Raw genomic sequence first — 72,089 nt, 5'->3', positions numbered from 1 at the left:
TAACCAGATGTAGACATGGCACACTACATTTCGCCTCAGAGATATTGTTTGTTTTTGTTTTGTTTTGTTTCTTTTGGGACACACTCAGTGATGCTCAGGGTTACTCCAGCTATGGTGCTCGAAAATTGTTCCTGACTTGGGGGTCATTTGGGGCATGAGGTATCTAACACAGTTCATCTTAGGCTAGTGCGGGCAAGGCAGATGCCTTAATACTTCTGCCACCACTCCGGCCCCATTTTCTCTGAAATTTTTAAGTGTGCTTTCAAATTGATGGACTATGGACTTTTCATTTTTAGGATCATTTAATATTCTAAAATTTGAAAAGTTCATTGTGGGGAGAAAGGTTGGGAAATAAGGGGATTTCTGCAAGCTGGCTTTAAATATAAAAGAAACTCTCTGTTTAGAGACTTGTGTTCCCTGCTGTTATGAGTGCAGGATGAGATAAGGAGAAAGTCATCAGGACCAACTATATGGGCTGATAGTGCATAAGCATGGTAACCACTCTCTTGCATACTTTCTGATTTAAGGATGCCATGAGCATTGAAACTGCTATCTTTGCATACTATCCAAATCAATGATGCCATGTACCTTGTGACTGTTGTCTTCACATACCATCTTATTGCTGTAATGTCTAAGCTGTATTACCCACATTGTTTCCAACATAAGTTTACCCACAAAAGCCTTGTCCCTACCTTCAATAAATGAAGTTTATTGCTCTGCCATTCCTATGATTGGTCTGTGGCTCACAGTCTTTCCTCCTTCTTTCAGTCCGGTCTCAGAGTCTATGGGCTGGAAAAGACTCTTACCCACTCTTGTATGGATCAGCCTCATGGGGGGGGGGGGGTTGCTGGTGCCAGAACACTACAGTTCATGTTTCCCTCCCTCTTCAAGTGCTTTCAGTGTTATTAAAAATATTCATTCAGTTATATTTAGTATTTTATACTTCTTATTCTTACCATAAACACATTCATCATTGATTGCAATAGGTGTATATTGGTATTTACACAAAAATGTCCTCTGTTTTAACTTATTACCCAAAGAATATAAAGCATGAGTTTGGTTTATACATTTGTGATCTATGTATTATCTTTAGTAAGATATTCATTCATTCTATTAGTCAATTTTGTTGGTTTTAGAGTTTATCTTAGGTTTTAAGATTTGTTTTTATTTTAGTTATTTATTTACTACATATGACTTAGGATATATATATATATTGTGTGTAAGTTAAAATGTTAATAGACTTATGTTAGTTATATTTTGGTTCATGAATCACATTCAATGGCTCTCAAAAATTATTCCTGGCTCTGCATCCAGACAGAGGCCACCCCTTGTCAGAAACTATCTAGGGTTATGGGAATTAAACCTGGGTTAGCCAGGTATAAGGCCAGTGACCTTCCTACTGTTTTATTTCTCCATCTCCCAAAGTCATTTTTAATATGCTTATATGCTCTGTGAATTCTTTTATATATTATTACTGATATATCCTTTATCTTTTACTATATTAAACATTTCCTAAAGAGTGATCTATTTTATAATGTCATAACTGAGTGAATCTACTGCTATGAAGAGCAAACGTGAATTATGCATGCATCTTTCTCTATTGATCTATCTTTCCAGACCATGGAGAAAAAAATTTTTATTGAAAGAAACTAATGAAGTGTGAATTTTCCTTTCAAACAGATGCTTTTTGGCTTGATCTACAAGTCCTTGTTCTCCTTTAACCATGATCATCACTAACTTGTTCCTTGTTCTTAGTTTGCTTATTTCCATGCTGGAGATGTCTGTGATTTATTTTCTCTCATACTTCTAAATAAATTTTATTAAATTTACAATATTCCATACAGATACAAAAGTTTTTAATGTATATTTTAATACAGATTTTAGTTTAAATAAGAATTCTGAAAAATGTTCTAATGATTAATATTTGGATTTTGACTTTGTTCACTTTATTTTATTCCCTTCTTTGGTTACCCAGAACTTTTTCTGTACATCTACTAGCTGTACCTCTATTAAAAGTAGTGTTCCAACAGGTCAGCAGGCATGAAAGGGACAGATTAATAATATCAGTGCCAGAAATTCTTTTATCTTAAACTCTTCAACATCTATATTTATCTTAAAGGCTGGCATATTTATGAAGCAAATTGTTATTATCTCTGCTGCTTTCTTGATGCCCTAAATATCTCCAACTTTATCTAAAAGTCTGTTTTTTCTCCCTGGACTAGGTGGTCTTCTAGATTTACAATTTACAGCTCATGCCTACATTTACAATGTGGAAGAGAGACATGAGAAAATAATTGAAGGAAATGATATGGGAACTGCTTTGCCATGAATTATCATGCTCTGGGAGCTGAACCTAGACTTTGTGCTTGGTTATGATAAATTATTTCTGACTGGCATTTCACCTTATTTATTTATTCATTTTCACTCGCAATTAAAAATCACTATATGTCAAGCATGTAATTAAGTAGATAATAGTTAAAGAGCTATACCATTGTGGACACACATGCAAGTCTAGGACCCAAGGCCATTGTAATGAAGCCAGGCATTTCTTGAAAAGAAATAACCTCCAGAGGGGGGAAAAATCTCAATAAAAATAGAGATACTTGCACTCAATGAAGAGGTAAGGAAAATGACCTTTATATCGGCTTCCAGAAGTGTGTGGTCAATAACCCCTTATCTTGCTACTGCAGAGGGTATTTTTAGGAAGCCTTAATAGGATAATTAGTACTTCCAGAGTGTTGCTCTGCATTAGTTAAGGGAACTGCTCCAACAAATCCAGACTAAATGCAAATTGGCTGTCACCCCAGAGAAGTTTCCTAATTACCTAAGCTACAGAGGTCAACAGATCAACCAAGAGGGCTCTGCCTCAGAATCCATGGGAGAGCACTGGCTGATGGGGCATCCTTCAGTTTGAGCAGATCTGGAAAGAAGCTAAGATGAACTACAAATAATAGGAGGCAATAATAGTGCAGCAATAAAATACAGCAGGTAGGATGTTTTACATCGCACACAGCTGAAGTGAACATGTTCCCTGCTACCTCACATGATCCCCAAGCCCACTAAGAGTGATCCCTGAGCTCAGGATCAGAGAGAACGTCTGTGTTTAATCCGGGGTGTGAGTCCTCCACACACACACATACACACACACACACACTCACACACATACACACAAAGAAATAGTCAGATTTTCAACTTTGATGTTTTCATTGAAATTGTGTGTTTGAGTTGAGAGACTTAAGGTTTCATTTGCTACTTCTGACTCTTATTAAATTGTGCCCCATCAATAAAGTCTGTACTTAAAAAATTTTTTTTACTGGTTCTTCTTTGGTGTATATCTTTTTTTTAACATAATTTTTATTTTGATCATAGTGGCTTACATATTGTTGACAATAATATTTTAGGTACATATTTACATAAAATCAGGGGGGATTCCTATCACCAGTTTGTCTTCCCTACTCCTCCGTTTTTATCTACCTTCCATATCCTCTTCCCTCACCCCAAGGGCTGCTAGAATATGTGGTCCCCTCTGTACCTATCCTATTTCTTCGTAGTCTTACACCTGTTTGGTCCTGATGCCTCCTTTATTTCCCCCTCTAATTGGGGGGGCAGGACTAGCTAGTTCAAGTTATGTGATTTTGTTTGAAGGGGAGAAAAATGATAAACTGGGGTAAAAGTCTAATACGCCGAGAATAAGCTCTCTTTTAAATGTTAAACTCTATAAATGTTCAGTGTTCAATTTTTCTTTTACAAACAGACATTGCTATGAGGAGATTATAACATTGCATGATGACAGTCTGTTTTATCAACTGATGTTGTTCTAATAGTGAGAGTGGAACAATTAGTGAAATATTGAAACTACTACTTTGCATGAAACATCTAGCTTCTAGAGAAAAAATTATTAGCATAAGCACTGGGAAATGGGATTCAATGAATTTCACATGGTCCAGAAAACTAACGGTATCAGAAGTTACTAAATCCAAGTTTATAAAATTAATGTGCCTGGGTATTGGACCTTCAATTTTGGACAAAGGGCAACAACCAGGTGAAGGAGAAAAAATGGTAAAGAAAATAACCTTCAAGTCTCATTATCAAGCAATCAATATATGACTAGGTTATTGTTTTATTTTTTCAACAGAGTCAATTCGAGTCATAGAAGGAGTAGGTATATATTTTAAATATTTATCCACTTTCCACTTGAGAATTAGGCCAAGTGAAGAATTGGGATGTATGTTCATTTCTATTAAGTCAAATAAAAATATTTTTAAATCTAGAGAATATATATTTGGCAATGTAAATGCCAATTTATGCAAAATATATTAGAAATATTTTATTAGTAATATATCTTTATATGCTGTGTTTGTAAAGCCACAAACCAGCAGTGCTTAGGCCATACTCTTGTTCTGTGTTCACGGATCCTAATTGGCAAAGCTGAGGGGAAACATATGGAGTGTTAGGGATGAACTTAGATGCGACCTATATGCAAGGCAAATATCTTTCCCAACTGGTACTATCACTGACTTAATTTTTTTCCACAATCTTTTGATTATACAATAAAGTTTGCATGTTTTATGTACAGCTACATATTCTTTATGGACAGCTAAAGGTTCAAGAGAACAAATTGCACATATGGTATTATAAAATATAAGTACTTGTTGAGGTATAGCAATTGTAACAACATTCATAAATTCAAAACAGTATGGATATACACAATGGTTTCTTACATATTTTGTAATTTGAATGTAATAACATCTACACAGTTTGCATTGTGGCAAAATATTTATTATTGCTTACAGGATTGTGTTGTGCTGACTATATATATAGCATAAAAGGAAATGCACAAAATTTAGTTAAAGGATGTTTTAAGATAAAGATATACATGTTTATTATTCAACTCCATTCACTCTCAGAAGTTCTTCCTTTAGGGTTCAGAGGCTATTTCGGCTGAAAATCCCTTGAATTAAGATTAGGATAAACTTGATTCTGTCATGGACTGAATGGATTCACGCTTCATATTCATGTCAAGGAAGAGTTGTCAAGAATCAAATTCTAGCTAAGGGGAAATCATTAACATACCCCACAGATGTGAAAAACATCCCACTTATATCTACCAATAAACCATTAACTCTTGGCTGTCTTCGAGTCAAACTTTGGAAGGCTGCATGCATTAGACCATAAAAGAGATTTCCCATATTTGATTAGAGATGAAGGCAATTCAAGAAAATTTGTAGACATAGTAGGCAGACCTGGTGCTCTTTTTGCATAATTAAATGGCCTCTATCTTCTAGTTCTCCAAATAGCATTTCCTCTTTGTTCAATCTTCTGTATACGTTTAGCTATGCCGATTACATAGAAAAGGGCAAGTTACTTATACATTCAGCTCAGTTTCCTCTTGTGTAAAAGAAATGAATTGGGCTAAATGATCCTTTAGGTGGACTGTAGTGGAAAGACAATTAACTTTCAAGTTAAATATTAGTTAAAATGCCCACTGCAATGCTGCTAAATAAATTATGATTTTTTTAAAAGTTGAGGCAGTTTATTATAAAATGATGAGGATCAAATAAGATAACAGTATGTTTCTATAAGGCATACAATTAGCTATTAAATAATGTGATGGCATATCCAGATTTGAATGTACTTGGGCTAAAAATACGTGCTCTGTGTTCCTAATATCCAAATTGCTACTTGAAATAAAATGCTTAATATTGGAAGTAGCATGAACATTCTTCTGCAAAAAGCTAGAATATTTCTTTCTGGATTGAGAGTCCAAGTGAGTAGGGTATTTGTTTTGCATGCGTCCAAACTGGGTTCAATCCTTGTTACCACATATGATTTTCTGTGTCATGCCAGGACTGATTCCTAAGTGCAGAATCAGTGAGTCAGCATAACCACTGATCACCAGTAGGTCTGGCTGAAACAAAGAATATTTTCTAAAAAAAAAGGGAATAAAAAAAGAAAAAAAAACACTTGAGTATTTTTAGAAGTTACCTACATTTTCTAAATTGTTTGCATCACACAAATGCAGAGGAAGAAAAATTAAAGTTGGTGAGAGAGATAAAGAGAGACAAAGAGTTAAAGACAGAGAGAGACAGAAATAATAAGATTTGGAAGGGGACCTGATTATAAGAGAATTTCTATGCTAGAAAAATAAAGCACATGGGTAATCAAAACTAGAAAACAAATAGTAAAGAATAAAAATATAAAGCACAGTTACTTGATAAAAATTGTAGTCTGATAGCAATCATATATTTTTGGAAACATGTAAAGCATAGAAAAAATAAGGTGTATTCTGGTGTAGGTGTAAAGAGACCAGACTTGCTAGACTGGGGTGTGGTCAAAAACCAATGCCTTTTCTCTTTCTTCTGAGGATATGTCCAATGCCATTCCATTGGGGACCTCAATTCTGCACATTTTAGCTATATGTGCCACCTTTTAGCTTTCAAGTGATAGACATGTTGTCCATCTATCAGTAAGTCATCTGATAAATGATTATGATAGAACTTGTTATGTTCTGATTCCAATACCAAAGGCAAGAGCATAAAAATAATAATCAAAATAGAACTAAGGCAAACTAAAGCATTTCTACATGACAGAAGATACATGGTTTAAAACTTAGAGACACCCAAGTGAATGGAGGAACATCTCCACTCCAACCCATCAGATAAGGGGTTGAAACCAAGATACATGAAGTATTTACAGAATTTAACAACAATCAGAAGCAACACAAAAAAGATGAACAAAAATGGGGAAAGAAAAAGAACATACTTTCTGAAGAGGACTTTCTGCTGTTCAAAATTAGATTTGCAACAGAGAAGACTAGGATTTAAAAACATCCTATGATCCTAAATGAGAGAATTCCTCCAGATTCTCACTTGCTTGTAAGGAGCTGGGGAGAAAAGGTGGAGAGACACAAAGGAAACATTCTAGGCTACCAACAAAAATGTGGTGAGCTCAGAGATGAAAGGATGTATTCGCTGGGGATTTAGGGTCTAGACTAATTTGCACTTGCTATTATCTTTCTCAGAAGATAGGCAGAATAATGACCCCTTGAAGATATCCAAGTGCTAATCCCTGGAACCTGCCAATATGTTACCACATAAGGCAAAGGAGACTTTGCAGATGTGATTAAATTAGAGATGGATCATGAAATGATATGGGAGGATTATCCTGGATTATCCATGTGGGTCCAATATGAGGATAAGGATTCTGATAAGAGGAAAACTTGAAGCCAGAGACAGGCAGGATCATGTGACTGCTGGAAACAGATGAGAGAAAGGGAGCGAAAGGAAGTTGCTAAAATAATGGTTTTGAATATGGAAGAGGATCAAAATATAAGAACGCAAAGATTTTTTTGAAATGGGAACTAGCAAGGGAACACATTCTGCCATGGAGTTTGTAGAAGAAATGCAATTGCTAATAATGAAATTTATATTAATTTTTACCTTTAGGTTTTAAGAAAATAATTTAAGTGTGTCCTTAATTTATTACATTAACCATCATGTTATAAAATAGCAATCACACTTGGTGTCTATGTTCTTAGGATTTTTGCATTTTCCCCTTCTTTTCCATATAAAAGCCACAATTTTGAACCAAAGAGAACAACTACTGACTTGTCATATTGTTGAAGTAAAGTCTTCACGGGGTAAACTTTTACCATAGAATAAAATTGGCTTGCATTTCTTCTAATACCACAGTAATCATTTCATTAAAGTAGAATGAAAGAAATGAATATCTAATAGTTATTAACAGCTTATGTTTAAGACACTTCCCACACAAAGATGATTTTTTAAACCAAGTTTTCCATTTATCATTTCAGTATCTGGATAGTAGTCATTTCTCTTTTGAAATATTAGTTATAGTTCCTGGGCTTTACCAATTTGTAACTCTAGAACCTTGATTACATATTTTCTCCCCTATTCCTGAGTTTCCTATTTTGAACTTGCACGTAATAACTCATATTATTAGTAGAAATAATCAATAAAAACTTGCATTAAAATACAAGAACAATATTTAAAAATAGTAATAAGTCTAAAATTAGTTATAAGTGTCACAGTAATAATCTCACTGAACTAAAACTTTAACTGAGCAATGGAAAAATGTGGACATTACCACAGCGACTATTGAAATACTACTATGGTTTGCTTGATTTCTGCAATTGGTCATATAATACTGTCAATATTACCACAGCATGCTGTCCACATTTTTAATAATTTCTTTTCTGTCAATAGTGCAATGTCAACAATGTGTGATTACAAAATAAAAAAAAAAAGCTATTTGCACTCACTACAGTAGCTAAGACTTGGAAAAAGCTACATGTTCAACATTCTATATTATTTGCAATGAACTATTACACAAATATAAGAGGCAAATATGCAATTTGCTGCAAATGGATCAAACTGGAATATAGCATGATAAATGGAATTCAGAAGAAGAAAGAATACAGATGATACCACTGATATGATGTATACAGAGCAACTACATTAGGAGATGGAATGTCTTAAAGGGGGCAGGAAACATTCTTGTTCCCAGAGTAAACTGAGAGGAAAAAAAGAAAGAAAAAACATAGGAAAACAAAAAAAAAGAAAAAGAAAAATAATTTCTTTTTTCCAGAAAAGAAAGAAAGCATGAAGAAAGAAAGAAAGAAAGAAAGAAAGAAAGAAAGAAAGAAAGAAAGAAAGAAAGAAAGAAAGAAAGAAAGAAAGAAAGAAAGAAAGAAAGAAAGAAAGAAAGAAAGAAAGAAGAAGAGAAGAGAAAGAAAGAAAGAAGAAAGAAAGAAAGAAAGAAAGAAAGAAAGAAAGAAAGAAAGAAAGAAAGAAAGAGAAAGAAAGAAAGAAAGAAAGAAAAGAAAGAAAGAGAAGAAAGAAGAAGAAGAAAGAAAGAAAGAAAGAAAGAAGAAAGAAAGAAAGAAGAAGAAAGAAAGAAGAAGAAAGAAGAAGAAAGAAAGAAAGAAAGAAAGAAAGAAAGAAAGAAAGAAAGAAAGAAAGAAAGAAAGAAAGAAAGAAAGAAAGAAAGAAAGAAAGAAAGAAAGAAGAAAGAAAGAAAGAAAGAAAGAAAAGAAAGAGAGAAGAAAGAAAGAAAGAAGAATGAAAGAAAGAGAAAGAAAGAAGAGAAAGATGTGAAATAGAACAGGATCAAGAAGATTCAGACACATTGGTGTTAAGGAAGTAGAGGTGGGGTCGGAGCTATATCCTAGGGGTATAGGACATTTGCCTTGCGTGCTAACCTAGGACAGACCGATTAGATCCCCTAGCATCCCATTTGGTCCCCAAGCCAGGAGGATTGCTGAGCGAATAGCCAGGAGTAACCCCTGAGCATCACGGGTGTGGCCCACAAACAAAAACAAAAACTAAAACAAAAAAGAACAGAACTAACTATCCAAACCACACAGGCAACAATACTGAAATCATGATAGGCAGATTTTAACAACCTTGATATAGTGGCAGTGTGAGGAGAGAGGGTTGGAGGTATAGGAGAAAACCTGGGAACATTGGTGGCGGGAAGTTGACTCTCGTAATGGAATTGTTGTTGAAAGATTTTTTTCTTCTTTTTTTTTTTTGGTTTTTAGGCCACACCAGGTGGTGCTCAGGGGTTACTCCTGGCTATCTGCTCAGAAATAGCCCCTGGCAGGCACAGGGGACCATATGGGACGCCTGGATTCAAACCAACCACCTTGGGTCCTGGATCGGCTGCTTGCAAGGTAAACAACGCTGTGCTATCTCTCTGGCCCCTGAAAGATTTAATATCTAAAACTTAACTATGAATAACTTTTTATATCAGGACGTTTTAATTAAAATTTTTTCAAAGTTAACTGTTTGAATATTTTGCCATTTAAATTTTTATTGTTGATATTACAATCATGTTCTTAGCTTCATACTCTTGAATCTTAAACCAATAAATGGATCAGGACTTGAAAATTCAGTTATCTCTACAAAGCATTACTCATTACATAACTCTTGCATAGTCTCCTTAAAAATAATTATATTTAGGGAAGTAAATCTGAATCTCATTAATCCTTAATTCTTAAAAGTCTCAATATGATTATTTTGTGAAACTGTTCTCAATTGCATTGCTACTAACCATACAGTGGTCAGAGTAATGAGTAAGAATAGTTGGAATAGGGGCCGGAGAGATAGCATGGAGGTAAGGCATTTGCCTTTCATGCAGAAGGTCATCGGTTCGAATCCCGGCGTCCCATATGGTCCCCCGTGCCTGCCAGGAGCAATTTCTGAGCGTGGAGCCAGGAGTAACCCCTGAGCACTGCCGGGTGTGACCCAAAAACCACAAAAAAAAAAAAAGAATAGTTGGAATAGGAATCTGTACATCTGGAATGCTCAGAAGCCACTTCTAACTTCTATGAGAAAAAGCAACTGGAGATTTCCAGAACTTGGCATATCTTCAAGTATTGGCATAGATTTAATATTCAATAATCAATAATAGGCCATGGATTCAACGTAAGCATCATGGCTTTATAACTAATTCAACAAATTAGTGATATGTCTACAAGTGAAGAACATGCTCCAATATATCTTTGAATAGACTTTGCATACAACTATATTCTCTCACCTTTCAGATTCTAGTCATATATTTCAGATATGCCTTCAATTGGATATTATTTTGCAATATGGAGATGCCTTTTAATTTACTTTTTTACTTCAAATTTTTATTTCTTGACTATTAAGTTGTACAACTTAATGCACAATAAAGGCTCACACATTGAAATAAAACATTCCTTGTAGATGACATATTAGCTCCCGGATCATTTTAAAAATCAAATTTATATTAGCGTGCTACTGTGTCTAGGTTAGCAGGCTTCATTTGAATATGTTCTAGTTAATATCACCCATTGTGCACACCAGAAAACAATTTATTCATTTCATCAGAAGCAGCAGCAGAGGCAAGATATGTCATAGTAAATCAAATATGTATTCCTCAATAATTACTGCCTGAAGCTTTACTTTTATTGACAACCTAATATAAGTATCATGTTCCCCTGAGTGCAAAATATTTGGTTGGCTTAATATCTTTACCAATTCAATAAGCATTTACAGTATTGCAAAAGTCTCATGTTATTATTCATTTATGGGTAATAGAAGTTACTATTCTTTTTGTCTTACTGTATAAAGAAAATTGAAGTGATTTCAGCATAGACCTAATTGTCCTCACTGCCTCATTATTGCATTTGCGTAGAATTGACACAAAGGACACCATCAAGAATTAATCCAATCTGTTCATTATTCCAGGCATGCTTATGAAGTTTTATCTGAAGCCTTCGCTTTTGTATTGAAAAGGAGCCAAAGCAAAATACTTTATTCTATAGTAGTGAGTATTGGAAAGTTCTATGTTCTTCTGGGGAAGAACAGCATGAGGTAGAGAAAATTGTCATGAGAGTCAAATTGTTGGCTATGAAACATGTCATTACCAACTGAGTATGATACTTGGTACTGTCTGTTATTATTGGTTATTGCAGTGGTAACTAAGCCTGTTATTACTAGCTACTCTTTGGGCTGTCCAAAACACTCCCTATAACTCTGGACAACCTATAGATTGCAATTGTGTTCTCTGACCAGGAAGCATGCTATCAACCTACTTTACTGACAGTTTATTGTGACATGAAATTAAGCATGTCTTCAATTGGTTGTTTTGGTTTTTTTTCCCTTTTCTGGGGTCACACCCAACAGAGACATGATTAAGTCTGCAGGGCTTGAAATCATAAACTGGTTGTTCAGATAAGTCCCCATGCAATAAATGCAGTCGGCCTTTTGAGCTATCTTTCCTGCTATACCAAGAGAATTTTGTAGTTATTTGCATTTAGGGTATAAAGAATTCTAGTGTCAGGTTGGTACTTGCTGGTCAAGACTCCTGTGTCATATTTAACTCTATGAGACTTTTTGATTCCAGCATCAATTTACACTCTTGTTATTGCCTGCAGTAACATGGGTATTAAAATTTAATGCAAAGCACTTACCATTTTATCTTATGATAATGTAGTGAGTGTATGTTTTTTTTGATTCATTAAGTATGTTTTTCAAGAAGATAAGTTATGGGCTATTATTTATATGCAAATATGTCTGATCCTCTTTTTCATAAAAAAGTACTCTTTGATTAAAAAAGACAACTAAAAAGATTTACTCATAAAATGTATTATTTAATAACCTCCTTAAACTAAGTAGATTATTTAGATAAGTGAATAAAATATTTACAATAATAATTTGGCAATACAAGAACAAGACAGAGTCTGTGGAGTCTCTGTCAGTCCAAAGGTCCTTTTCTTCTCATTGATGTATAAGTAATGATTGAACTGCAGACTCACCTAAGGCCAATTGACAGCAATTCTATTACAGCAATGATTCCATTTTTGCTAAGCACCAGCCTAGTGTTGTGCCAATCATTCATTACCAGAGACAGGCCTGCTCTATTATAAGAAGAGAGATTTCTTCATAATCCAAATACATATTACTTTGGAGATAATATGTAATCAATGGAGACTAGTTAATCCAGTTTTTGATATTCTAATCCTTATTGCTGAAAGTATACATTTCAGCTCAGTAACATTTTTTTTTTTTTGGTTTTTGGGCCACACCCTGTGACGTTCAGGGGTTACTCCTGGCTATGCGCTCAGAAGTTGCTCCTGGCTTCTTGGGGGACCATATGGGACGCCGGGGGATCGAACCGTGGTCCGTCCTAGGTTAGCGCAGGCAAGGCAGGCACCTTACCTCCAACGCCACCGCCCGGCCCCACAGTAACATTTTTTAAAAAGAAAAACATATGGGATGCATACATATGGGAACAGGGGTGGAGGGATGGCAACATTGATGGTGGGAATGCCCCTGATTCAATGTCACTATGTACTAAAATACTACTGTGAATGATTTGTAATCCACTTTGGTCAAAATAAACATTATAAATAAAAAGTCCCATACTTTATGGTTAAAATAATAGACATTATTTACCTTATTTTTGTTTTTGTAAATTTCATTTCAATTTAGTGCAATCTACTTGGTCCCCTAAATATTGTTATTTTATACTTTATTAAAGTTCTCACATTGTTGGGCCGGGAGGGATAGCACAGCGGCTTTTGCCTTGTAAGCAGCCAATCCAGGACCAAAGGTGGTTGGTTTGAATTCCGGTGTCCCATATGGTCTCTCATGCCTGCCTCCTAGGAGCTATTTCTGAGCCAGGAGTAACCCCTGAGCAATACCGGTGTGGCCCAAAAACAAAAAAAATAGTTCTCACATTGTAGGTAAACTGTGTATTTAATAAAGATATTCAATAGTATGCTGCTATTGATTTGTTTTAGTCTAGACTCTAGATGCTCCCAAGAGGAAGTGAGGAGGACTTTGGTTCTCTCTTGTCAATTATATATTAACAAGATTGGATTCATAATATGGATGGATATGTGATATTGCTCAATATTATTTATTTATTTATTTATTTATTTATTTATTTATTTATTGAGTTTTGGGGGCCACAACCAATGGTACTTCTAGCTCTGTGCTCCTGGCAGGTTCAGGGGTACATATTGGATGCTAAGAATTAAACCCAGGACTGTCCTTGGTAGGCTTCAAGCAAAGAATATGCCTTACAGATGTGCTATCTCTCTGGACTTCAATTTTTTTTAAATTTAGTCATTGAGTTATAAATTTAATTATGCTTACATTTCAAGCATACACTATTTCAACATCAATCTCTTGACCTGTGTTCACTGTATTCAGTGACCTCAAATTCCCTTCTATCCTCCAGACCTTCCTTTATTATAAATGTTAGACATTTTGGTTTACTGTATGGTCACCGATTAAGTTTAATGCACTTTATTACCTTTTCGCACTCCCCTTCCTTCAGAATGATCCCTTCTCCACACGACAGTCATCGTGTTCTCTTGCCTGGCTTATATATACCCATTCCTACCTCTAACATGGCAGCTTTCTAATGTTCTAATGTTCTAATGGTTCTCATGTTCTTTCTACTGACATTGAGCATTTGTTATTACCCAATTGTATTTCTTTATACCCTTAATCTGAAAGATATGATTCCAAGTTGAATTGCTTAGTTCTTTTAATGCCAGCAGTTATTTTTCCTGTTCTATTGAGGGACTCCCTAGTTGTACCAGAGATGATCAAGGGATCATATGGCACTAGGGAACAAGCTATGTGGGCCAGAGAGACAGTATAGGAATTAAGGAGTTCCTCTGAAAAGCAGTTGCTCCGTTGTTCAACACTTCAGGTTGTTTTCCAGGCTCTGCAGGAAGTGATCTCAGAAGCAGAGGCAGAGAAATGTCTAATGATCTTTGCATGTGGTCCCAAGGCCCAAAATAAATTATAGAGAAATAAATGGGGTCAGACATGAACAAGGTATGATATATATTCCCTTTAATATATCCCCAGTCCTAAACTGGTTTGTATGTCTCTACGACATCTCTTTTTTGAACAACTGAAACAAAAGTTCTCACTCTTACAATATTTAATGCCTCTGTAGGACAATAGCGATAAGATGAAGTGCAAGCAGGATGATACTTCAATTAATAAGACAATATAAACATTTGAAGAACAATAAATGTTCCTTTCTCATAACTATTTAGATAATCATCATATGCCATATAATGAGTTCATTTTCATCATCATCTGCAATGCCCTTTGAATTAAAAAGATATAAACTCTATTACACGTAGATCTATTTTATTTGACATATCCTCCCAATGAAACAATTACTTTGGTGGATTTAATGGCCTTCCTCCTGACTGATAGAGCTGTATGATGTTCACCATTCTGCTATTAAAATATTCTAATTAAATCAGTGACCACAGTCCCATCTGTTATATACAGATTTCATACTGAGAAGCTTTTGGAATCTCTCCAGGGCAGTGAGTGTCCTTAGTTCTTTTCATGGCTCATTGGATGTCACATGCAGGAGGACCTTGTTCTTGATTTGAAATTATAGCCAAAAGCCTGGGTATTCTATAAACTAGAGTGAACATTATGACATTAAGCAGCTCTTGTTCATAGTCTAAGAAACTTGCAGAGTAAAAATTATCATCACTTTTTAGTGCTAATATTCAGCCTGGTTGAGGAGAAAGACCAAAATGGAAAACCCAGGCCATTCTCCCCATTTGTCAGCATAAGCAAATAGTTGCATATATATCTGGGTCTATAGGAATATTCATGAAATTATATATTGTTTTTGTAGTATTAGGCACTTATTTTTGGTTCAATACTCAGGGATTATTTCTAGTCATACTCAGGGAACCATGTAGGATTCCAGAGAACCAAGTCCTATGTGTACAAGGCAAACACCATTCTCATTGTAATTTCTCTCCAATCCTCCACTTGCATCTTTCTAAGTTTTGTTTAATAAAAATTATTTTGCTTAAAAAAAGTGATGAGTTTGCATCTTTGCCTGATTGTATCAGATCAGATTTCTAAGTCATAGGTAAGTCTTTTTTAAAAGTAGTTCTGAAGTTCTTTCAGATTGTCATAACTTCTAGTGAAGTTTTACAACACATTGGCTAAAATTTTATAGCATATAGCTTTTAGATTAGTTAGGATAATCTTAAAGTTTTCCTCCTAGAATGAAAAAGTCTTGTACAAGATGATAAGGTGTCAGTTAATGTTTAATACATGGATTTACATAACAAACTAAAGATTTCTATAGGAGGAAGGTGATTAAAATTCATTGTCCTCCATAGTTACAAGAACTCCATTTGTTTCACATGACACGAGATGTCTTATAACTAAGAAAATAATGCAATATTTCTTATATACTATCATACCTTAATAATTGGTTAATTAGTATTTCCCTACGTTGGAAAACTCTGATGAGGGAAAGGAGTTTTTGGAATTTCCTGGGACAGTAGTTGCCTTCAGAGTAACAGGGAGTAGAGGGAGTTTTTCATTTGTTCACTGAAATAAGCATATTTTGAAAATATGAAGAGGTTGTATAGTGGCCTTGCATAAAGCCAGTTGAACTCAATCCCTGGCACTACCTAGGGTCCATGCCACTGTGCCATTAAATGTATTATTGCTGGGTTTAATGTGTTGTACTGGGGAGTACAACATATATTTCATAGTGCTGTACTGTATGGCAGTTGGACTTGGATATGCCCCTTGGATACTTCCAATCTAATGAACTTGGACAAGCCCCTGGACATGTATCCTGTCATACTGAGTACAAAAGGAAAAACTTGGGCTGTTGGGAAAAAACCCCAAATAGTGAACAGAGTAGCACTTGCTTATCAACAGGGGCCAAAGATAAATCATCAGAGAAATGCTGCCTGCTTTGATTCTATTTGCTTTTCTTTCCTTTTTGTACCAGGAACTCTCGTGGTCATTTCTGGCTAGTAAATTTCCATCTAACTCTCTCTCTCTCTCTCTCTCTCTCTCTCTCTCTCTCTCTCTCTCTCTCTCTCTCTCTCTCTCTCTCTCTCTCTCTCTCTCTCTTTTTCTCTCTCTCTCTGAAACCCCCAAGAGGCAGTGACTGCAGATCTGAGACACCAGAAGGAATAAAATGTATATTTAGGTTTTTCTCTTTTCTTTCTCTCAGTCCTACGAGGGCGGTCATTACATGCTGGCATCCCTGGGAGATCTAGTTGCCCCACCTGGCAGGTGGGCCCCATAAACACCTGCAAGCCTTGCAGCCTTGGGTCTCTGCAGCTTGCAATGGAATATATTGTGACAAACTATGGTGACAATGCTTTATTATAAAAGTGCTTTGTGTGGGACAAGAGGGAGTTACAAGAATACATATGAATGGGCACCTTTCCTAGAAAGAGAAACATTCTGATAACACAAGACTAAAGAGAAAAGGATGAAGGAATTAGTTGGAAGAAAAAGATATCACTAAGACTCCATCCACACTTACAGGTAATCAATAAACAAATGCATCACCATGACTAAAAGCCATAGGTATTATGAGGTAAATTAAGGCCTTTGAAATAGTTCCCATTTGTATAATATATTTCTAATTTGTATCTTGATTATTTTCTGTTGGTCTTGTTTTCTCATTGCCTTTCATCTGTTTTTTTTTTTTTTGTTTGTTTGTTTTATAATTGGCTTGAATTGGATTTCAATAAGTGGAAGGCAAGAGAGCTTAGCTGGGGCTGTCATCTAGGCTTGTGGTTCCATGTAATGGAGGAACTGGCTTGTGGGTGAACAGCTTGTAGTGTGAGTTTTCTTGCCTGCTATATCCTCTGTGTGCATTACTTATGACAAGAATTGTTACCTAAACAGTTTTCGTTGACCTCCCCAAATAAGGGGTATTGTATATTTCTTTCCTTTCTGGGAACTATGGGATAGCCAAACGTCAACACAACACCCAAAGAATGTATTGTTACAAGGTACAACGAATCTTTCAAACCTGAGTACCATATACAAAGAGGAAGAATTTTCCTTGGAGATTCATAATTACTAATCAATCAACTTTCCAGTAGTTTTTATGCAACATTCATGTTGCTCTATGTTTGCCCCAAAGTCCTCAAAAATAGCCTTTAATTTTTAAGAACGTCAGCTTTTTCTTATCCTTGGCTATGGTGGTAAAATACAAATGAGGAAGAAGAAAATATAAACGACAAAAAAAACACTCAGTCTCAGAGGAATTTTTACGGGACACATGGAGAAACATTGCAAAATTTTGAAACCAATGGTATGTAGAAAGTGCCAGAAAGAAGGGTACATGCCACATAGACTTGTGTCTGTCAAAAATTTTGAGCCCTAGAATATAAATTGAATATGTCCATTATGCTTTTGTAAAATCAGTGCTGAAAAATTGAGCAAGCTGGAAGAAATAAGCCAACAAGTTTGAAAACCCACACAAAGCATGTTTGATCCTGTAGATTGCTATTGAAATAATGAAAAGTTTTTGAACTAAACAGACATCAAAGAGATTATTTTGGGGTACATCAGTGACGAGTCGTAGTATGATCAGTCATACTATTTTTAGGTTAAGTGGTTTAAAATGAAGTAGGCTTAGATCATGGATTGGAGAGTAAGATCAATGGCTCAATTTAACTAGGTGAATAGTGAAGACTGTGGACCAGAGAAATTCTGGGCTTTTGAGTTATCCTTGATTCCAGAGGCTCAGGAACTTCCATCCTCAAGGCAAATTTCACTATAAGCAAATGCCAATGACTGAAGAAGCAATGGCAACACTTCAAACTAAGTGGCATCCCAAATGAAAATGCATGTGGTCATTTATGCACTACAAAATGAATGGGGGTTAACAAGTCAAGGTATTCTCTGACATTAAGAATATAATTAAAATGTCTCTTATCCTTGATGGCCAAAGCTTCCTCCACTCCTTCCTCTCATTAACTTATTATTCTTTATCCTTGATTTGTTTGCCCTGGTATCTTTAGAAGTAAAAGAACCTGTAAGTTCCGTGCCACTCTATCAGGTTTTATGTTTGACTGTATTTATTTGAAAAAGTCAGAAGGGAGAAGATTATTATTATGAAGCAGCTTAATTTCACTTTGAAGGAAACATTCAAGCATCAGATGCTAATGTGCTCAGTTTTCCAAACAAGTCCCCTTTGAACAGTAAAAGCATTTCATTGTCGAAGTCTTCTTCTATTTTTTCTCTTTCTATCAAAGGAATAGAAAAAAAGTGGGCTCTCTTTTGATTTTATTTAATACTATATCAATTAGTCATAAAAGCTTTTTAGAGACAAATATTTTTTCCAAGATATGTTCGAATATGAAACCATTGTGTAATTAATTTATATTTTAGGAGAGATGAGTCTGCTCTGTGCATTTATAATGGGGCAGAAGACCAAGAATAATAAACAGAGTTGGCCATCATATTTACACCTACGTCAATTTCCTCTAAAGTTCCCCATTCAGTCTTATACTTGGGTAATCTTTTGCTACAATGACTATTGCATAGTTGTTTATATTTGAATAACTGCTTATATCTTTGAAAATCTCACCTCAGGGCATAGCCAACATAACCTTCTTTATGACCCACAATTCTCTTGTGTCTGAGACTATTTTTCATGCAAAACAAGTCAACATTCCCTAATCATTCTAATGAACTTCCTAATTTTTCTGTTCGTTATGTTTTCTAGAAGAGATGATGCATTTTTCTCTCTCTTTTCACTGTGAATTGGTCATATTTATTTCTTGTGAGCTTTGCTGTCTGACTCTTATATACGTTTATTACCCTTTGATCCCTGATCTTCTATTTCTTTTTCTTGATTCTTTCACTCTGTGTGAATTTCTTCCTCAAATGTCCTTTCTATAATTGTAGGATGTATAATCTGTATTGAAGAACTTTCTTAAAAAGGAAAATTGTAGCAGGACAGCCCCTGAAGAGGTTGACTGATGGAGGGATGGAGAATGAGGCCCTTTTCTTCCAGCTCGTAGCACGTGTCTGCCACCCTGTCTAGCCCACGGTTCTGAGGTGAAACGGCGGGTAAACAGCTCGCAGACAATCAGGCTCGTGGAAATATTTGCTTTATTTGGATGGACAAAACTGAAGTCCAAAGACTCCGATTCAGTTCCAGCCAGCAAAAGCCTCTCGCCTTCCACAGACCCTTGCTCTTATAGTCCAGAGTCAGGTCCCACCCAATGGTGGGATCAGATACCAACCAATGGTGGAAGCAGAATCAGGTCCTACCCTAGGGTGGGGGCAAAATGCCAGGTCACACCCTAGGGTAGGGCACAATCACCTAATCAGATTAGGGTGAGCAACATAGTAATCCCCCAAAATATTTACATACACAACAATTCCCCCTTTTGTTTTTAGTAAACAAACAATATTGTCTACAATTATTAAAAGAAAAATTAGTCAATAATAAAAGAGCGGCTGTTTGCATAAGCGCATCACAGGAAAATGTAAAGAAAAACTTCTAACCTAAGCACAGGGTGTCTAAAACCAGAAACATGTATCAAGGAATCAACTACAAGCTCCTGAGAAGATAAATCTAAGACGTACATAGATCTTTCGAAGAGACACCAGAAAGGTTGTGTAGCAGGCAAGAAGAAGCACCTTTTCTTTATTTGTTGTTGTTGTAGGTGGTGGTGGTGGTCGTTTTTGGGTCACACCTGGCAGTGCTCAGGAGTTACTCCTGACTCCACGTTCAGAAATCGCTCCTGGCAGATACCGGCATTTGAACCAATGACCTTCTGCATGAAAGGCCAACGCCTCGCCTCCATGCTATCTCTCCAGCTCCATTTTTATTCAAGTTCAGGTAGACCAGAAAGCCCATCTTTGAGGGCATTGAACTAGGCCTTTATTTCGGAAGAAGTGGCACATACACCCTCTGCACAGTGGGGAGCCACTGCAATGATGATCAATAGGTATCTGAACTTAGTCCAAGTTCTTAATCCGGTCTGAAGTCCATAAGATGTCTGAAATTGATGTCGACTATTTATAGATGGGAGCTTAAGTCACAAACCAAAACAAAATGTTTAAGGCAGAGACCCTCCCTGTGTAAATAAACATCTTGAGGGCCCATCCAAAATGGATGGAACCTTCTATAAACCTAGTATTTTGCCTATGATGCGCCCACGCAAAAAAACCCTGAGAACAGACAAAAATATCATTTGGGAAATTATAGACAATAATATATAACTCACAAACCTAAAGTCAAGAAAGCAAAACCTTAATGTAATACAACATCGATTCCTAATATTAAAAACTAAAATAAAAAAACATTAATTACGATAGTCAAAAGAAGCGAAGTACCAAACATAACTTCAAAGGATTACAGTTATAGGAAAAACAACAGATGTAATTTCTACAGAGTTCAATACCAATGTGTAAATATGAGGGGTCTGGAACTCCAAAAAGACCGGCAGAAGACACTTGATGGGTCTGGAAAAGCCGGTTGAAGCCTTGTACAGGAGATAACATCAAGCTGAATGAAGAAGGAAGGCCAGTACAGTCATCCATGTGTTGGGGCATCCCCAAGCGTTACATCATTACATCATAAGTTGGTTGGGCTTCTGTATTTCCTTTGGGATCGGTGCAATCTTGGGGTAGCCATTGTAGAAACGGTCAACAATAGCATTTTGTATGTGGATGGAAAACCAGAAATTCAGATAGCACAGTTTAACTGGGATCCAGAGACTGTGGGTCTTGTCCATGGATCTTTTCTCTGGTGTTACATTGTGACACAAATCCCAGGTGGCTTCATTTCCAACAAGTTTGCAGCATATATGGTGTAAAACTCCAACAGTCATGGATTTCTTCTTCCCGCCGAGATCAGGAAGCTTGTAGTTGTGGGTGAAGGAGATGGGTTGCACATGTGAAATCCTGAAAATTAAAATGTTAAGGACTAGGAAGAGAGAAGGAAGGATAAGGAAGACTAATTTGGGGAAGATAAAGTTAGGAAAAAGGAAACTATATACAAAATATGCAGAACAGACAGACACTAAACAAGACATACATACACAGACTTCACAAAAAATATGGCCATAACACTCACTCATACTAAAAAATATTTGTTGGAAAGGATCCAAAATAGAGCAAAAGAGAATTCAGCTGAATCAATTAAAAGCTCCTTAAAATGTAATAGCCGGCAATTGTTTAGATAAATCATTTCAAATTCACAAAAAAAAAATTTTTTTTTTATGGTTTTGCCTAGCAGATCTGAAAGAGAATTTCATGCATAATACAAACATGGACAACTCTACTATACGTGTATATCAGTATATATACAAAGTTATTGTATAACAGTAACTTTATGATAATCAATCATAGGCAAGAAGCACTGTGAAGAAAGTCCACCTAAAATTATCATTATGTAAGCGTCTTAAAACCTAAATTGAGGGAAATAAAGCAATGATGTTAAAATAAAAAGAGTGAAAGTCGTTAAATGAGTATACCTAGAAAGAAAAACAACATTAATATGATGAGAAATTTCTCTTTCAGGTGAACCTTGACTAAATTAATTTGTAAAATTTCATGATTAACTGAGACCTAGAGCAATAATGAAATTAAGACATAAATCCATCCTACAAGGAAACACATTGGGGATTCATGATTTTCAATCTATATTCATTGATCATGCCTGTGGAAAGAATCCTAGAGCATTAATAGCAACTGATAAGGAAGTAAAATGATTATCTGGTGTTCATTGTAGATCTCTAAGAAGTATAAAACAGGATGTATGCTGCTGTGGATTTCACCAATGTATTAGGGACTTTTTTGATCTTCTTGTCATCAAAATTGATCCAGTGTTGTTTTGCAGCAATTTTACAGTATGAAGTACAGTGTCCATAGTGAACTTTACCATAATGGTTTGACACCGATGATAAGTTGTATTTCTTAATCTTGCTTTTATTCTCTGAAGTGAATTCCTCTAAATTGAGGTCTTCTAAAGGAAAATCTACATAAGTATGCAATTTTTTTATTTGTTTGCCATCAAAAGCAAAACGTTTCAAGTGTATTATAAGTACTGGTGGCAGTTTCCATAAGTACGTTTTCTTTGAAAAATCCCTTCTATTTTTGCAACTGTTGCACAGAACTTTGTTGTCATTTCTTAATTCTTCTTCTTTAAAAAATTCAGAGAGGCATTCCTGTAATGTACATTTATCTGTAGATGTAACAGCCAAAGACAAATGAACAAATGTCTCATAAACCTCAGACTTTTGGTGGCAAGTGAGACACTGGAGTATAGATTTGAATTGTCCTTGAAAGAGATCATAAATAATAGATTTATGAGCCTTTTGGTGTTCTGGACTAAATTGTTCATAATTTTCATTTCCCATGAGATGTGTAGTTTTGTCTGTCATTAGATTTACAGTAAGCAAGTCCTGATGTAATCCCTCTATTAGGAACATCAGTAGTTCGTGAGGATCCTGCTGATTGTGTCCAGCAAACTGGTCATTAAGTAAACCAATTGTTACTTTGAAGCTTTCAGGGTTAATATATCTATGAAATCCATTTCCCATGGTTTTGATGAGCCGACCAAATTCTTCGGCTAATTTACCTTCATGCCCCATCGGATTTTTCTTGTTAATATCCTTTTTATAATGATCTTTATAAAAATACTGAGTTAAGTCTGAAATATTATACAAGCATTGCAATATTGAGTTCATGTAGCAAGAGTTTCCTATATTTTGGAGCCCAGTTAAGACAGGTTCCTGTCTTTCCTTTTGCATCTCGGAGTGTAAGGGTTTATCACTACCATCAGTCTCACTCATTGTATGGTGTGTGACAGCTAAATCGTTCCCTGCCCCAGAGACCTTAGTAATATTACTGCTGTTAGTGTCTGAAGTATTCTGTTTTTTCTCTGAAGGGGAGTTTGTAGTCTGAACCTGATCATTTGTGCTAGCCCGATTTCTAACAAGACGTAATGGAACCCAAAATTTTTTGGGAGGGTCATCATTTATAGAAACATAGGCATAACCCCTTCCTCTTAGGAGAAGATAGCCAGCTATCCATTTTTCATCCTCCTTGATCCAAATAGGTTTATGGGTTGTTTCTTGTCTCTGAATATCTTCTTTAAAATGTCTTTCCGCTGCAGTGTAGCTTTCCCCTTGGGGTAAGTTAAAGTAATTTAGTGTGATAAGAGTCAAAGACAGCAAATCCGTTGGTGGTAAACCTCTTTTTCTATTTTTTTGCAATTGAGTTTTTAAGGTTCTGTGAGTCCTTTCTACAATGGCCTGTCCCCTACAATTGTAAGGAATTCCTCTGAGATGTCTTATCTGCCATTCCTTACAAAAAAATTCAAAAGTTTTGCTAACATAGGCTGGCCCATTATCAGTTTTTATAGAATATGGAATACCCATCACAGAGAAACATTGTAAAAGAAAACTACAAGCAGCCTTAGATTTTTGAGAAGACATGGGAATTGCCCACATAAACCGAGAATAAGTGTCCACCACAACATGAAGATAAGGTTTCCTTGGAAATAAATCTGTTTGAGTTATATCCATTTGCCAAAGTTCGTTAGACTGTAAGCCTCTTGGGTTTGCTCCTGCTATGTGAGTCTTTTTTGTTAACGGTGCACATACGTTGCAGTTTTCTACGATTTCTCTAGCTTGCCTCCATGGAATTTGGTAATTCACATGTAAACGGCGAGCATTTGTGTGTAGGGCTGAATGTTCCTCTATAGGTGATTTAAATATAGGCATTGCTAGCAAGTCAGCAGTTTTATTTCCTTGAGCCATAGGTCCTGGAAGACCTGAGTGGGCTCTAATATGTGTGATGAAGATGGGCTCAGTTCGTTTTTGAAGAAGCTGCTGTAATTGTTTAAGTAAGTCCTGTATGATCGGGTTATTAGCATTAAGGGATGCAGTGGCTATCACATGACATAAATTTACCACATACAAAGAATCAGAAACTATATTCATGGCTTCAGATACATTTTCTAATAGGTAAATTAACGTTGCTAATTCAACTTTCTGTGCAGATTTATATTTGGTATCTATGGTCATATTAATGTTGTCTCCAGTTATTCCTCCTTTTCCATTTTGGGATCCATCAATGTAAAAAACCTTGGCATTGGGAATAGGGGAATCCCGAACAATTGAAGAAATAACAAACTGAGTTTTCTTTAAAAAGTCCCAAATTTTTCCTGCTGGATAATGGGAGGATATTTCTCCTGTGAAATCTGAGAGGGCCCTTTGTAGAGATTCATTAATTGGCAATATTGACTCAATTTCCTTTTTTGGTACTGGCAAAACTATTATATCTGGATCAAAACCTAGTAAAGATATAGATCTGAGTCTTGCCTTGATAATAATCTCTGAAATCAGTTGTAAGTAGGGGACAACTGAGCGAGGTTGTTTGTTATGTAAATACACCCATTCCAAAGGTCCTGACTGTTGCATCAAGGCCCCTGTGGGGGTTTCTATAGTAGGGAAGATTAACAGTAATACCTTTTCTCCTGGGATGAATCTTGAGAGAAACGATTTTTGTAATCTGCTCAAGAAGATGTCCAATTCATTTTTGGCAGCTGTTGTTAAATTTCTCGGGCTATCTAAAGCAGGATCACCCTCCAACGTTTTAAACAGATTAGATAACTCTGCATTTGGGATTCCTAGTGCAGGGCGGAGCCAATTTACGTCACCTAAAAGTCTCTGAAAATCATTAAGCGTTCTGAGGTTTTCTTTTTTGATAGAAAATTTTTGTGGACGTATAGACGTCCGGTCCAAAATAAAACCCAAATATTGATACGGTGGCATTATCTGTATTTTTTCTAAAGCTATTTTCAGTCCTGATGTTTGTAAACAGTCAGTAACATAAGAGTATAATTCCTGTAAATCTGTTTCGTTGTTCATTGTGAGCAAGATATCATCTGTATAATGAAATATCATGGCTTGAGGAAATTTTTCACGAGCAGGGCTCAAAACCTTATCTACAAAAAACTGACACATGGTTGGGGAATTCAGCATGCCTTGGGGGAGAACAGTCCATTGGAAACGTCTGCAGGGATGGGTATTATTGAGAGAAGGAACTGAGAATGCAAAACGTTTTTTATCATCTGGGTGGATAGGAATATGGTAGAAGCAGTCTTTCAGATCAATTATAATTAGTGGCCATTCCTTTGGAATAACTACAGGTGATGGTAAACCAGTCTGCAATTTGCCCATAGGTATCATGGATAAATTTATAGCTCTAAGATCCATCAAAAGTCTCCATTTACCGGATTTCTTTTTTATAGTGAATATAGGTGAATTCCATTGAGAAAAAGATGGTTCAATATGTCCTAAACTTAGCTGTTCCTCCACTAATTCTGTCAGCACCTTTAATTTATCAGTTTTAAGGGGCCACTGACCTGTCCAAATTGGTTCATCAGATTTCCATTTTATTTTTATTGGTGCTGGTGTTTTTACGGTAGTGGCCCCCACTAAAAATTTTGGGTTTTTAAATCAAAAGAAGGTTCGGACTCTTCTGGAGCTAATGGGATGTGGAATTCTGCTTTCCACTGTTTGTGTAGGTCACGGCCCCACAGGGATGGTGAAAATGGGCCCACGTGAGGTCTGATTATTGCTTTTTGATTTTCTGGGCCGTAAAATAGTATAGTCCTCGTACTCAACAGACAGGAACTCAGGCCTCCTATTCCTTCTAGGGAATACGGGATTTCCTGAAGAGGCCAATTTTCTGGCCATTCTTTATCAGAAATTACGGTAACCTGAGCACCCGTATCTATCATTCCATCAAAGGGTTTGCCTTCCAAGTGAAGTTTGATCATTGGGTGTTCATCTTTACATTTAGTAACCAGAGCCACGATTGGGTTTTGAGCAGCACCCGGATCTGTGCTTCCAAAACCTCCAATTCTAGTCTTATCTGAAGTCCCAAATTTGACATAAGGCACTATTACTATCTGGGCAATCGCTTCTCCTTTTTTAAAGGTCCATGTAACTGGTACAGTAATAACTACAATGATTTCTCCCATGGAATCTGAGTCAATGACACCAGTGATTACTGATATACCCTTTATGTTGAGGGAACTTCTGCCAAGAATCAAACCCATGGTATCTGGGGGTGGCGGGCCTACAATGCCAGTTTCTAACATGTAAGGGCATGCTCCTGGGTAAATTGTAATGTCCTCTGGGCATAATATGTCTAATCCGGCACTCCCTGAAGTAGAGTGGATTAATTCCCTTATCGTGATGAATTTTCTTGGGCTGGGCTTGGAAGGATTATTGTCTGTGAACTTTGCCCCTGATTTGGAAGGGCCTGGGGGGAGGCCCTGTGGGCGTTTCCCTGCATCTTGTATGTGTGTTCTTGGGGAGCTGAATTTATAAGGAGACGACAATTTCTTTTGATATGTCCCTGTTTTCCACAATGGTAGCAGGCGATTTGCCTCCTGGGGACTGTGTTGAAACCTCTACTTAGGTTATTATTAATGAGGTTTCTGGATCTGCAATCTTTCGCCCAGTGGCGACCCCTTTTGCATTTTGGGCAAAGACCTGGTTTCCGGAAAGTGTTCTGTCCCCGAGGGGAGTAAGACATTGTTCCCTTGGTAACTGGGAAGGTTTGTACTGAGTCTGAGTGGGGTGGGGGTTGGGGTTCCACATAGACATTCCGGCAGGCATAAAGGTAATCATTCAGATCTGACTTTTCATTTAATGTATTCAATACTAATCTACAGGCTGAATTTGCATTATGATAGGCCACAGATTTTACTAGGAAGTTTCTAATCTCCTCATCTTCCACCTGTAACTTCAGAGCATCTTTAATCTTACCTACAAACTCTGCAAATGACTCATAAGGGCCTTGGGTAATTTTTAAAAAGTTTCCTCTACCAATGCTGTTAGAATCAATTTTTTCCCATGCTGACAATGCAATCTCCCTGATTAAATTTAAGATTTCCTTAGGTAAAGCTGCTTGTGTCTGAATATTTGCAAATTGATTTTCTGCCATCAATAATTCATACGATAGAGTAACACCTGCCACTTGCTTTTTCATACCATCCGGACTATATAATTTAGCTTTTACGCCTTCTGAATAGTACATTTCCCATTCAGTTCGCTGTTTAGATGACAGGCATATTTCAGCGATTCTTTTAAAATCATACAAAGTCCAAGATGAGTTATGACTCCAAAGTCTTAATAACTCCACACTGTATGGCGATTTTGGCCCATTTTCTTTACATGATCTTTTAAACCGATCTAATTCTTCCATCTGATAGGGTACATAGTTAGAAACATTTACCCCGTCTATAGGGGATAAAGCCTGATTAGCAAAATTACTCTGAATAGAGCTCTGAGACTGAGCATGTGGTTCATTTTTTGAATCTGCTCTGCTCTGCGATTCAATTTTGTGACTAGAAGGAGGCATACTTCGTGGAGTTAGCACTGGAGGTAGATCATTATCTGAGTCACTACTGTCAAGCAATTCACTAGAATCAGGCTTAACATTCTGAGTTGTTTTTCTTCCAGCAAAAATTTCTATATTGTTGATGGTGGGGCTGGATTCGTCAGCCTGCACCTTGGTCTGAGTTTTCGTCAGATAAATTTCATTATTATCTATACTGGTTTTAGCCTCACCATTTCTACACTTTCTATTTCCTAAATAGAAATAACAGCAAATAACTATGCTCATAATAATAACGTTAGTCAACACAGAAATTCCACAAACTATGATGGCTAGAGACACTACACTTTTCATTTGAAATATAGACCACAACCATCCAACTGCAGTGATTGTCCTTAGATCAAAACCAATTAGTTTTAAACAAAATGGAATGATCCACTTGTATACTAGAGCACCAATGCGTAAGACTAAGGGTGGTAAAATCCACATGACTAACCACAGAAACCATTTGATGGTCAGCATAGGAAATTTCCAATGAAATATTTCACTTACAGTTCTGAGGGTCCAGGGTTCAGGTCCCTGTCCGGGCGTCATTATGTAGCAGGACAGCCCCTGAAGAGGTTGACTGATGGAGGGATGGAGAATGAGGCCCTTTTCTTCCAGCTCGTAGCACGTGTCTGCCACCCTGTCTAGCCCACGGTTCTGAGGTGAAACGGCGGGTAAACAGCTCGCAGACAATCAGGCTCGTGGAAATATTTGCTTTATTTGGATGGACAAAACTGAAGTCCAAAGACTCCGATTCAGTTCCAGCCAGCAAAAGCCTCTCGCCTTCCACAGACCCTTGCTCTTATAGTCCAGAGTCAGGTCCCACCCAATGGTGGGATCAGATACCAACCAATGGTGGAAGCAGAATCAGGTCCTACCCTAGGGTGGGGGCAAAATGCCAGGTCACACCCTAGGGTAGGGCACAATCACCTAATCAGATTAGGGTGAGCAACATAGTAATCCCCCAAAATATTTACATACACAACAGAAAATATGTACTAATGATATAAACTTAACATGAACCTAATTTAACTCCACTTGTTATTTTGGTTTTTAAAATTTGCTTTATCTTCTTTATAAGTTACAAGTCTTTTACAGTTACATTTAAGGTACATAGTAACAGTAAATTAGGACAATTCTAACCATCAGTGTTGACCTCACTTCCCCACTTTTCATACCTCCACTCTCAGCCCCCCTGGACTGCTAGTATAACAGGTCCCTTTTGTGCATAGCTTGTTGTGGTTTGTGTCCATTGATTCTATTGTCATTGACTTTGGGTTAGGTTAGGGGTCTCAAACAATTTACCTGGGGGCCGCAGGAGGCAAAGTCGGGGTAGGCAGGGCCACATAAGGGATTTCACAAAAAAAGTCCTCAAATGTCATTATTAACAGTTTTAATTATTTCTTCTGAACATAAATAGAACATTGAGTGAAGATCATGAACAGTTCTTCTGAACATGGCATATTTTGCCTATTCTTTGCTGCCAGAGACTTGACAGCACTTCTTCTCACAAATCTGAACCACATTTGGCTTTAGAGAGGAAGCAGTTGAGACCCTCGGTATGGCTTGAAGATGATCATCATTAAGTCTAGACCTGTACTTTGACTTATGGAAGTTCAAAGTGGAGAATAACTTTTCACACAAATATGTGCCCCAAAAAGGCACATGGTGCGCTTGAACATTTTGGAAATCTCAGGGAAGTTGGGGGGAAATTCTCTCAAAAATTGCCCATGCATGTCTGCTTTTTCACTAATCTCCCTGAACTTGGCTTTGAGATCAGAATTGCATTGCAGGTCAATGAGCTCCATTTGAAGCACAGGAGGGGCATCTTGCACATCAAAGGAAAAGGGATCCACAAAAATTTGGAAAGTGGCTCTGTGCTTTTTTTTGAAGTCTGCAAATCCGTGATCAAATTTCTTCTCTAGCTTAAAAATAGCATCAACATATTTCTCACCACTGAATGGTATGCCTGCGTCCACAAGTTCCTCGCATGCTGGGAAATGGCAAAAGTTTGTCTGAGAGAGCTGGGATTTCCAGAACACAAGTTTTGTGGAGAATGCTCTCACGTTGTCATAGGCAGCACTGATAAGCTGCCCCGGGCCTTGTAACATCTTGTTTAGTACATTCAGCTTATGTGTGATGTCAACAAGAAAAGCTAAGTCCATGAGCCATTTGTGATCACTCAACTTAAAAACAGCATTCCCATCCTTCTCCATGAAGGCTTTCACTTCTCTAAACTCAAAAAATCTTTTCAGGATATTTCCCCTGCTGAGCCAACGTACCTTGTTGAAATAGAGCACATCTCCATATTCTGACTCCATTTTCTCTAAAAAAGCACAGAATCTCCTGTGCTTTAAGCCCCTGGATCTGATTTGGCTGATGCATTTCACAACAACAGACATCACATTGTCACACGGCAGGCATTTACTGCAAAGGGCCTGCTGATGGATAATGCAGTAAAGAGCAATGGCCTTCTCTACACCCTCCTCTTCAAGTTTTTTTTTTTTTTTTTTGAATAAGTGCTACCAGTCCATTTTTTCTCCCTGTCATGGATGGCACTCCATCGGTTATTATTCTAACAAACCTCTGCCATGGCAAACCTGCATTCTCAATGGCATCACACAGATGCCGAAATATCTCATTAGTGGTGGTCTGGCCATGCATTGGAATTATTGTGAGCAGCTCCTCTGTCAATTCAAAATTGCAATGAATACCACGAACATAAATTGTGAGCTGCGCAGTGTCTGTTTTATCTGTGCCCTCCTCAAGAGCAATTGAGTATGCATCAAAACATTTGGCTTTCTCACACAGTTGATGATAAGCTTAAGCGAATGTTTAATGTAATTTTTTTCTTACTAATGCGATTTTTATTGCGATTATTCGGTAAGCGAATAATTGCGAATACTGTGATATTTGAAGGCCGGCCTCAGGCCACAAAATGTTATACGGAGGGCCGCAAAAGACCCCTGGGCTGCGAGTTTGAGACCCCTGGGTAGGTATTGAGGTCTGATCTTTTTTTTTTTTTCTACTAAATGCTCACGAGACTACTGTGTCCCTGGTACTATCCAATCTTTTTTCTCAATTTGTAGGAAGACATAGAAATATAAGGCAGAAAAAGATGGTTCATGTTCTATGGTTCTGTTAAAAATATAAATATAAAAGAGCAGGTGGAAGCCCCTGTCTATAAGATATATTATAAATATCTATATCTATATCTATATCTATATCTATATATATATACATACAGGCAATAAGTATTGGAGATATTAGAAAGGAAATTCCCTTGGCCTAAGAGATACAAGGTGTCTCTACTCTTAAGCATATTGTCTTGAGACCAACTAAGATCTCTGGACTATTTTGTTGTTGAACCCCAAGGTCTTTCTTTATGGTGCCAGGAAATGTCTTGCTCAGTTGTGGTTGTCAAAATCAGTTCTCTGTAATTGGAGGTCTTGGTTTTTACAAAGATTCTAGGACAATGTCTAGAATAGAGTTGTTCTTTATAGTTCCAGACGTTCTGCTCGGTCCCAATTGTTGTAGTCAGTCTTCTTAATTAGTGATTTGGGTTTTTGCACAGATCAAAAGATGGAGTGTCCTCTAATTTCATCTCACCATTAGATGATGAGGTTAGATCAAGTTGTTGTTATTTTTTCCTCGACAGGATGTCATATGAACTTACCCTGGGCAAATTGGCACAAGGGCGGGATTAGTGATTCCCCTGGGGAGAGTTTACTTCCAAGAGCTGCTGCAGGGAAATTATCTAAGCCTGATCTAAAGTTGCTGTTATCTGGGGGTGGGTTGGATGGTCAATGTTCAATCATACTAGGTCTAAGTCAAGTCCTATGACATATGTTCATGATGGATGGCGCCTCTGTATTATAAAATTTGTGGGTTCTTATCCCTAGTAGATAAGAGCTTGTTTCTATACAGTTTTATTGAGCTTTTGAAATAGCAGTTGCATTTTAGCCTCTTAAACTTAAACATACATGATACAAATAAACATTTAATATTTTAGTATAAGGGAATGCAACAAAATTGAGACATTACTCATGCATATACTCTTTATATTCTTAAGAGTTTTACAAATAATGCACACATATACCTCATATTCAACAGCATCCCTAATTTTGTTTGGTTGTTCAGAATTATTTTGATGAAACATTTTGGATTATGATGCTAAATTTAAACCAAGCATATTATAAAGAATATGTTCAGCCTCAAAACCTTTGGTTTCACATTTACTTTTTTCTTTGACTTTACCAAAATATTAATTGAATAAAACTCAGCAGGTTCAAAAAGAATAAGTTTCAGTTTGGCCTTTTCCTAATTGGTGTTGTGAAAATGTCTTCAAGAATGGCCTTTGTGATTTATCTTTGTTTTGATACTTTTATATTATTTTGGCAGTTGAAATCAATATTCTTTGTTTTTTTTATCAAAATTCAAGAGAAACAAGTTTTCATAATATTTAGTTTAACGTATATTTGGTAAAAGGAAATTCATTGTTTTATATGAGATAAAATCTGAATAATCATAAAATTTTTGGAATGAATTTTATCTGAATGATATGAACTTCTACTAGAATATTTGAAATTAACATTCAATTCTATATTATAACAAATAACAAAAAATATTTTTCTAATATTGTTAGAAAACTAATAACAGTTTTGCAATTTTTCCTGTGTTACTTTCATCACTAATGCCAACTTTTTGCTGAATTATAATACAATTACTAATGCACAAATGATAAATAATATTTTAAGAACCTGACCATAATAAAGATATGTTTGTATCACTAGCTTATTATGCAACAGTTCTGTGGTCTGAAACCTTTCTTAAATAATTCAAAAGAAGTTTACTAGAATATTGCAATTTTACCAGAAGATTGCAAAAACCTTAAGACACATGGCTTAATTGTTTCTAATTCCATTTTGATATTAAACACCACATGGTCCCTAGGCATAACTGCATAGTTTTGAGTTGTCTACATACTGCTAAATGTTGCACTAGTGACACCTCAGAAATGCCAAATTTACCACAATTTTCTCTTGTACAGCCAGATCTGAATAATACCCATCTTTGGGCCCAGGTGACCAAGACTAGGTAGGCCCAATATTGTGGAAATGGACTTCGTATTCTCTTAGCACCACTAGGAAAACACATTCCAAAATAATCAAAATCCGTACCAACCTCCAATGTTCCCAGTTTCCTGCCTGCCTTCTTCTTCTTCTTCTTCTTCTTCTTCTTCTTCTTCTTCTTCTTCTTCTTCTTCTTCTTCTTCTTCTTCTTCTTCTTCTTCTTCTTCTTCTTCTTCTTCTTCTTCTTCTTCTTTTCTTCTTCTTCTTCTTCTTCTTCTTCTTCTTCTTTTCTTCTTCTTCTTCTTCTTCTTTTTCTTCTTCTTCTTTTTCTTCTTCTTCTTCTTCTTCTTCTTCTTCTTCTTCTTCTACTTCATCTTCTTCTCCTTCTTCTTTTCTTCTTCTTTTCACCTTCTTTTTTCTTCTTTCTTTTTCTCCTTATTTCTCCCTTCTTTTTTCTTCTTCTTTCTTTTTCTTCTTCCTTCTCTTTCTTCTTTCTTCTCTTTTTCTCTTCTTTCTTTTTCTTTTTTTCTTATTCAAATTCTTTCTTTTTTTCTCATCCTTCATTATTATTCATCTTCTTCTTCATCATCACCTTCTTTCTTATTTTTCCTGTCTTATTTTTCCTTTTGAACCCTTTGGTTTGAAATATTATGATTGGAGGGATATCATGCATGACTTTATCAGAGCTATTATTATTGAAGAGGTATTGTGCATATCACTTTATCTAAATTCAGACGTGTTGTCTTAACTGAGAGCAGTATCAGTATGATTTCATTTAGGGTGTTAAAAGAGGTAATTGTCAGTGAGCTAACAGGCAGACATTAGCATACAAAGCTGAGAATGTTCAAAATTAAAGTCATGACTGCATGCTCTGAAATTAACCAGCTAATTAGCATCCTGTTACACCTACAGTTTTATACTGTTAATGATGGTTCCTATATCTTAAATCTGACTCCAGAGCTTCTGGTGTTCTAGAAAGACTAAAAATTCTCAGTTTCTCTGCAACTTTCTTTACTGTTATTCATAGAGCTATAGACTACACAACCATTAGAAGATGACAATGTACTTGGGTGATCTGTCTAACATTTCACTCAGCTTTGCCAGATGACAATCTTCCAAGGTTCAGACACCCTTTGGGAATGCTTTTGACCCTCTAACCTGAAAAATTTTAAGTATTATTATGACTACCTTAGATCCATTGTTTTTAAAAGTAACTAAATAGATATTTCTGTCCCATAAAGTGGGAAAATGGCAGTCATACCTGTGATCACAATCAGAGTCTTTAGTCACTAGAATAAGACGTTAACAGATTTAATATAACCAACTATTAATTCATATATCTAAGTATTCCAAAATACATTACTTCAAGATATCAGAAATGGTCTCACTCTATCTGTTCTGTAACTGAATTCATGCTGTTTATGGAACCCCTTTTGCTCTAAAAAATGCACAATATTTAAATATTCTCTACTTTTGGGCTAGGGTGGAAGGAGATATTCTTGTGTTTGAACCACACCTAGCTCTGCTCTGGGTTTATTCCTGGCTCTCCATGAATAAATCACTCATGGTAGGACTTGCATGTTGGAGATTAGGCCCAGTCATGTTCTCTGCTGCCCCATCTCTTCAGTCCCCAAGTTTCATATTTTTGAATACTTATAATTTAAGCAACCCCAACCAAATAGCTTGTTTATAATGCAACACTCTGCTAAAAGAAAGAACTTCAATCTAGGAAGATCCAGTGAAAAAAAAATCTTAGTAGTTGGTATCAAATTGTTCCCATTTTATTATTTTAGAGAATATGGGTTTGTGATCATGCACAGATACAATACAAGACGTGAACTTTTCAGTAATATGTTCAAATGAATTCATATTATTTTGGAATTCTTAAGGCATCAAAAGTTATATTTGATAGTCCCTAATACTCAGAAGTATCATTCTTTATGAATGTTTCTCAGGTACCACCAAAAAAGTTGTACAAGAACTAGAGTGATAGCACAGTGTCTAAGGTGTTTTCATTGCATGCGACAAATACTGGTTCAATCCCTGCCATTCCATTGGTCTTCCAAACCTGCAAGGAGTGATTCTGAGAGCAGAGCCAAGAGTATCCCATGAGCACTGCTGCGTTTGGACAAAAAAACAAAAAACAAATAAAATATTGTACAAGCATAATATAACAATTTTATATTGATATGTCTAGAAAAATAATATGAACTAGCTAAATCTTACTAAAATGCAGCCATACTACATGGAATTAAAAAATTAAAAAAAAACAATAAATAGTTTTCTCTTACATTTTTTTCAGAACATAGACTGACCATAAGTTATTGTTCTTACAAATATCAAATTTAGTGTTACAATATTATAACTATACATTTCAAATTTTATGAAAAAATTCTTATTTTATGAAAGTAATTTTATGACTTATCAATAAAATAAAATATGAGAAAAGCCACCATTCCAGATGGAAATAAAGCTATGTTATCAAACAAGGTTATGAAAGTGTGGCTGTTATTGATCTATTTAGTGAAATAAGCTTCTTCAAGCATCACAAAATGCTATTTTCAACATGCTTTGACTTGCAATTCTTATGCAAAGAAATCCATTGTGAAGGAAACGTGTCTCATCAACTGTTAAATTTAAAATAAATGTCTAATTATTATCATGCAATAGAGAATTTGATTGAATAAATTCATGGAGTGAAAAATATCATAAACCATAAGTGTTATTATTATTGGGTAGATAATTATTTTATTATTGTAATTATATTTTATTGTAGGAATGTTGATGATGATGAAGATGATGATGATGATGATGATGATGATGATGATGATGATGATGATGATAATGACACAGCCAACACAACTGGTGGACTATTTCTATGCCTGAGATTACAAATGACCCTTGCATTTGTTCAGAGAACCATTTGCAGTGCTAGGAACTGAACTGAAGTCAACCACATGTAAGGCAAACACACAGACTTCTCTATACTGTCTTTCAAGCCATAGAAATCAGTAGGGATTCTCTCGTAGAAATGTGGGTTCTCTCTTATGTTTCCAGTGGTCAGATGTCTGAGACACTTCATGAAATCTTGAAAGTTCAGGGAAGAATTCACAGGAAAAAAATAACTAAAGAAATTATTATTTTACTCAAAAATCTAATTGTTGTGTAGTTAGAACTTGGCTATCGACCACAATGCTGTGTTTTAGTTCACTTTTCATCACTGGATTTAAAATAATTTTGCAATTTTAAATAGAAATATCAGTGCAACATTGAGACAAGCAGTAAACCAAAAACATTCATTGAAAGTAAATAGGAAAAGTGAACTGACATTTCTAAGCTTCTTTAGTAGTTGTTTATAACCTGAATGATGACTTTCATAGGGTATACAGCCTGGTGGGGATTCTAAATATGTAATACCAGAAGGTATTTTTTTTACCATAATCATTACCAAGAACAATGACAAAATAAATACCTCTGTACATATTAATCTTGAAGGAAATTTTTCTATAAGCGGAAAAATAGCACTCAAATGTCTGTGCATTCAGCTGAAAAAGATATGATAACATCTTTATATTTATTATTGTAGCTTCTTCAAGTTATAGTAGTTTCAGTTTACACTATTTGATATAAAATAAAACCAAATAGAAATGAGTAGCAAGATTCTATAAAGAATCCCATTTAGTATGAATGTTCCGATTATAAATACTGAACACATGAGTGATTAACAGCGTAATGCACACAGAGAGCCTACTTCAATGTGTCAAAAACTGCAAAAATAGCACTTTATTAATAGATGAAATAATGATATTCTAATATTTTTGTCATGAGAAAAGTGCCTGACTGAAAATGATCTTCCACAGAAGCATTTACCTTTTGAGATGTTATTTGTTTTAATATGTGTGAAATTCCCCCATCAAATACTCAGTTAAAAATAATCTCAGAAAAGCAATTTTCCTGATAGTTTTAATAAGGCAAACTACTGGCATTCATTTATCTGAAAATCTATTTTAGTCATTTAAAAGTCATCATAAAAGTCCCAAGAGAATATTTATTCCTAATTTTGTTCATTATTGGGCCACACCTGGTGGTGCTCAGAATTTACTCTTGACTATATGCAAACATTATTTCTGGATAGTGTCAGAGATGTAAAAGACTGAGTTAGTCACACACAGGAAGTAGCCCTATCTTTTGCACTATAGCTCTAGGTCGAAATATTTAGAAGACCCAATCCACAGAGAATAAAAATAAGGTTAGTTTGTAGCTGTACCTGTGGTCCCTTATTCTTGCCTGACTTGTTTATGAAATGTCAGCAGCTGTAAACTCACAACTAATTCAAAAAATAGAACAAGATTGTTTTTAAAAATAAACATGAATAAAATGTGGATTAAAAATACATGAATTAGCTTAATTAAGAGAAGTCTGCAGATGATGACCTTAAAAATAGAGAATTATTTAGGTAAATTCTAAGTACAAATAGGTCACATTCTCTTTTTGAGCTGTATTTTGGATGGTTGTATGGACCCACCATCCTATAGATTACTATTGCTCTGTACACAGGAATCACTCCTTTCTGTGCTCAAAGGCTTGCATTGAGGGGGCCTAAGAGATGGTGTAGTTGTTATCACACTTGCCTTGTAACGAGACATTAAACCCCATGAATTGGGTTCAACATGGTGCCCAAGTTCTATAGTTGTGATTCCTGAACACAGTTGAAACAACCCAAATGCAGAAAAGAAAAAAAAAAAGGGGTGGTGTAAGGAATATTATATATGTGCAAGAAATTGACTCCAGAGTTGGTCTCATGCAAGGCAATATCCCTACTCACTGTATTACCACTCTACCCTGCTATCCTTAATTTTTAATTAATTAATTAATTAATTTTTTTTTTTTTTTGGTTTTGGAGTCACACCTGGCAGCACTCAGGCTCTGCACTCAGAAATCACTCCTGGCAGGCTTAGGGGACCGTATAGAATGCTGGGGTTCAAGCAACCATCCTTTTGCATTGCAAGGCAAATGCCCTATCTCCATGTTATCTCTCTGGCCCCTCTCCTTAATTGTTAATGTAATATTTTACTCTATTTTTAATGTTTAAATTCCTATGCTTCCCCACAAACACAGTGTTTTAGTTTCTATATTTTGAAGGTTTTAATTTCAATGCCAATATGATTTTAAATGTTCTTTACCTTTAAGTATTATGACAAATATGTAGCAAATATAAGACTGTGATCTAGCTTGACTGCAATGGCAGATGCGACACTGTTTTGATATTCTGTTTATGGAGTTAGCCATTAGTCCATTCATCCAATGCTTGTAAAAAGCCTTCTACAGCCAAGCAATGTTCCCTGAGAAATGAAAGCCTTCCTTCAATGTACTTTATGATCTAATAAAGATGGTGATAGCAATAGTACTCAAAATAGTTTGTTAAATAAATATTACTGGAATTAAGAAAACTTTGGGGGCTTTTTTACTGGGACTGATTCTGGGGCCTTTTGGCTTCAGCCTCTTCCATGGAATAAAAGCTGTTTTCTTAAAAAAAAAAATAAAAGGAAACATTGGGGCCAGAGACATAGCACAGTGGGTAAAATGTTTGCTTTGGATGCAGCCAACCTGGGTTTGATCCCTGACATCCTATATGGTCTTTCAAGTCCTCCAGGAGCTTCTGAGTGCAGAGCCAGGAGTAAGCTCTGAACTTCACTGAGTGTGGCCTCAAAACAAAACAAACAAACACAAAGTAAGCTAATATTGATCCTAATGAGAATGGAAATGACTGAGGAAAACATAGCCATGAAAACTCCGTGTAGAAAGTGGGTCTTTAGTAAAAAAAGGATGTGTGCAAGATAGAAAGTGGGAGGAAGACATGCAGACTGGCTCAATAAAGTTCAGACTTGTTGGGTTGAACCAATGAAATGAAAGAAAGAGATGAGAAGACCAGAGGATTCTGAGTTATGGAGCATCTAAGAAAACACTTTGGGATTATGGTTTCTGTTATGAATGTGTGTATAAATATTTATATCTTCAGTAATCTAGAATAAACTTATTTTGTAGAGATTCAATTTTATAAAATATCTTACCAGTAGTTCATGTTGATGTATTGGCTCCATAAATACCATGGTCAACTTTTCTTATTTTTTTGCCTTTTTTTTGGGGGGGGGGGTTGCTGCTCTTTCCTCATGTGGGAGAATATTTTCAAGGATCATGATTCCCATTACATAAGTATTTATATATCTCTCCACAAATAAGTAAAAGAAAAATTTCCCAAATTGATATATTTGCCATCATTTTTGACAACTAACGTATTCAAAATGTAACTAAACATTGTCAGGATATCTCATAAATGTTATAGGAGACAATATATATTATTAAAATTATAGGATAGATGGAGGAAATTAAGGTGTTTTGGAGTTTTTCTATTAATATAGTAATATCCTAACATATATAAAGTATTGTTTCAGTATAAAATGATTTCTGTTTTATTATTTATTATTATTTAAAAATGAGTTTTTTCTTCATGATATCTGCTAATACTATAAAATAAATGTAAGGTAGGAACTATCACTAAAATGTAACAAGGAGGAGACTGAAGAGAACGTACATCTCATCAATGTCTATCAGTACAACTGTAGGCAGCAGAAGAGGATTTCATTTCTGGCATCATATAAGGTGCCTGGAGCATCACCAGGAGTGATCCCTGAGTTCAGAGCCAGGAGTAATCCCTGAGCATCACCATGGATGACCCACACAAACAAACAAAAAAGTCAAGGAGGGGTCAGAATTGAAGCACAACAGGTAGGACACTGACCTTGCACTCATCAACCAGGGATTAATGCCAGGCATTCCGTGTGATCCTCCAAAACTGTCAGGAGTGATCCCCGAATGCAGAGAAAGAGGTAAGCCTGATGTACAGTAGGAGGTAGCCCAACAATAACAAAATGCACCAGGCATACCTAGAAAGTGACTAAATTCCATTTTCTTATGAATAATTTAATGATGGGCTAAATTAAAATAGTTCTTCAGACTATGCCTACTGATTTTAAATCAAGCTGTATTATAATATTTAGGATCACATTAATGCCACCAATATCATTAAGAAATAATCATCCAATAATTTGATACTTTATGAAATGCATAGAGTCTGAGGTTATAAAAATTAAATTGTGTTTTTGATATGGAATGAAAATGATTTAAAAATGCAAGTAATAAGGACATGACTTATTTTTGTTTATTATATTTTGAAAATATCAAAACACTTCTAATGATTCTTCGTTTGCCATGTATCACAGTATACAAAATCTCTCTTTTTAGAGAGTTATTTTTTTAGAAACTTTTTAATTAGGGGCATGAGAGATAACACAGGGTTTAGGACATGTGCTTTACATCCAGTTGACTCTGGTTCAAACCACTCAAACCTTTATCCTCAGTCACCAACAGGATTGACTCCTGATTGCAGACCCAGGAGTAATTCCTGGCTTACTTAGGAATATCTTGACATACCTAAGAATCTAATAACTAAAATATCTTTAAAAGATGATCCTCTATAAATTTAACTTATTATTTGTAGATAACATTGTAGATGGTGTTGTAGAAGATAGTAGGGTTCATTGGTCCACTGCCTTCTTCCGCTAATTTATTTAATAAATTATAATTGTATTATAAAATAATTAATCGTTATGTTTATTATTTAGTCTACGGTTGATTTTTTTATTTATTGAACAGGGGAGTTGAGTCACCATCTGATTGTACTCAGTACATTATCCTAGTTTTGTAGTCTGGAAGGTTTCCAGAGACCACATATGGTGCTAGGGACCAATGGCAGGTAGATTTCTTGCAAGACAATCATTGTACTATTTGTCTTATTTTTTTGGCCATGATATAGTGTTGTTTAAAAGGACAAAACTGAGAAACAGTAATGTGTTTTAGTTAAAAATTGTGAATTCAACCAACCTAACTATTCTATATTTTTATACATAATAGTAATAATATTAGGGATTCTTTTTGACTGATGCTTTGTGTAATGTTGTTCTGCAAATCCTCACAACGGCCATCTGAAGTAAAGTTTTAAAGAAAAATCATGGCACAATCATGATCCCACTGTGAAGTAACCCCACAGCAGCTATCTGCTTTACTAACTCTGGACAAATTCTCTTAACCTTGATGCTGCAAAGTCTTCCAACAGCAGTCAGGGGAAAAGGACAACTGTTTCTTCTCTTAGAGGGGAAGAGTTCAGTTTTTCTACATTGAGTCTAATGTTTGCTGTGGACTTGTGAAAAGAAGATATTTCAAAAAGTGCAGAGCATTTGGGAGCCTTAAACTCGCCACTGCAACTCAAATCCAAATCTTTAGGTTTTCTTTTGGTCTTCTTGTGCATCCGGAAGTGAAGGTACCCAGCCAGGAAGGATGTGGGGACCACATTATCCTCAGGTACACAGCCTACACTTCCTGCTCTGAATGGAATGACTCACTCAGACCCCTCTTCTGTTCTTCATCTCAATACCCGTGGGTATGTGTTCTCTACTCTTCTGCCTTTTCTATACCTGGTAAGGATTTATTCCTTCTATTACATTTCTCCTAGTTGTCATTTGACACGTAAATCTGATTCTCTGAAGAACTGTCTCTCTGTATTTTATAAATCCACCAAAGTATGGGTCTTAGACTTTAATTTCCTCTTATTGCTTTGGTTTCTTCTTTAACACAAGCTTTCTCCAAACTGCGTTCTATTTACTAAGCAAGCACTAATGCAAATGTTTAAAATAATTAGGTAATATATAAACATTCTTTGTTTTTCTCCTGTTTACTATTTCTGATTCAAACTATTGATTTAGATTTATACTATATTCAGCAGTAAAGAAATAGAATGTCAGGGTGTTTGAATGATACAAGATATTCATTGGGAAAAGATAATCTCTGCAGTCACAGCAGAATACAAAAAATGAAATGTATGAAAAAGTTTAGCAAAAGTCCATACTATTACGTGGCAGAGTGATGAACTGATGGCCCTATTCTTTTTAGTACAGACTGCTACTATGAATATTAATTCTGATATTCATTATGTATTATTTTCACTGTTTATATTTTAGATTTAAGCAAAGATTATATCAATTATTTCTATTCATAAAAACAAAGAAAGTGGATGATAAGAATAATACATTAAAATAAATGGTCATAAATATACAATTATTCTCTAATATTCTAATCATACATGTCTATCACAATCTTTCATACTAATTAGATCTTAGATTATTTTATCCTGAATGCATAAAATTCCAGAATAATCCCAACAAAATAAAGCTGTTCTCAGAAAGTTTTATAAATATTAGGATCCAAACCTTTCCTTCTAAACCATGGAAAGTGACTGCACTAATTTTGTCTGACAGTGACCTAATTAGAGTCATTTGCATACTAATGAGACTTTGAAGGAGATAAGCATGCTTGTAATAGATAATTAATTTGTATTTCAAAATAAGCTATGGCTATTTAACAACAACTGAAATGACACATTGAATTAAAAGAGTTGTTCAAGTTACTTCTGAACAATAAATTCTTGTTACAGCTTTTCAATTTTGCTTAAAAACTTCAAACTGATAAACATGTCCCTTGAATCCATTTATATTCATAAAGTAACTTCTCATTAAATGCTTAATTCTCAAATTCATCTTCCATATAATATCTATTTGCCAAGAAATGAAGAATTATTTCTGCCATTCAATTACAATATTTTATTTATATAGAAATATGCATCAGAATAGTACAATAGCACAATTATTTTCACAAAATCCTACATTATACCTCCTGAATCATCATTCCTACATTTGAGTTGTTCTAATTCACTTGGAGTATTCAGAGAGAAAGAGATCCAGGAAAGAGAAACAACTAAAAGTGAGCCAGATTGTGGAGGAAAGATTTTGTGTATTTTATTTTGACACCAACCTGAAATACGGTGTATAGAACCCTAAATTGGCTGGGCAGAACTACTAATCAATCAACATTTGAAGAACACTCAATCTACTGTCATTTATTGATCACTGGAAGGATGAAATATCTAGAATCACTTGCCAATTGCTACGACTGAAAATGAATGATGTTGCTTGTGTGATATATTGGATGTCTTTCTCCTATGACCCATTCATCTCTCTTCCATATATGTTTCAAATTGTAGCTGTGGTTTATTTTCATAAGATAAGTCGCTCTAGAGTATTGCTTGTCTGTTATCAATTATGTCTGGAAATCCAGGGGAAAAAAAGAAAAGAAAAAAAACAGTCTGATGACATAATGGTGGCTGAATTGTGAAAATAACATTGGCCTTGATCCAAGAGAAAGTTCAATTTTCACATTAAAAAAATGTCCTTATCGACCCCAGAGGGCACCTTCAATATAGACACTCACTGGTGTTATTTATGTAGCTTCTGGCAAGAAAGATGAAAAAGGATTGTAGGAGTTTCAGGTAAGTAGGGGAGAACAAAAATGTCACAGGAAATCAGGAAAGATGATGCAGATATTGGAATACATGTTACAATCACCAGCCTTATTACATTTATACAGACAGGCACATGCAGAGGGGTCTTTAATAAGCTTAACCCTTTACTCTTATGAGTCAGAATTGTGTGTTGTTCATCTGTCACTAGCACAGCCTGGAGGGCATTTACCTCCTATGAGGCCATCTTGGGTTCGATCCCCGCATTCCATATGGTCTCAGGAGCCTGCTGGGAGTGATTTCAGAGCACAGAGCCAGAGGTAACCCCTCAACACTGCTGTCTTTGGCCCAAAACAAAACACATAAACAAAAATATATCAATAGAAGTACTAACCATAGAGCTAGAAGAAAATGCAAAAGATTTTATGTGACTTAATGCTATATGTGTTTTCACAGTTGTTTATTTTTTGCAGTAGAATTTCACTGTTTACTTTGTATTAATTCTTACTGTACATCATTGAAAATCAACATGTGAATCTTCTTTTCCTAAAACTGAGGAAGGCCATTTGATTCTTTCTGTTTACATGGGTAATCATAAAAACTAAAATAGGTTAGTTACCATTCTTAAGCAATAAGGAAAGAAAAAGGAATATAATCTGTATTAAAGGATACAACTATATTTTTTAATAATTTTTAATTTTGCTTTTTTAAAATTAAATTCAGGGCAAAGTGATAGCACAGTGGTAAGGTGTTTGCCTTGCACATGGTCAATTTGGATTCCATCTTCAGAATCTTATATAATCCCCCAATACTGCCAGGAGTAATTTCTGAGTGCAGAGCCAGGAGTAACTCCTGAGTCTTGTAGGCTGTGACCCCAAAACCACAAAATATAAAATAATAAAATATATATAAATAAGGGGCTGGAGAGATAGCACAGTGGTAAGTCATTTGCCTTGCATGTGGCCAATCCAGAATGAAGCTGGGTTCGATTCCCATGTGATCCTCTGAACCTGCCAGAAATAATTTCTGAGCACAGAGCCAGGAGTAACTCATACATATATATGTATATATGTATGTATATATGTATATATATTAAATTTACCTTGAGATACCAGTAGTATTCACTTCTATGATTTATATTTATTAAAAAATTTCTATTGGAGTTTTGGGTCACACTCAGTTGTGCTCAGAATATCACTCCTGGCTTTGTGCTCAGCAGTCTCTACTGGGGATAGGGATTTGAGGTGCCATATGAAGTACTAAGAATTGAACACATGTAGGCCAGGTGCAAGGTAAGCCCTATATTTGTATAACTGCATGGTCTTACTGGGAAGCAAATTAAACTTAACATTTTGTCTGAACAGGTATATTAGAATCTGGTCATTGCAAATCCCCATTTTCATGCTAACATTTGCAGGTTATTGACCATACAAGCATCGAAGTTAAGACCAGATTTAAAAGAAAACAAAAGTATGTAGCAATTTGACAAAGGCCTATGCATGGGTACTTCAATACCTACAACTATAATTATTATGCTTCACAACCCAATCCCCTCCACTAGAAGTCCATTTGATTTATTGGCACACATGGAGTTAAACCTCTGTGACTAGCAAGTGATTAAGCATACCTCAGAAATGATATCAGCAATGCCAAGACGCCTGGGTTCATCTTCTAGAACCCAAAGTCATTTCATGCCTTGTTCAGAATTTTGCAGTTTCATTGAGAGAAAGTCAGCTAGCTTTGTGGATCATTGATCACTTCAAACAAATTGTAAATGTGTAAGTGAAAGAAAAAACAATGCTAGAGGTTCATCATCTGAAAAATCGTGTCTTAATCACTAGGTTCTTTGTGCCTGCTGTGAATTTTGAGGATGTGGCATTGAACGCTGCAAAGGATGCCTCTGAATGTCACTCTGGTGTGTGAGATAATGTAGCAACAATCACCAATGACATTTCCTTGATAAAAACACTCGAACTTGGTGTGTGCTGCAAATAAAAATAGCAGAGGCCTCCAGAACTAGCACACAGCATATGGTCTCATGGACAAGCACAGCATTTCCTTAAAAGAGAAGCTTGAACTCTTGAGCTATTATTTGGTTGTACATATCTAAGTTTCTTCACGTCTACCCTTTCCTCTAGATTGCATGTACATAGCCAATGCTGTATTTTACTCTAGTGGGCTTGAAAATACATAGACTTCTGCTATGGTAAATTATGTTGCCCAAAATTGGATTCCTCCATTAGAGAAGAAAAAGAGAAAAAAATAAGGATGGAGATCTTAACTCATGTGTAAACTGTTCATAAGCGATTGTAGATCTTCTCAGTAACAGCCTCATATTTCAACCTGATGAAAGATTCAGATTATGTCCCACTTTCAATTTCAAAATTATTTTTTAAGTTGAGAGTAAGGTAAGAAGGCTTTCTTTCCACTACCTTTCTTTGACATATAAACATTAATATTTTGTTTCCATTACATTGTAATGATGAAATTTCTTTTTTTTTCTATTAGTCCCTAATTATAATTGCTCACTTGTAAAAAATGAAGTTCATTTCTTCACCCAGGGTAAAGATAGAGATGAATTTACTTCCAAGGGTCTCTTTTATTCTATGTCTTGGCTCCAATTAAGACTTTGATATTAAAATATGTGAATTAGTAACCTAAATGTAGATAAAATCTGAAATTAGATCATTTCAGACTGTATTTACTAATGGATAGTATTATGATTTTAGCAAGTTTCCTAATCTCTCTGATGAGATCTTGCTGACGAGAAAAATGGAAATTGTATTTGCAGTGTTCTATAGGATAGTTGTGGTTGATATTTAGAATGTTGACAAGTTTCTTAGCAGAATGACAGAAAAAGAAATGCTTTAAACTAAGATTTGGCTATTCTGAATAGAAGCCAGATATCGACTCATGATATTATTGAAAAATCACTTACTTCCAGACTTGTTTATCTCCTCAAAAGATTTATCCTGTGATCAGAGAGCTAGAACAGTGGGTAGGACATTTGCCTTGTACATGGCCAAACTGGGTTCTAATACTCTGGAACCAAATATAGTTGACCATTCCTTTCAGGTATGGTTATTTTGTAAAGAGCAATGAGAAAGAAGTGAGCATGTCTGGTGTAGCCACAAATAGCAAACAAAATAGAACCCCCCCCACAAAAAAGGAACTAATTACTCATCTTCTACAAATAACTCACTATTTTATGATAGTAAACATGCACATCAATACAAAATAAAGATTATTATTTAGGTAGTGTTTTAATAAGAAATCACCTACTATAGGAACCATTTCCATATTTTGAACTTATTTTTATAAGTATACTCTATAAATATTGCATAGATATGGTAACTGCTTATGAAATATGTAATGCATTACTAATTATAGCTTAGTTTTCATTTATTGTTGCTTTAGCTAAAAATAAATGAGTTTTATCTGCTACATTAACTAGTCTGCCCAAACTTTTGTCTGGTGTTGATTGTGGATAGAAACTCCTATTCTACAATACTGAGAAAGGATAAACATCATGTAAACAATAGAATGATCATTAGCTACTTCCATTAACATCACAGCAAAAATAAAAAATAAAAAAGATAACACAGCACTGACTTTGCACTTGAGTGACCTGAGTTCTCTCTCCAGTACCTCATATGGTCCCCTTATAACCCAACATGAGCAAATCTTGAGCACAGAACTAGGAGCAAGCCCTAAGCATATGCAAACATGACTCACAAACAAACAAACAAACAAATACATTTTTATAATAAAGTAAAGTAAGAGCTGGAGCAATAGTACAGCAGTAGGGCATTAGTCTTGCAAGCGGGTGACCCAGGAAGGACCTCAATTCCATCCCCGGAGTCCCTTATGGTCGCCCAAGCCAGGAGCGATTTCTGAGCGCATAACCAGGAGTAACCCCTGAGAGTCACCGGGTGTGGCCCCAAAACCAAAATAAATAAATAAATAAATAACAAATGCAAAGTAGGAAATAAAAATTATTAACTACATTGTAATTCACATACTATCCAATCTCTTCCCTTTTTATATAGGTTGATCCTCTGACTTATGCTAAGATAGAGGAGTCTGATGACTAATTCACAGCTCATCTTTTTGGTGCATTATTGGTGATCGGCTCCATCCAACACTGTGGGGCATTTGTGTTCATTGAAAATGGAACCATGGGTAGGTTTTGTGCTCATTGATAAGAACTTTTTTGTGTAGGAGTCTTGATATCACGCCTCTGGCCCAGCTGAGAAGCAAGCACAGCAGTTACCTAGGTTCAGTGGGAAGAGAAACTTGAGGTTTTTTTCCCCCTGGATTTTGAAATCTGGTCAGGCAGTTGATCAGGATTTAGAACAGATTATAAAAATTTCAGCTTTATAACCAGGAGAGTGACTTTCTCCTCACACTCTGTCCCATCACTGATCTGACATCAAAGTGACTCCATGATTCAGACAACTCACATCCTCCATGCGTACTGAGCTGACTACATTGATGAAATAGATGTCAACAACAGGCCATGATGTTATCCAATAAATAATGTGAAGAGAAAACTATTGGAAAATTAATCATGCCCTTGAAAATGACTCAGAGTAAGGTATAGATCAATTTGATGATATTCACAAAACATTTTTTTCAACATTCTAAGGCCATTCATTGTTTCTGAAAAAGTGCTTGGAATTACTTCTGTATTATTAATCCATACCAGTAACAAAGCCTAGGAAAAGCTATGCATTTTTTTAGTTTTAATTTATGACCTAAATAAAGCAAAAATGTCCTTAGAAATGCTGGGAACAGGGTTGGAGGGAGAAGAACATTGGTGGTGGGAATGCCCACCAATGTCACTATTTATCTAAAAAAAAATAATGAATTCACACACAAGTATCTGGGGTCAACACATCTTCTGGCAGGCCTGCGACCATTGTAATTTTTAAGCAGAGAGTTTTTATAAGGGGTAAAGCCCATCACAGGTATTGAGAAGAATGTTTACAATTTACAAAGCAGAGTTTAACAGTAAACAATACATTAAGCTATGGGTATGAGCTGTAAGAATTCTGAGTTACAAAGGGAAAGGTCACAACTTAGGAAGCTCTTAGCAAACTTATTTCAGATGAAAAACAAGGTATTATTAAGAAGTGGAAAAATCTAAGAACACAATCTTCACTGGATGAGTTCTATTATTTAGAGGTCAAGTGAAAGAAAGAGCTAAATTCACTAAGGTATAGTTCCTATTTCTGGAAAGAGTCAATAGCCCAGGATCTGCATTCTGGCTACGCCCTTGATTACCAGAAACTGAGGCTGCAAGGACATATTTGAAAAAGGGAAAAAAAAAAAAAAAAAACAATGTTTTTTTATTTTGGTGTTAAATATTATCCAGAAAATGGGTTTTCTTAATCATCTTTGTTGCTGGAATTTCTGAGCTAAATTATCTGATTAAGGCCATTATTTGGCCTGAGATTTTACAAGGCAGAGAAAGCTAAATATAACAGAAAATGTAATGTTGATACCATGGCATGAATTTATCTCTTTGGGAATTCCTCAACTATCCATGCAGGGGAAGAAGCATCCACAATGGGCCTTTTGAGGAGTCCTGTGGGGGTTATTTCAATTCTTAACATCAGGGAAATCCAAGGATACATCTAGTGGGCTTCCTGAATTCCACTGAAATGGAGATGTCTATGCATGGCCTGGAAGGGGGCCACATCCAATGGCGCTTAAGGATTACTCTTCACTCTGTGCTCAGAAATTACTTCAGGCAGATACATGGAACTATATGGGATGCTGGGGCTCAAACCTGTGTCCATCCTGGGTCAGCCACATGCAAGGCAAATGCCCTACCACTGTGCTACCACTCCTACCCTCTTTGTTGCTTTTTAATCAATTTTATGGTCAAAGGCTAAGAGTTTTCATTTTTCAATTTTATCTATTTTTTCGTTACTCTATATACTAGACATATACCTAACATATATGTTCCATTAACTCTCAGCAACAAAAAGATTGCATTTTTTCTTAATGCTACATAATATTCAATTTTGTACATCCACATATCTACACTTGCTTTATTTTGTTATCTATCATTGGATGTTTATTTAGGTTGTTTTCATATATTAACTATTGAAAGGAACATAAGTATTCGTATGTATATTTATACATGCATACATATAAAGAGAGTAAGAACACAAGAAGTACAATCAATGGATCATATGAAATGTCTATTTTTTATATTTTTATAATTTTAGGTGAGCCATACCTGAAGGTACTCATAGTTTACTCCTGGACTTTATTCAAGGATCACTCCTGACAAGGATGGGGAAACCATCTGAGGTGCAGGTATCAAGCCATGGTTTGGCAAGGGATCAAATGTTCTACCACTGCACTATTACCTCTGGTATCCTATTTTTACTTTTTTTTGGAAAATTCTTTATTCTGTTTTTCATAGTGGCTGAATCAGACTACATGCAAGAGGAAATAAGGATCTCTTTATTTTTTTTTTACTACTCCCTAACTATGTATGTTGATTCATTTGGAGGGGGTACATCTCACTGGTGTGACGTGGTTGCTTATATTATGTTGATTGGCATAGACTTGATAACAAATGACAAAAAAACCACTATTTCATATGCCTTCTTGCCTTCCTAGTATCCTGTTTGGGGAAATATCTCTTCATGTCCTCTCCTAGTTTTGACAAGACCATTGTTTGTTGTTGTTATTCCTAATTGTAAATGCTTTATCTAAGTTGGAAATTAACTCATTAAGTAATATTCGGTGTCAAGTACATTTTCTAGTTCATTAGCATACAATTTCATTTTAGACTGACTTTCTTTTGCCATATAAAACCACTCTTGCTTTTTAGTTTGATGTAGTCCCATTAATTTATTACTGTTTTAATGTCCTTCCAATAGATTTGAGACTTTGAAGGTATCTCTAAGGTCAATATTTTGATATATCATAGGTGATGTGATTCTATTCTATAATATATCACAACTATATTTCCTCAAAATGTTTTATAGATTCTAGCCTCATCTTGAGGTCTTTAATGCACTTTGAATAAACTTGTTTATAGCATGAGAAATATGTCCAGTTTCTCTCCCCCTCTCTCTCCCTCTCTCTTTCTCTCTCCCCTTTTCTCTTTCTTTCTCTCTCTCATATATATAGAGTTGGCTATCTGGCTTTCTGTATTGGAAAATAGAGTAACCGTACATATATACAGAATTTTAACTCTGGATTACTAATTATATGCCATTGGTTCAAGAATCTACTTCATTAATATACCATAAACAATTACAAAGCTTTATAGTATAATTTAGAGTCAAGAAATGCAATCCATTCTGTCTTTTTCTTAGAACTGCTTTGCTATTCATGAAGTTTAATGGAATGCTCCAAGTTCCTAAAAAATGTCATAATTTGATGACTATTATATTGAATCTGTATAATGTTGAGAAAGGTAGATTTTTGACAGTATTCATTCTTTATTCCATGAGTGCAAAATAGTTTATATTTCCCATTGTTCATTTGCCATTCTCTCAGTAGAGAATTATAGTTTTCAGTGTATAAAAATTCTTATCATTTATTATGTTGTTTCTGAGGTAGGTGAAGCTCTTCTTTTCTTTTGTTTGCACAAAGAATTGTAACATATTGTTCTTTATTGACGTTGTAGCTTGATCATTTATCTTACTGTCTTATTTTTATTTACTGGTGTCTTTAGAATTTTCTATGTATATTATCATGTCATGGGCAAACAGTGATAATTTATTTTCTCCTCCAGTTTGAATGCCAAGATATTTTTCCCTGATTGCTGTAATACAGAATTACAAAATATATTAAATAATAGTGAAAACATTGGATTTATTTTCTTGAATTTGATACTAGAGGAATCTCTTTCACTTTTTGAGTATGATATCACATTTTTGTTTGTTATATATGACTGTTTCTATTCTGCAGTACCTTCTTTCTATCCCTATTTTATTGATGTTTATTTTTAAATTATGGTGAATGAAACCTTTCAAAAGTTTTCTATGTATATTGGTATCATCTTAAGTTTTGTGTTAGTCATGGTTGTTAATAAATTAATTATTTTGTCCATTTTAAACTATTCTCATAACAGACTTGGAATGAATCACAATCATAGTGTATGATGCTTTTTATATATTGTTGGATTTTGTTTAATAGGATTTTATTGATTATCTTATGATGTTTCCAGTGATATTAGTCTATAATTTTATATTTTAGTTACATGTGTCTGTTTTTGATATTAGGTTCATCTTGACTATGTTTATGTTTTATATATACAACAGGAAACATTCCTGTTCCTTTCATATATTGGAAGCACTTGAGGCGTGTAGGTGGTATGTTTCTCTGAAAGTTTGGTAAAACTCACTAGTGAACCAATCTAATATGGGTATTTGTACTTAAAGAGACATACCTTTATATGTTATTTGAATACAGATACTCAAATAATTTTTGGTATCATTCCCTTATTCATAATCCCTTACTAATATGGTATTTTCTACTTTCTCTAATTCAGTCTTAGGAGGTTGCATAATTATAAAAATATATCAATTTTAAGGTATCCAGGATAGTGACAAAGGTTGTTCCTAGTAAGCTCTTATGAACTATTGTGTTTTTAAAATAGAGTGCCTAAGGGCTGCATCAGGAAGACTCCACATGCCAGTTCTTCTGTGTCTCTTCAGCTGGTATGTTGGGGACTCTGGGCAGGACAGCTAGCCATAGGCCCCCTGTGCTGACCTCTTAGTCCAGGGGACTGAGTTCCCCCCCACGCCAGGCGGGTCTTCAGGGCCACGCCTGGTTAATCAGGCCCTGGCGGTTGGGGAGGGAGAGAAATTCCTCTCTATGCATCCACAAACTACAGAGGCAGGGCTGCACCTGGAAGACTCCACATGCCAGTTCTTCTGTGTCTCTTCAGCTGGTATGTTGGGGGCTCTGGGCAGGACAGCTAGCCATAGGTCCCCTGGGCTGACTACTTAGTCCAGGGGACTGAGATCCCCCACCCCAGACTGGACCCCATTCAGGATTTATCTTCTTACTATTACTCATTTTCAAAAGCGCACAGGCGCAAATGCGCCCGCGCGACATATAAACTTTTTAACAACACCCAAAAATATTCTTAATTCCCCACTGTTTTAGGAAAAAAAAGTGGAATTCCCTAGATTTGGAGGATAATATTCAAATAGGTCTCTAAAATCAGTGTATATGTAGACTTGACTTCCTATCCAGTGGTCCTCTCTGACTGCCAAGCCTAATCCATAAACAATTCATCTATACAATGTATATAGCCCCTCTGACATATTTCCCCTCCTCCACACAGAGCCCCTTCTACTCCCTCATCTCCCAATCCAGATTCGTTATCTTCCCCTTAATTAACACTCTTTATGCTCAGTTCTTTAATTTGTTAGGCGCCAAGACTGACCTCCTGCCCCAACAGATTCTGCCCTTTTTACACCCCTACAAAGCTCATTCTTACTCCTTAACTCTCCCAATCACAACCATCAGTACCTCATATTTACCCTTTATAACTTCAGTACTACACAGTTCTAATCACAGACCAAAGTCGTGCATTGGATTTAACAACCCCCAACTATTTCAAAAGACATAAAATGGACACATATGTCTTTTGAATATTTTATGTGTATTTTATTTAACAGCTATAACTCTTTCTAAATATTCTTTTACCATGATGATTCTACCCACTGTTTATCTTGACTTCTCTTTGTGAGCTGTTCAATAAGGAATTTTGGTGGAAGAGTCCCTCAGTTTAATGCTTATGATTGAACCATGTCATGGGGATTGTTGGACTTGTTCTTATGGCTCCCATATGTGCCGATAATGCCACGTGGCATTGTTCCTTGTTTGCATTGGCACATTAAAATAGGAAAATAGTTTACATGTAAATAAGTTCTTATCTAATAAAGATTGGAACACGCAAATCTCGTAGTGCAATGAGACCTTACTCCCTGAACATTGATATAATGACATGGCACAGGCCTCAGAATTCACCCCTGAATTCACTCCATTCACCCCTGAACCAGGAAAGCTATCTACTAAACATACAAGGTTTTTTATAACAACACCTGGAAGCAATCCTCTACCAGGGAAGACCCTACCACGGCTCTGACATCGACCTGCTCAGAAGAGACTTCCCTTAACACTAAGAAGACTTGACAACAACAACGACCTGCTTACAGGACAGGGTTATCTGCATTGCCCTTTAATTGTGAGGTGAAATGAGAGGACGCTCTGCACCATCCTGACTGCAATATAGGATATGCAGATTCCAGGATCTTTAATACAGAAAAATGATACCAACAACAAAGACTGATTGAAAAATAAAAGTGTATTGGCACTACAGACAATGACCTTGATTGGACAAACTAGTTTGTTTGGAGCCTAGAGTTGGTCTTTTGCCAGGAAACTTCAGGGATAGGGTTTCCTTGTATTTAGGCTAAGGCTTTTCCTTTCCATGTCCCTCACATTTTGGTGGGCCTATGCAAAAATAATTGCCACTCTAACACCGTTTTTACTGTGCTCCTTTGACTCTAATCCTTAAGAGAAATAAACCACTTAAACTTTTGAGGTTAACTTAAACTAATATGCATGTACATGGAAATGTAAAAAAGTACTTTGCCTTCAATGTTTAAGGAGTTACATAAGTGTTGTGTCTTTAGATTGCTTTGTGTGCTGCTAAGAAATATTATGTACTACAATCTGGGGACTTGAGGGTCAAAGCAATTGTACATAGGTTCTGTATTATTTTTCTTAATGTTCTTTGGCTGAGAGTTCAAAGTTAAGCAATACGACTACTGAGAATTCTGTTTATGGGTCATTGTCCTTCCACTGTAACTTTACCTTGTCCACTTTCTTTGCATCTTTTTTCTCATAATTAAAAATAAAAATTAATAAAATAAAAAAGAGTGCCGATAATTCTTTCCTTTTTGTCACGAACTGATTTTATGATTATTTTCCCTTCTTATATTTTTGATTCATAAAAATGTCTAAAATTTGTTTCAATTTATTTATTTATTTTATAAAAACTAATTCAGGGTTTTATTTACCCTGTGCACTATTTTTTCTAATTTCTAACTCATTGGTTTTTACTTGAATTTTTTAATTTTTTTCTTTCTACTAAATTTGGAAGTGTGTGTTATTCTTTCAAATTGAACCCAACCTTTTTAATAGACTGAAATGTAGAAAATTCTTGGGTCACTTCCAAACTTGGCAACATATCACTGAAGTGGGGGTATCATCCACAGACCCCGCATATAACTCATTACAGTTTAGTGTTCCTAGAACACAACTCAAAGATCACCATGGACAGTTCAGAAAAGCAAACTCATTGAAGATAAGTCAGTAGCTGGTGACTTCCCTGTGGGAACACCAAGTTGGTTGTCAAAGTCAGAGGGAAACTGCTTTATCTACTTACTAGGAATTCTTTTTTTTTTTTTTTTTGACAGGGTTACCAATTTTTATTAAGAAAAATAAGGACATTAAACTATAAAACTACCATATATTTCTATTTTTTAAGTTACTTTTTTTTCTTTTTTTATTATTAAATATATTTTTATTTAAGTAACATGATCATATTTGGGTTACAGTCATAACCAGAACACCCCTCTTCACCAGTGCAACATTACCCCCTCCCCCCTTCCCATCCCCTGCTTGTTTTCGAGACAGGCATTCTACTACAGTAATTTGTTTTTAAGTTCAGTAAGTTGTATTATTTTCCTTAGAGTAAAAAAATATAGTAAAGGTGTGATAGTGGCAATCGCCAATGTTTGCATAGGTCCAGAAAAATGGAGAAAATGGGAAAAAAAAATCCTTGACCTGATTACAAAAAGGCCTCACCCCAGAAGTTTATTGGCATAAGACAGACTCTGGGTTCCAGGAATTCAACATGCTTATTTCACAGTTAAATAAAAGAACTGCATGCATATACATATCATAATTTGATAAAGCAAATTCAAAAGGATATATATATATAAAGTCATTGATGTGTAATAAAAAAAATCAATGCTCAGTTTGGATTACTTGTTACCACATGATGGGTAACATAATGGGTGCTATTGGCACCTCTATTTCATATAGAAGATATCAAATGCCTTTGCATCTCCCCATATTAAGATTATTCTACATGTTTTGGCACGAACAACCTATCTAATGTGTCAGAGCACAAAGACAGGGCACCACAGAGAGTCTCAATGCCTTTGAGTTTCTATGCTTTGGTTCAGTTATTTTGTTTTTATCCCATCAAATGCTCTGTCCCAGTAGGTATAAACTATAATTCTGTTTTTGTGGGACTAATAAAATAAACTGTTCCTTTCATTGTTTTGTTATTTTTATGATGTGAAAATAGGTTCACTAGACTATACATGATAATTTTTTTGGTTTGTGAGTCTTCTCACCTGCTATGTGTGGTTAACTCTGTTCTACATTGAGGAATCACAGTAGATGATTCTCAGGAGACCATGTGGGATGATATTGATGAAACCATGGTTGCCTCATTCAAGGCAAGTGTTCTATATGCTATACTGTTTCTGTCTCCAGCCCAGAAGGCTGAACACATTTACAGGTATCATTTCATATTTATTCTAAAATATGCAATAAGGCTATACCTCCATCTAAATACTAAAATCCTCCCACTGTCATCTATTTTTCCCTTCTGACTTTACTTTCTCAATCTGATCCAACTAATAACATCAACTTTTTGGTGTGAGTCCCAAATTTTGTAGTTGAAAATCAAGAGAATAGTTCTATTTTATGAAATGGTAATATTATTAAAGATTGAAAATATGGTGTCCATCAAATAAATTATATTGTTACGCGATATTTATATGATTTGTATCTTGTTCATCATATATTTACTCTGTACAAACTGTACTAATTTGATGAAGACCTTGAAATTCCCAAGTTCTTAGTCAGTTTATTGAAAAATAATTCTCATTCAAAAGACATTAGTAAGTGACAGCATCTTACTTAAGGAAAACATGATATTCTAGTTTTTAAGAGTTTTATCCTTGTAAAATATTTATTTTAATTTATGTAAAAATTTGTACAAAATTATAGGGTTTTTTTCACTTTGGATTTAAATTAGCTATACAAATATTTTCTATAGAAATATTCAATTATTACCTGTATGTCCCCTGTATTTTATGTAGCAACATATGTACAGCTATGGCTGTACCTTTTCTTGAAAAAATGATGACATGCAATTTTTATCTACTGTGAATATAATATCAAATTATCACTTTAATCTGAGTTAAAAAGCGGAAACAGGTGGTACGAGAGAGTACAGGAGGTAAAACATGTATCATGCAGGCAGCCAAACACAGTTTGATTCCCAAGGTTTGCCAGTGGTCACTCATTACTGAACACTGATACAAAAATTAGTCACTGATCATCACAGGATATAACTTAAAAATGAAAAAGAAAAAAGTGAGAACCACTGAATATATGACTAAAAGTATATCAACATGGTGCCCATTTACCAATGTTACAATTTTAACAGATGCATTTTTGTAGATCTTTTAATGGAATAAATAACTAACATAGATTGGGGCCGGAGTGGTAGCACAGCTGTAGGGTGTTTGCCTTGCATACAGATGACCCAGGATGAACACAGGTTCCTATCTTCTTCATTCCATATGATTCCCCAAGCCAGAAGTGATTTCTGAGCATAGAGTAATCCTTGAGGGTAGCCTGGTGTGGCCATAAAACACACACACACACACACACACACACACACACAAAATACTTAGACTATATAAATATTTCAAAATAAGACATCCATGACAATATACTTCAAGGGCAGAAAAACCCTGTATCTCTTAGGCCAGGGGATATCCCTATCTAATCTCCTCAATTTTTACTGTGCTTATGCAAAAAAAAAAAAAGCACAAATTACGTAAATTTTTAAAAAAAATTATTTTTGGTAACTGTTGTTGCTATTTTTTTTCTTTTCTTTGCCTCTCCCCCCCCCCCCCATGCTTTGATTTGTCTTTATTTCAGGACCATGATTCGTGTTTGGTTGTTGTCTTTATTGCTGTGGTGCTTTACAGGTTTTTTGTTTGTTTGTTTGTTTGTTTTTGTTTTGTTTATTTGGGGGGTTAATTTTTTTGTATTATTTTTATGTTTTTTTTTCCTTTTTCTCTTTCTTTCCTTAAACTGATTTTTTTAGTCTCTAGAAGGACTCCTCCCGTTTTCTGCTTGTTTGAATTTTGCCCCCCACCCCTCTTTTTCTTACCTTCAAACAGAACCACATAACTTGAACCATCTTGTTCTGCCTCTCAAATGAGAATAATGGAGGGCACCAAGACCAATCAGGCATATGAACATTGAGTAGAAATAAAAAATGATCAGACTTAAACACCAAATCCAAAGTCAACTACAACAGAATCGATACCCAATCTCCAACAAGCTAGACACAGAAGGGACCACTTATACTAGTAGCCCAGGGGGCAAGGGAAGGAGGATATGGGATGCATGCTGGGAACAGGGGTGGAGGGAAGACAACATTGATGTTGGGAATGCACCTGATACAATATCACTATTTTAGGTACACTTAAAATTTTAGGTACACCTAAAATATTACTGTGAAAGATATGCAATCCACTTTGATTAAAATAAAAATATTACAGAAAATTATGTGTTCCAATACACAATATATGATACATTATGCTTTATTTTTAATTTTATTTATTTAGCTTTACTATTTTATTTTTTGACTGAAAACTTTAACTTTATAAAAACTGAATCACCATAACGTTTTGTCTTACATAGTACTGATCATTTCTCTACCTTGACGAGTAGAAATATAAAGCTATGATTTACAAATACAGTCTCTCTGTAGTACTAAAAAAAGCTGAAACCTGAAATAACATGGCAAATTATTATAAGAGTATATTAACTCTGCCTTTCAATAGAGGGCTAGTGGGGGAACATTTATGATTCTTGCAAAAACAAGAATGCTACATTTAACTTAATATGTTACATATTTGAGTACTAAATATTAATCTTGAAATGTAACCTCTCTTTTATTCCCCTTAATTTCAACAGTCTGCGGAAAGAAATATAGAGGTCACTTAGAAAAGTTAATTCTTGATAGAAATAAATTTATGTTAAAAGCTTAAATTAAAACATGTCCAAAGTAAGGATAATTTTATGTCATAATGAACAAGTTTTTAAAGTGCCTACATATATCTTTCTGCATATGACAATTTCACAGTGAATTTCAGCTTATTTCAAAACAAAATTTTAATGAGTTGAATATTTCTTTTAATTGAATATATAGACTTTATATCATTCACATATGTACATAATCATGAATGAAATTATTCCTACTATTTTTCTTTACTTATATATACAAAATTAAGCTTGTTTATTTGAAATTGACATAATTATCTTTTCTCAAAACCAAATATCTAAACAATAGTGTTTAGTTTCTGATGTGAATAATTGTTTTCAGGCATAAGCAATTTTTGTTAATTAATACTTAGTAACATTTAGCTTACTTTTTTGAATAAAGAATCTATAAATTATTTAATTAAAATAGATACCTTAGAAATTCCAGTTTATGTTGATAACACAATGGCACCTCTCCACTTAAGGTAAATGGAAACACAAATATAATTTTGATATACATTTACTTATTTGCTTTTTTAACATCACCCCAGAAATTTTATTTCAAATTCACTAGAAAAGAGCAACATTTTTATGAATTGATGCTATAGGAAGAGGGGTTTCTTTTTTTTTAGGTTAAGCAATATCAAATCTTTAGAAAACTTTCATTTAATGAAAAACTTTCTCAGTTGCTTTTTAATTCAATTATAAGATGTAAAATTGGACTTAACTTTTTTCCCTACCTGAATGATATGCCATTTAATTGATTATCTTACTTGGGAAGAAAAAGTATGCAGGACAATCTCACAGTAGCCTTGTGTCTAAACAGCCCTTTTCTAATAAACTGTACTTACCTAGATAACATTTATTGTCCTAGAGTTTTCCCACCTCACCTTTAATTTCAGTCAGAAGCTGTGCCTTGAGCTGTGATTTTTATTAGCAAAAAACAAGTTCATTGCATCTCCAAAGAATCCAAGTCATTGTATAAAATAACCTCTATATGATCAGATTATTATGTAGAATGAGTTGACTGTATTTTAGAAATGTAGATGTCAAATTCCATGCTTACAGGCAGTGGAATTTTAAACACATGGCTCTCCCATAAAGATCCAATTCAACAAAACTACCAGTGGAAATACCATAACAAATCAGAAACACTGTTTATTTGTCATTCTATAGACAGGAATATAGATAAACTAGACATGCAATAGTCGAAATAGCAAATAAAATTGAACACAAATACATTTTTCAAATCATTTAATTAATAATATATGATAAACATAGAATATCATTATATTCATGGTACAAGTAATTAGATATAAATGCGTAAGTTATTATAAATTAGAAATTATAATGTACCTGAAATACTACTGTGAATGATTTGTAATCTACTTTGGTCAAAATAAAAATTATTAATGTAAAAAATTATAATGATCATAAAATTTCCATTTATTATGCTTTTCTGATAATGATTTTTATCTGGATTGCCCTAAGGCCCCAACACATTATCACTAGAATCTTTAGGAAGAGGATAGAGCAATTTCAAGAATGACGACTTTCAGTGTATATACAGAATTTCTGTAAAATCAAAACATCAGTAGTTGAGTGGGCCTAAATCTCATATATTTACATCAATAAAATATGCACCTCAAGACAAATGGTCTCAGTTGAGTAATGTATTGCAGTTTCCACTGTTTTTAGAAGGAATGAGTAATGACAGTGAAAAGGTTTAGGTTCATTAAAGAAAAACAAATTTAATGTACTGGAGTTCTTTATTTAGAAGGAGCTTGTGATGTGAGTTGACAGTTGCTTTGTTTAGACAAGTGTCATAGTTTTACTTCATTGACCACATTCTCTAAAGTCAAATAGGGCAATTATTCTATCAGCATAGAGCTTGAATATCCAACATCAACAGGAAAACAATGGCTGCAAACTAAAGAACTAACTATTCAGAATCTAATAATTATAATTTTTTAAATAAATAGCAACATTTGACATAATATGACCCATATGGCTAGATCATAGTAGCTTGTTAGGGTGAAATAGAATGCTCTATTTTCATTCAAATTTTTTTGGAAAACAAGGTATTTTTTAAATATCTGTGATATGACCAAAAATTTATAAAAGATAAATTGCTAAATAACATTATGCTTTATCATTCTTAAATTTGAACGAATACTACTAACCTAGACGAGAAACTAATATTAGAATCTTCTTGTTGTAACTATGAATTGCACACACCCCACTAATTATTCTAAGTAAGCTCTAATAATCTGCAGAAGTAAATTATCTGGTAAGAGGATGAAATTCAATATCAATGGCATTGCATTATTGAATTGTTATAATATTTTTCTAAGTATATCTAAAAGTGAGGGAAATGTGCTTACATATAGGTTATTAATTGGTTATGGTAAATAAGTACTAACATTAGTTTAAGTTACAAACATTAAATCTTCATTCATAAAAAGGTTTCACATTTTTCTCTATAAGCAAGTCATTTTTTTTTTACTAAGGATACTCTGTAGATCCAATCACATTCAAATTATTCAAATCACTTCTCTCTACATTTCATATTCTTCTAAGGGTTTAATATCATGGCAACCTTCTTTCTTATATCAAGTTATAAAATTGATAACTACAGCTGAGTTAATTTTCTGAATCAACTAATTATATAACAAAACCAAAAATTTTGTTATAAATGAACAAAATATATAATAAAAACAAAAGTTACGTTATATATTTAAAACATTTTTTTGTTTTGTTTTTGGGTCACACCCGTGTCACTCAGGAGTTACTCCTGGCTTTGTGCTCAGAAGTCGCTCCTGGCAGGCTCGAGGGACCATATGGATGCCAAGATTCAAATCGGGTTCATCCTGGCCATGGAAAGTAAACACTTAACCGTTGTGCTATTGCTCTGACCCCTACTTCATACATTTTTATATGTAATTTATACCTACACTAATAAAATATTTCATAATATAAAATCATGCAAATTTTATATAATAACCCATTCCTTACTGCCTTGACATATATATGTGTACATATATATACATACATATATGTTGCAAGTCAGCCCTTGATGGGGTTGACTGATGGAGGGATGGAGGATGAGGTCTTTCCCCTCTAGCTCGGAGCATGCATCTGCCACCTTGTTCAGCCAGTGGTTCTGAGGTGAAGCGGTGGATAAAAGGCTAGCAGACAGTCAGGCTTGTGAAAATATCAGCTTTATTCAGAGGATAAGACTGAAGCCAAAAGCCTCAGCATCAGTTCCAGCCAAAAAGCCTCTCGGCTTACACAGACATTTGTTTTTATCCCCCAGAATCAGGTACCACCCAATGGTGGGATCAGGTACCACCCAATGATGGGAGCAGAATCAGGTACCACCCTAGTGTGGGTGCAGAATGCCAGGTCACACCCTAGAGTAGGGCACAATCACCAATCAGGGTAGGGTCAGTAACATAATAATCCCATTGAAATGTTTACATACACAACACAACACACACACACATACACACACACACACACATATATATATAAAATTTTAGTTATTGTCTAGGTCTCATGCTTTCTATGTTATTTCTGTGGTTTGGATACGTAGAAAGAACACTCCTCTATACCATCAATGTACCCCAAGCCCATGACAACTATCTAACCCCAACACCTTGTTATTTTTAGTCTAATCTTCTCATTTCTGATGGAGATAGTTTCTTTTTTCCTTCATGTTTAATGAGTTTTATAAAAATTTACAATTTTACATAGTATGTTTTTATTAATATTTTAGCAGAGGCAAAACCATGCAATTTTGAACTGCACAGATGGAATTGGAGAATATCATGCTATGTAAAACCAACCAAAAGGAGAATGTCAGATACAAAATAAACTGTCATCAGTGGGATAGATAAAAGCATAATAAGGAAACAGCACATAACCAAGTCAATAGAACTAAGGATACTTACTGACGTGAGAAGACAGTTAGATAGGGTAATGTGCTCAGGAGCTGCCTGACGATGAAGGAAGAAACTCCGATGAAGGAAGAAACTCTGTTGGACACAAAGAGTGATGAGTTTGGTTAGAGAAATAACTACATTTTGAACTGTCCTAATAATGAGAATGTATGAGGGAAATGGGGAGCCTGTTTAGATTACAGGCGAGGGTCGGGTGGGGAGGAGGGAGACTTGGGACATTGGTGATGGGAATGTTGCACTGGTGATGGGTGGTGTTCTTTACATGACTGAAACCCAAACACAATCATGTATGTAATCAAGGTGTTTAAATAAAAAAAAAAAAAAGAAACTCTGATGGAGGGATGAGGTTTGGAAATCCATATGCCCATTTGCTAACATTACCATATGGGCATATGTAAATTATAGTGAGTGGGAAGTATTAAAAATAATTGCAAATAAATAGCCAATTAAAAATGATAGCTTCTTTACAGAGGTAGAATCACAATCAAGACAGACCTCCCAATGTTCTGGGAAGAAAATTAATGATGTAGTCAAATGATTATATGATTTAGAAAAGCTTGAAAAAATATTTCAACAATGATTGCTGAGTATCAGTTTTTCTATCCTGTATTTTTCTCTTCAAAGCTTCTTTATTTTATTTAATTATGAATAGGCTAGTAGGATTCTGTGATGTGGGATATTTAGTTGAGAGAATTTGGTTTGTGATTTGGTCCTTGGGCTTGAAAATCAGGCATCACATGGTGACCATGGGTTGGTTTGTTTGCCTGTCCATGCAGCACCAGAAAAAAGCTTCAGGAATTTATCTACTGTCCTTACATAATCTATCTTGGCTCCAGATCAAATTCAGGTCTTGGAATTATAACATGTCTATGAAAAGCATCATGACTGTCTGGTCAATCTATAGGTGAGAAATAAGGTATTACAATGGGCATGGGGTTAATGATAATTTTGCAAACTGCTTAAAATATTATATGAGGAGCTGATGAGTCTATTATAATTGGTTCTAACTACTAAAACATCATGCAATTAGTATTTATATATAAAGACATACAAACCCTAGTATAGTAAATATGCATCACTAATGCACACTATAATATATTTAGATATTTCTATAATTAGAAAAGGACCATTTATGCTATCTATTTTATAATAAAAATTACCCAGAATTAGTGAGAATCCTGTTGGTTTTAAAGTAGACAGTGACACAAAAAAATCTGGAATGATGTGTGCATATGTATTTGAGTCTTGTGTACACCTGAACTAACAAAACCTGCTTAGTATATCTCCTATATTTTGTCTTAACAAAAATCAGCTGTTCCCACCAAGGTACCCTTCAAAAGATGAATGGCTAAAGAAACTGTGGTACATATACACAATGGAATATTATGCAGCCATCAGGAGAGATGAAGTCATGAAATTCTCCTATACATCGATGTACATAGGATCTATTATGCTGAATGAAATAAGTCAGGGGGAGAGAGATAGACCCAGAATAGTCTCACTCATCTATGGGTTTTAAGAAAAATAAAAGACATTTTTGCAATAATTCTTAGAGACAAATAGAGGACAGCTGGAAGGCCCAGCTCATGGTATGAAGTTCACCACAAAGACTGGTGAGTGCAGTTAGAGAAATAATTATACTGAGAACTAACAAAACAATGTGAATGAATGAGGGAAGTAGAAATCCTGTCTTCAGTACAGGTGGGAGTGGGATGGGGAAGAGGGATATTTGGAACATTGGTGATGGGAATGTTACACTGGTGAAGAGGGGATGTTTTTATTTTATTTTATTTATTTTAATTTTTTATTGGATCATAAATGAAAAGGGATAATGTACAAGTGATATAATAACCATAATAGATTAGTATGCACAATTTTATATACTAAATTGAATCATCCAGAGGAAATAAAAGTTGTTTTAGAATCTCACAGCCATTCAAGACTTAATGGAACAAATAGCAAAAAACACCAATAGACATATTCAAGAATGAAAATTGAAACTAAGCAAAAACAAAAGTGCAGTTCCAGATATTTTTATTAGTGGTTTCTTAAAGATTTAGAGTCAAAGGAGCACTGTAAAAATAGTGTTAGAGTGGCAATTATCGTTTGCATGGGCCCACCAAAGTATGGGGGACATGGAAAGAAAAAACCTTGGCCTAAATACAAGGAGACCCTACTCCTGAAGTTCCCTGATATAAGACCAATTCTAGACTCCAGGAAAACTAGTTTGTCCAATCCAGGTCATTGTCTGTAGTGCCCATACAGTTTTATTTTTCACACAGTCTCTGTTGTTGGTATCATGTTTCTGTATTGAAGATCCTGAAATCTGTATATCCTACATTAAAGTCAGGATGGTGCGGAGCAGCATCTAATTTCAACTCACAATTAAAGGGCAAAGAGGGGATGTTTTTACATGACTGAAATCCAAATACAATCATATTTGTAATCAAGGTGTTTAAATAAATATATTAATAAAAAAATTAGCTGTTCTAGACAAAATAGCACCACAAGTTGCTTCAATTTAGCAAAATTAAGTAATAGCTTTAAAGGAACAGAGCATCTTTACGTGAATCAAAAATCAAAGTAGGAAAAGAACAATTTGATTATAAAATAATGCAGTTCAGTGTACAAAATAGTCATTTTAAGTTTGCTTAAATTGTGCTTGTATATTCAGAGCCGAGCTGCCAGAGATAGTCCCACACTGCTGATGTCCAGAGGGCCTTGGAGGCAAGACTCTGACAAATATTTCAATTTCTTTTATTAGAGCGCCCCAGTGACCTATGACTAACACCTAGACCAGGAAAGAGAAAAAGAGGGAGAAGTGATTGTTTTGGGACCAGGGTAAGGTCAGATAGAGGGCCAGGTAAAAGGAACCGATATATTATGTAAAGCAAAAGGATACAGCTGGAAGGTAGAGAAAGGTCTCTCCGAATTACAGAGAAAAACTGTAGCCAGGGATAGAGACAGTTTAATCTGTTGGGACCTGATTTCTGAATAAAGAGGGTCGCCATTTTGTAAAGGCTACTTGGCTGGCTTCTCAGGTTCTGAGCAGGGAGATATGCCATTTTGTAAGAAGCACATGGTGCAGGCCACATGTTAGGTCTTCACAAACCAATTTCCATATCCATACCAGGTAATCTATCATGGAAGGACAAGGGAGTTTAGGAAGGTATCCCTAGACAATAGCCAACCAGAAAACTGGAACATCCTTATAACCTTTCCTTATATAATCTTCCTCATGTTCTTGGGCAGGGCTCATCTCCCTCAGGGGATGGCCCTGGCTGGCCAGAGCAGGAGGCCTTATTGTCAGACAGATTAAAGTATTAAACTTTATTCCAATTGTGTGGTCTCATCCTTTTAGTCCAGACCCTAACAAATCCAATTGCTCCTTCGAAAGTTTCTTCTAATTGCGAACACCTTTCCACTCCAAGCTTCCAGGATGGGATGGGGTGGCAGGGGTGGCAGGTGGGATTATAGACTCAGCCAACCAATCATAATTAAGGTCTTACTTAAAGAATGGCCGACCTCTTTTATGGCTTGCTGGGGCTGGACTGTAGGACAATGCCATAATCCAGATTATTTTCATGTGTTTTCCAGTTATTAGAAAGCAAATTATTAATCAAATAACTCTTGCATATATATGTAAGACAACAGATTAATCAAGATATTGTTTCCTTTCTAGATTTTACTTTTACTTTATATTTGTGATAATTGATAGCTTTCCCCATTAAATATAGTTTATACATAATTTTGAGTTTACTAAATTTTATAATAGGCCCAGAGAATTATTTTAAAGAATATATAAACAGTCCCTGGCACCATTATGGTCTAGATTTTTTTTTTTAGTTTTTTTTGGGGGGGTCACACCCGGCGGTGCTCAGGGGTTACTCCTGGCTGTCTGCTCAGAAATAGCTCCTGGCAGGCACGGGGACCATATGGGACACCGGTATTCGAACCAACCACCTTTGGTCCTGGATCGGCTGCTTGCAAGGCAAACACCACTGTGCTATCTCTCCGGGCCCTTATGGTCTAGATTTACTAGAACTTTTATAACATATGCAAATCTACTTGTATTTAATATTCACCACCAACTTTTGATAAGTTTAGATTAGACTCATGCAAATATTCTCAACTGTTTTCCCAAAATGCTATTTAGAATTTATTCCATAATAAATGTTTTCTAATAATTTCAAAATCTATTGGTTCCTATCATCAATCAGCAATGCAAAGTTTAATGAATATACTTTCCTTTTACACTCATCACAAAAAAACATCAGAGATGTCTTAACCAAAACTGTTCTTTGACAATATTTGAGACACTAAAATTCTAGCAAGAACAAACTCTTCTCAGGTAGTAAAAATTAATTTTAGAAACCCCTGGACTGTTCTACCTATTTCATATGTGTATTTGTCTCCACGCCATTCATTTATTTTAGGTCAAATGATTCTTGTGGACATTCATCAGGGTTACAATTTTATTTTAAATCTTTTTTACCAGTTAGAATATTTTAGCTATAGCATTAGTTACTTACCAGGAACAGTTGGGGGAATAAATATCTAGGACCTGAAAGAGCAATGACCTTCATTTCTTAGATATAAATCAGGGTCCTTTTCTTGTTTCCTCTCAACCTGTTTTATTATCTGCATCATCCCTAGAAAGAGTTTCCTTAGTTAGACTGGTAAGAAAGTGTCATTTGACAAAGAGAACTCATAAAATTCTGTGTTTTCCATTTGCAAATATGAGAGGGTAAATCACTCCTATTGTTTTTATGCAATCAAAGAGCAAGAAAGTAAAAGAAGTTGAATTTCTACCATTGTCATGTGTAGGCTTATAGACAGGGTTAATCAGTTTTGTGATGGTCTGACTTAGATGATTTAAAAATTTTCCAGCGGACTTTTAAAATGATAGATCATGCTGAAAACCAAGGCTGCAGTTTTTTTTATGAGCCACATGACTGAAGTTTGAAATTCCTTGTAGGGCATGTAATTTTAAGTCACATTTGCAAATATCTCATTATTTTTTCTGTAGCTTCTGCTAGGAACCAGTAGAATGCCCTAGGTAGATTTGTTTCAACTGTGCATGTTTACTTTTCTATATAGGTCAAATGCTAAGCTGATTTCCTTATTATATTAAATACTGTTCTAATGCAATCTTATGTTATGTAAATAAGAAAATTACTAGCCAATAGTTGATAAGCGTAGCATTCAATGCAAATACTATACAAAAAGGCACCAGTCAAGGTTTGTAGTTATTTTTAGATGTCATTAAAATAATAAAGTTACAATATAAAGATTTGATATGCTTGATTTTACGCTTAATTGATGACTTATTTTCAGAGTGTGAGTACACGAACTAAACCTAATTTCATACTCAGAAACAGAAAGCAAGAATCGGATCAGGAAGGTTTCAAGGAATTTCAGAGCGGATATTAAAATCTGTACAGATGTTGGGTAATAGGACTGCTTTTGCAGTATTTATCACCTTCACTCCTAGAAGGCAATAACTTTAGCCAACTGGCATTCTTACTCTTCCAAGTTGTGGCCTGGGACCTTCAGGCATCATCTATATTCTATATTTAAGTTCATTTTAAGTTATTATAACCCCTAGCAGGTTTTCCACATTGGTAAAATAATATATTTAAGTACTTAGAAATTTCACACATTTATCAAGATTATAAATTAGCTCTGTCCAGAAACACATTGAGTGTCTGAATTCCCACACCACTGAGTTTTGCTTCTGTGTTTGCTTTTAAGCTCATTGTGTTTTAAAAACATATATAACAAAACTCCCATGAATGCTCACATATATAGCGCCCCTGTCCTTCAAAGTATTTCTGAAAGCAAGTATCTTGCTCTCTTTCCCACTGTTCTCATTCTAAGAGATGTTTCAAGGTATGCATTACCTGTTCACTTCTCTAGTGGAAATTTCTTCCTAAATCATCTCTAAATTAAAGCCTCATATATCAAAATAACTTTGTGGGTCACTAAACAGTGATATCAGTTAAACAAATAAAAAATAACATAGTACATGACCTAAGCTTGAACTTAACATAAAACATAATATAACATAACAACATAGCATAGCATAGCATAACATACATAACATAACATAACAACATAACATAACATAACATAACACAATATAACATCATAAGATAAGCTCAAAAATCATATCCATTCAATACCAATAACTTTCAACAATTTCTCTTTGAGTGTTTGGGAATATAAAATTTTTGTTTTCGTCTTTTTATTGTATTCCCTGTGATTTTTTAAAAAAAATCTGTGATTTGTAATTATCCATTATATTAGTAGTGGGTTTAATTATGAACACTTAGTTATTTCACCCATTGCCTTCTAACTGCCAGGTTGTAGGTGACAATGTATGTGAAATTACCTACTTGATTGCTGAAAATGCCACGGGGTTTAATAATTGTGTGAAGAAAAAAATGAATGTGAAGAAAGAAATGAACCATGAAATGATTTATCTTATTTTATTAAAATGATAGTGTTATAAATATTAACTATATATTTTGTACTGGATATTATATTCTTTCATGGGGTTATTTTATTAAATAAAAATATTTCACCTAAGAAGTAATTTAGAAAAAATTAACATACATTTTTGTTGTTGTTGTTCATTCTGGGGTGATAACCAATAGTATTTGTGTCATATTTTTGACTCTATGCTTTGTAATCATTCTTGGTAGTGCTTTGGGACCGTTTATGCTGCTGTAGATAAAAGCCATGTTGCCACATGCAAGGCAAGTACCTTATTCCCTAGACTTACCCTAGCCTCAGTTTTGTTTTGCTTTTGAATCCATTTAATTCTGGTCTTTCCAAGTGCTGATGTTAGAATGAATTCATACTTTTTTTATAGGATGTGATTTGTTTATTTAATTTTTGTGGATTTAATTTTTGTATGATCAATACTTTACTGGAAGTTTACATTACTTCTAAAAGTTACCTTTCATAATCACTTTTGAGATAATCCATTGTAGCCAATAGGCATATTTTATATTTGAAGATTACAACAAAATTTTTCATACTAATATTTTGAGTTACTATTTGTTATCTACTTGTACTTGTGCCATTTTTGACATGCCAAATATTTTACATTGTGTTGTACCACAGCAAAACTTTGTTTTGGTCGATCATTCTATGATAAGAAAGCATTTGTTGTTACCAAATGGAGACAGATTTAAACATTTATTGGGACCAAATTTCAATTTGTTAGCTATGATTTTATTTTAAAATCCACCCAATTTTTATAATTTAACGTGCTTTCAAAAAAAAAAAAGAAAAGAAAAGAAATGTGAGGAACATTTTGTCTTCTAAATTGATTTATACCAGATAAGGTAAAAGTCACCTTTGACCCTCAACTCTAGATTCTTGCGGAAGGCATTGATTTAAGCAAGATGTTATATGATTGTGCTGGAAAAGGGAATATTATCAAGGATAGTTTATGAGTACTAAGTGATGCAATCATATGCACTGACAAGAATATAAATATCCAAAACCTTATCTAGTCAAAACAAAACAGCAATTTATTCCACAGTGATGAAGGATTTTTATAATCTCAAGACCCTGGAGTTGAGACAATACTTTATCAGCAGCTCCTTCTAAATATTCAGTGAACTGCATCCACTCAATAAAGAAGCCCAGAGATCAGTATTAGATCAGTCAGATTCAGCAGAGGAAATTGTGCTCAGTCCTTCTTGATCAGTAGGATTTAGAGTTGGTGCTCGATACAAACAGGTATTTGAGACTTTTCAGAAGTTTCTGTTTTGCATTTTCACCACAGAATAACAATGATGGTGTAAGTATTTATGAGAAAAGTACTGCTCAAGAAACACTGGGTATGTTCAAACATTAGGTTGAACATAAGGAGTAGATAAACTACACTGAATTATATTAATTTAAATATATTGATTACACAAACTATGTGTAAATAGAATGCATGATTTTGTCTTCAGAATTTCACCTATCTGATCAGGCAATAAGTTATTTGCTCAGAGACACAGGTTTGGCACTATTATCTGGAACAAGTCAGTATCAACAACTGGTCCAGGTTTCAAGGCCTAACTCCTTTCTCTGAATCAATAGCCAATGTCATCTTACAAATGAAAGTGTAAGTCAGTTATGTCCATCTCTAGTCCACATGCTCTAACTCATCTGTCTTTTCCGGTAGTGCTTATAATAAGATCTCTATTTTGTTTGTTTGTTTGTTTGTTTTTGGGTCACACCCGGCAGCACTCAGGGGTTCCTCCTGGCTCTACACTCAGAAATCGCTCATGGCAGGCTCTGGGGACCATATGGGATGCCGGGATTCGAACCACAGTCCTTCTGCATGCAAGGCAAACGCCCTATCTCCATGCAACCTCTTCAGCCCTCATAGGATCTAATTTATGTGATTTGTTTGTTTGATTGGTTAGAATGGTGGGTTGATTTTGGTTTTGGGACCATAGCCACTGGTACTCAGGGGTTACTTCTGGCTCTCAGAAATTGCTACAGATAGGCAGCTTGGGATACAACATGGTATATCAGGAATTAAACTGGGTTAATTACCTGCAAGGCAAATGCCCTACTCACTATGCTAAAGGTCCAGTTTGACTGATGCCATTTTTAATGAACATATTAGGCTTTATTATGCAATATTAATATTAATGATTTTCTAATACCTACTGTCTTTGTTATTATTTATTTTATAGTTTAATTAACCTTAGTTTTTAATTTTTTTAGATTTTCTTTTTTTTTTTTTTTTTTTTTGGTTTTTGGGTCACACCCTGTGACGCTCAGAAGTTGCTCCTGGCTTCTTGGGGGACCATATGGGACGCTGGGGGATCGAACCACGGTCCGTCCTAGGCTAGCGCAGGCAAGGCAGGCAAGGCAGACACCTTACCTCCAGTGCCACCGCCCGGCCCCTTTTTAGATTTTCTTAATAGAGTTCTGATTGGAAAACTCATCAAATTCACTTGAAAAACTTTATCTTTACAATAAGGATACTAGAATTTTTTTTTTTTTTTTTGGTTTTTTTGGGCCACACCCGGTGACGCTCAGGGGTTACTCCTGGCTATGCGCTCAGAAGTCGCTCCTGGCTTGGGGGACCATATGGGACAACGGGGGATCGAACCGCGGTCCGTCTCCTAGGCTAGCGCAGGTAAGGCAGGCACCTTACCTAGAGCGCCACCGCCCGGCCCCCAGGATACTAGAATATTTTGTTTTAAAGTACCCTTCAGCCATTCCTGCTATGAAATATATTTTTTAATTTTAATAAATTTGTTCAGTACTTCTGTATCTTTTCTTTTTTTATCCTATAGCTACTATTGCATAAATGTGTTATTTAAATTTCTGGCAATTACTTTTCAATTCCATTAACTGTAGCTAACAATTACCATTTTAATAATATAATACGTGAGAAAATTGTAGAAATTACTCTGTGGTCTATTGCATGATTATTTTTATAATGACTTTTAAAAATGCATGTGCACATATCAATCATTGAAATCAAGGTTTTAATTGTCTTAGTTAAGTTCCTTACAGATATTTATTTTCTGTCTGGGAAACTTTTCATATTTTGACAGTATGTAGGCATTTGACCATTCTCTTGATAGCTTTATCAGTGTTTGTCTTAAATCTTTGCAAGCTGTTATTGCATTAATGCAAATAAATAACGTTTTTGTAAAATAATAAAACTTTCCTTTGCCTTCTCAGAGTGTTACATATTTTTGTATAGTCCTTTCTATTACTTGTATCCATGGTTTTTAGATCAAATTTC

Source organism: Suncus etruscus, chromosome 8 (assembly GCF_024139225.1).
Source record: "Suncus etruscus isolate mSunEtr1 chromosome 8, mSunEtr1.pri.cur, whole genome shotgun sequence".
Lineage (NCBI taxonomy): Eukaryota > Metazoa > Chordata > Mammalia > Eulipotyphla > Soricidae > Suncus > Suncus etruscus.
The sequence above is the reverse complement of the archived record's forward strand: the minus strand, read 5'-3'. Positions refer to the sequence as shown.